Source organism: Trematomus bernacchii, unplaced genomic scaffold (assembly GCF_902827165.1).
Source record: "Trematomus bernacchii unplaced genomic scaffold, fTreBer1.1, whole genome shotgun sequence".
Classification (NCBI taxonomy): Eukaryota; Metazoa; Chordata; class Actinopteri; order Perciformes; family Nototheniidae; genus Trematomus; species Trematomus bernacchii.
The window spans coordinates 11,074-77,500 of NW_022987859.1; the positions used below are offsets into that span (position 1 = coordinate 11,074).

Here is a 66,427-nt window from a genome sequence, read left to right on the forward strand (position 1 = left end):
GTTCTGTGTTGTGGTTCTGGAGGTGTTTCCAAGTAGGACTCTGTGGTTCTGGAGGTGTTTCCCAGTAGGGCTCTGTGGTTCTGTGTTGTGGTTCTGGAGGTGTTTCCAAGTAGGACTCTGTGGTTCTGGAGGTGTTTCCCAGTAGGACTCTGTGGTTCTGTGTTGTGGTTCTGGAGGTGTTTCCAAGTAGGACTCTGTGGTTCTGTGTTTTGGTTCTGGAGGTGTTTCCCAGTAGGACTCTGTGGTTCTGGAGGTGTTTCCCAGTAGGACTCTGTGGTTCTGGAGGTGTTTCCCAGTAGGACTCTGTGGTTCTGTGTTTTGGTTCTGGAGGTGTTTCCCAGTAGGACTCTGTGGTTCTGGAGGTATTTCCCAGTAGGACTCTGTGGTTCTGTGGTTCTGCAGACTCAGCTCTGGTTCTGTGTCCTCTGAGTCTGGAACCAGGAACCTCTGTATGTTCTGCTCAGGGTTCTCTGGTGCTGTACAGTGGGTCATCAGCAGAACCACACACATACGGCCTCTTTAAAAACCCTGATTTAAAACCTGTGTGTTTCAGATCCAGGATGCGTTGGAGCGGCTGCCGGGCTTCAGGAGCGTCCGCGTGGTGGAGTTCAGGTGCGGCTGGTTTTATATATTTATCAATATGTAAGACACACAAGATGTTTGAATAGTCTTTATCTTATAAATGATTTGTGTCCGCAGGCCGCAGAAGGACCTGGAGCGGTGAGTCTGAATCTGTTCCCTCTCTAAGATCTAACATCACTTTTGGTTCTGACTTCCTGAAGAACCTGTGGTTTCCCCCTTCAGCTTCCTGTCAAATCCCCCCTGTAATCCCCTGTAACGCAGTTAGCGTCAGTTAGCGTTAGTTAGCGTTAGTTAGCGTCAGTTAGCGCGTGTGATAAACCTCTGCAGGATTACACCAGGCTTTACAACAGCCCCCCCCTCACTACTAAACGCTTTAAGAGTTACGACGGTCAAGCTGCCCCCCCCCCCTTTCCAGGAAAGTGCCCCCCCCTTATCTCACCTGACCCGGAGAGAAAGTCCAGAAACCTTCTCTCTGTCTGCAGGATTACAGGGGGGGGGGGGGGGGGAAGTACTATGGTGGTTTGTGAACTACCTTTCTGAAAGGTCCCAATGTGTTCACTTTGATGGGCTGTCTTCTGAGTGGTTGAACATTACTAATGGTGTTCCTCAAGGTTCTGTTTTAGGTCCACTTTTATTCTCCATCTACATCAATAGTTTAGGTGAAAATGTGGATGAAGCTACTTTACATTTCTATGCAGATGACACCGTGATGTACTGTGCAGGTCCCTCCATTAAGGAGGCTGGTGTTACATTACAGGCTGTTTTTAACATTATTCAGACTCAGCTCTCTGAACTAAAGCTTCTTTTAAATGTTGAGAAAACCAAGGTAATGCTCTTTTCTAAAGCTAAAAAGACTCCAGAGACTGCTTTGGATATTGTGACTATGCAAGGACAAGTACTCCAAGTGGTTAGCTGTTATAAATACCTTGGTATCTGGCTTGATGATTGTCTCTCTTTTAAACTTCATGTCAATAATCTGCTTAAAAAGCTGAGGGTTAGACTAGGTTTCTTTTTCAGAAACAAGTCCTGTTTCTCTTTTGAAGCCAGGAAAAGGCTCTGTGACCTTTTGACCTGTGCTAGACTATGGTGATTTGATCTACATGAATGCACCTGCCCATTGCCTGGAAAGGTTAGATGCCGCCTATCACAGTGCTCTGAGATGTGTTACTAACTGTAAAGCACTTACTCATCACTGTACCCTGTATGCCAAGGCAGGTCTGCCTTCACTTACTGTACGGAGGCTCAGTCATTGGTACATGTTCATCTACAAAGCCATGCTGGGTAAACTACCTTCTTATATCTGCTCTCTGATCTCACAGAGAGTGGCAAGTAGCTATTGCCTGAGATCCCAGGATGTGTTTTTATTACATGTGCCAAGTGCTAGGACTGTTCTAGGTGCTAAAGCTTTTATGTGCGCTGCTCCTCTGGCTTGGAACACCATGCAAAAAATATTGAAACTCAGCATTTTGATTCCCTTGCATCATTTTAAAGCACGGCTGGATGAAATGTTATTGGATACCTGTCACTGTGAATAGATGCTAATGTATACCCCTGTAATTATGTTGTGATGTCCTTTTGTTTTCTGTTTGTTTTTATATGTGTAACTCAATGTACCGCAGGTCTCCCTTGAAAAAGAGATCGTTGATCTCAATGGGATTTTTAACCTGGATAAATAAAGGCTACAAACAAACAAACAAACAAACTATATATTTAAGCAATAGCTCAGGCCGTGGTATATGCTCATTATATCACAGCTAAGGGGCGTGGTTCAACCCCCTAGCTGTGATATAATGAGCATATATCACGGCCTGAAGTGAGCTATTGCTTTTATAAAACGGTTACCAAGTGTGGCAATATGAAAGAAAAATACACACTCTAATTTAAATAGTTTTTATTATTAAATAATGATGTTCAAAATAAAATAGTCCCTCCGTTGCCTTCTGCACGAAACATAGTGCGAGGTGGTTGCTATGCAACAACACTAACAGCTAGCGAACATATTAGACCGAGAGCGTTGATCCATTATTTGGCTATTTATTTACATTCATGTGTATGTTGTTGTTTATTGTGCAGCCTCTGAAAACCTGTCCAGCATCAGCAGCATGGCTTACGTGGTTACTTGTATAGGCTGAGGTTGTTCTAGGCTGTTCTTTGGCGTGGAGAGAATATTGCTCCACTTTCTCCGGTCCCAGAGATTGGGCTTCCAGTAGCTCTGGAGAGAGCTTTCTCACCTGTGGCCACTAACGCTCATCATTTCTCTGCTTTGGTTCAAGACCCGCATCAGAAAGCTTTTGAATGGTGATACCTTTCCAGTTGGTCTACCTGCTCTTCACGTAGCTCTGCATGTCGTCCTTTAGGTGCTTTCTGGAGATAGGCACTGCTCAATCCACTCCTCCATAGTGAGACCCCCCCCCCCCCCGGAGGTCCAAGTTAATCTTAAATGTTTTTGAGGACCTTTTTGATTACAGATTTGAAAACATGGTTGCTTGCTTTAAAAGTAGCACACTTCATGATGTCAGACCTTGGGAAGTATCTAGATATCCCTGCCCAACTGTATACAGTTTTTCTCAGACGCAGAGGGATACTGACTTGTTGTGAAAAGTAACTACAATTCTACCCGTGGTATACGCTCAGTATACCACGGCTAAGAACCAATCAGATTGCTTGATTGGACTTGTCCGTTTTATAAATCTATATATATACTGTGTGTATATTTCTGACATTTATAAAGTATTTCTGGATTTCTTTTAAAATAAATTGAAGAACTTTTTTGAACATTTTTCACAAATATAAATTAAAACATTTTTTTCACATTTGATTTATATTTGTTATTTATTTCGGACACTTGGGTCTGGGGGTTCCGGTGTTAGTCTGGGGGTTCTGGTTTTAGTCTGGGGGTTCTGGTGTTAGTCTGGGGGTTCTGGTGTTAGTCTGGGGGTTCCGGTGTTAGTCTGGGGGTTCCGGTGTTAGTCTGGGGTTTCTGGTGTTAGTCTGGGGGTTCTGGTGTTAGTCTGGGGGTTCCGTTGTTAGTCTGGGGGTTCTGGTGTTAGTCTGGGGGTTCTGGTGTTAGTCTGGGGTTTCTGGTGTTAGTCTGGGGGTTCTGGTGTTAGTCTCGGGGTTCCGTTGTTAGTCCGGTGTTAGTCTGGGGGTTCCGTTGTTAGTCTGGGGGTTCCGTTGTTAGTCTGGTGTTAGTCTGGGGGTTCTGGTGTTGGTCTGGGGGTTCCGTTGTTAGACTGGTGTTAGTCTGGGGGTTCTGGTGTTAGTCTGGGGGTTCTGGTGTTAGTCTGGGGGTTCTGGTGTTAGTCTGGGGGTTCCGGTGTTAGTCTGGTGTTAGTCTGGGGGTTCTGGTGTTACATCTCTTTATCTCACAGGGGTCTGGTGGTCCTGGTCCTGTACTCCATCACCCTGGAGGTGGACGGCAGCAGTGGGGTGAACAACGAGACCCTGGACTTCATCTCTCTGCAGAACAACCTGGTGGAGAAGAACTACCCGGGGGCCGCTGAGCAACCCACCGTGGTCTACACCATCACCGACTTCAGGAACTACATCACCGAGGCGCTGCACAAAGACGGCTTCCTGGGCAACAGCAGCCTGGAGGCGTCCCAAACCGGTACGTAGTCCAGGTTTCCTGTAGTCCAGGTGTCCTGTAGTTCTGGTTTCCTGCGTCCCACACCAGTATATGGTTCAGGCTTCGACGTCCTCTGTCAGTCCATCAGTGTGGTCACAGGTCTTTTCTCTGTCTCCACAGCGGAGAACTCGTTACCGGCGGTGAAGACCACCAGCCGCCCGGAGGCCTTCCACAGCATGGTGGGTTTATAGAAATGTGAATATGTAATAAACATAGAGACGTGTAATATATATATATATATATATATATATATATATATATATATATATATATATAATAAATATATATATATAATATTATTCTATATCTTCCAGGATAGCGTCCTGGCTGCAGAGAAGCCTCCGGACGCTCCGCTGCACGAGGCCGACCTCAGCAAAGATGACTTCCTGTTCGACCCGTGGAAAGGCGCAGGGGGCGGGTCCAGTGAGAACGACGTCTTCCTATTGGACGAGAGGACGAAACCCGTCGGACTGCGCAAAGACGGTGAGAAACATCGGCACTTAAACTGATAATCAAAACATTTATACGTCTTTTATTTTGAAGGTGACCCCCTCACTGAGCACTTCCTGTTTACAGATCTTTATAAGTCTTTTATTTTGAAGGTGACCCCCTCACTGAGCACTTCCTGTTTACAGATCTTTATAAGTCTTTTATTTTGAAGGTGACCCCCTCACTGAGCACTTCCTGTTTACAGATCTTTATACGTCTTTTATTTTGAAGGGGACCCCCTCACTGAGCACTTCCTGTTTACAGATCTTTATACGTCTTTTATTTTGAAGGGGACCCCCTCACTGAGCACTTCCTGTTTACAGATGAAGGTTTAGAGGCGGAGGGTTTCCTCCTCAGTAACGCCTCGTCACCGACTCTGAAACCTCAGACTGATGAAGGATCAGGTTCTGGATCCTCTGGAGGCGGACCTGGGTCTGACCTCTGGTCCTGGCCCCCCCAGCCTGTCTCTGAGGGAGGGGGCAGCATGGAGGTCCTGCCGCCGCCGGACCTGGAGGACGAGGAAGACGAGGAGGAGGAAGAGAAACAGGAAGTTATCACAGAAGCTCCTCCTCTAAAGACGACCGCTGCTCCAGCTGTGGAAGGAAGCCTGGACCTGGACCTGGACCTGGACCTGGTGACGCCTCACATCAGCACCAACCCGCGGTTCTCCACCACCCCCGAGGCCCCGGTGTTCTGGCCTCAGGCGACGCTGACCGTAGAACTGAAAGAGGCGTCCGGCGTCTTCGATGAAATCGTCTTCGACGGGAACTCCGTCACCGGACCTCCGGACCTCCAGGACCATCAGGACCATCAGGACCATCAGGACCTTCAGGAGCATCAGGACCTCCAGGACCATCAGGACTGGACTCTGGAGGCTCCGGTCTTTGCAGGACCAACGGCGGTCTATCTCTCTGACACCACAGAAGAAGAAGCAGCTGTGGAGCCTACAGATGGGTCTACATCAGAAGAAGTAGTCTCTGAGAAACAGGAAGTCCCTGAAGAAGAAGAGTCCAGCACCGGATCAGAAGTGGAATTTGTCTCAGAACTGGACCCTCTGCTCTCAGATGCGGTGGAGGTTCTGGAGGAGCAGCACCTCGGCGCCGCTGACCCGGTAACTCCCGTTCTGCTGGTCTTCCTCCCGGATGAGGACCTGGTGGAGGACGAGGTGATGGTCGTCTCCTCGTCTCCAGCCTCGTCCTCCGTCAGCATCGCCCTCTCTCCGGAGAAAGACTCTCCGTTCACCCGGGTCTCGGACTCGGAGCCGGAGGACGAGGAGGCGCTGCACCGTCAGATCCAAACCCACGAAGAAGAAAGTCCAAGCAGCGCCCCGACGGCAGGTGGGTTTGTTTACGTTTTCCCGGGGTCTACTTCCTGTTTACATTCAGAATAAGGGTCTGGTTTCATAGTTTACTGCTGATGGTCTGAGCAGAGACTTTAGCTAACTTAGCATAGTGTGCTACCTGTGTGCTACAATGGAAGCTGAATGTAAACCAGTGTGGTCTGATGAACGAAAACAATCATTAGTTTCTATTCATTTCATCTTTCCCTAAAGTCCTGGCAACGCGTTAATAAAGGAGGGTCCAGGTGTCTCTCAGTTTGTAACATATGATGGTCCCTTTGAACCGTTGATCTGGTCCAGGTGTTCCTGGTCTGCTGCCGGCGCTCCTCCATGAATCAGAAGACGTAGAAACCCTCCGAACATCGCCCCCCTCTCCACAGGAGGTGCCCCCCCCCCTCGGAGCAGGTCTTCTCCGACTCCCAGAGCTTCGACGTCTTCCCGCTCAGTGTTATTGATCCTGAAGGAGATGGCAGTGGTTCTTCCAGTGGGGCAGAGATGGAGGTCCCCCCCCCCACGGCGCCCCCTGCTGGCCGGGCTCTCACGGTGTTCTTCAGCCTGAGGGTCACCAACATGGCCTTCTCCAGTGATCTGTTCAACAAGAGCTCCTCCGAGTACAGATCTCTGGAGCAGCGCTTCACCCAGCTGGTGAGGAACTCCTTTATTAACTATTAAACTGTATGAGGACATCACAACAAGACCCTGTCCCTCAGCTGGTTCCGGACTGATATGAGACTCATACAGACCCTGTCCCTCAGCTGGTTCTGGACTGATATGAGACTCATACAGACCCTGTCCCTCAGCTGGTTCTGGACTGATATGAGACTCATACAGACCCTGTCCCTCAGCTGGTTCTGGACTGATATGAGACTCATACAGACCCTGTCCCTCTGCTGGTTCTGGACTGATATGAGACTCATACAGACCCTGTCCCTCAGCTGGTTCTGGACTGATATGAGACTCATACAGACCCTGTCCCTCAGCTGGTTCTGAACTGATATGAGACTCATACAGACCTTGTCCCTCAGCTGGTTCTGGACTATTATGAGACTCATACAGACCCTGTCCCTCAGCTGGTTCTGGACTGATATGAGACTCATACAGACCCTGTCCCTCAGCTGGTTCTGGACTGATATGAGACTCATACAGACCCTGTCCCTCAGCTGGTTCTGGACTGATATGAGACTCATACAGACCCTGTCCCTCAGCTGGTTCTGGACTGATATGAGACTCATACAGACCCTGTCCCTCAGCTGGTTCTGGACTGATATGAGACTCATACAGACCCTGTCCCTCAGCTGGTTCTGGACTGATTGAGACTCATACAGACCCTGTCCCTCAGCTGGTTTCTGGACTGATATGAGACTCATACAGACCCTGTCCCTCAGCTGGTTCTGGACTGATATGAGACTCATACAGACCCTGTCCCTCAGCTGGTTCTGGACTGATATGAGACTCATACAGACCCTGTCCCTCAGCTGGTTCTGGACTGATATGAGACTCATACAGACCCTGTCCCTCAGCTGGTTCTGGACTGATATGAGACTCATACAGACCCTGTCCCTCAGCTGGTTCTGGACTGATATGAGACTCATACAGACCCTGTCCCTCAGCTGGTTCTGGACTGATATGAGACTCATACAGACCCTGTCCCTCAGCTGGTTCTGGACTGATATGAGACTCATACAGACCCTGTCCCTCAGCTGGTTCTGGACTGATATGAGACTCATACAGACCCTGTCCCTCTGCTGGTTCTGGACTGATATGAGACTCATACAGACCCTGTCCCTCTGCTGGTTCTGGACTGATATGAGACTCATACAGACCCTGTCCCTCAGCTGGTTCTGGACTGATATGAGACTCATACAGACCCTGTCCCTCTGCTGGTTCTGGACTGATATGAGACTCATACAGACCCTGTCCCTCAGCTGGTTCTGGACTGATATGAGACTCATACAGACCCTGTCCCTCAGCTGGTTCTGAACTGATATGAGACTCATACAGACCTTGTCCCTCAGCTGGTTCTGGACTATTATGAGACTCATACAGACCCTGTCCCTCAGCTGGTTCTGGACTGATATGAGACTCATACAGACCCTGTCCCTCAGCTGGTTCTGGACTGATATGAGACTCATACAGACCCTGTCCCTCAGCTGGTTCTGGACTGATATGAGACTCATACAGACCCTGTCCCTCAGCTGGTTCTGGACTATTATGAGACTCATACAGACCCTGTCCCTCAGCTGGTTCTGGACTGATATGAGACTCATACAGACCCTGTCCCTCAGCTGGTTCTGGACTGATATGAGACTCATACAGACCCTGTCCCTCAGCTGGTTCTGGACTGATATGAGACTCATACAGACCCTGTCCCTCAGCTGGTTCTGGACTGATATGAGACTCATACAGACCCTGTCCCTCAGCTGGTTCTGGACTGATATGAGACTCATACAGACCCTGTCCCTCAGCTGGTTCTGGACTGATATGAGACTCATACAGACCCTGTCCCTCAGCTGGTTCTGGACTGATATGAGACTCATACAGACCCTGTCCCTCAGCTGGTTCTGGACTGATATGAGACTCATACAGACCCTGTCCCTCAGCTGGTTCTGAACTGATATGAGACTCATACAGACCCTGTCCCTCAGCTGGTTCTGGACTGATGAGACTCATACAGACCCTGTCCCTCAGCTGGTTCTGAACTGATATGAGACTCATACAGACCCTGTCCCTCAGCTGGTTCTGTACTGATATGAGACTCATACAGACCCTGTCCCTCAGCTGGTTCTGAACTGATATGAGACTCATACAGACCCTGTCCCTCAGCTGGTTCTGGACTGATATGAGACTCATACAGACCCTGTCCCTCAGCTGGTTCTGGACTGATATGAGACTCATACAGACCCTGTCCCTCAGCTGGTTCTGGACTGATATGAGACTCATACAGACCCTGTCCCTCAGCTGGTTCTGAACTGATATGAGACTCATACAGACCCTGTCCCTCAGCTGGATCTGGACTGATATGAGACTCAAACAGACCCTGTCCTCCAGCTGGTTCTGAACTGATATGAGACTCATACAGACCCTGTCCCTCAGCTGGTTCTGGACTGATATGAGACTCATACAGACCCTGTCCCTCAGCTGGTTCTGGACTGATATGAGACTCATACAGACCCTGTCCCTCAGCTGGTTCTGGACTGATATGAGACTCATACAGACCCTGTCCCTCAGCTGGTTCTGGACTATTATGAGACTCATACAGACCCTGTCCCTCTGCTGGTTCTGGACTGATATGAGACTCATACAGACCCTGTCCCTCATCTGGTTCTGGACTGATATGAGACTCATACAGACCCTGTCCCTCTGCTGGTTCTGGACTGATATGAGACTCATACAGAACCTGTCCCTCAGCTGGTTCTGGACTGATATGAGACTCATACAGACACTGTCCCTCAGCTGGTTCTGGACTGATATGAGACTCATACAGACCCTGTCCCTCAGCTGGTTCTGGACTGATATGAGACTCATACAGACCCTGTCCCTCAGCTGGTTCTGAACTGATATGAGACTCATACAGACCCTGTCCCTCAGCTGGTTCTGGACTATTATGAGACTCATACAGACCCTGTCCCTCAGCTGGTTCTGGACTGATATGAGACTCATACAGACCCTGTCCCTCAGCTGGTTCTGGACTGATATGAGACTCATACAGACCCTGTCCCTCAGCTGGTTCTGGACTGATATGAGACTCATACAGACCCTGTCCCTCAGCTGGTTCTGGACTGATATGAGACTCATACAGACCCTGTCCCTCAGCTGGTTCTGAACTGATATGAGACTCATACAGACCCTGTCCCTCAGCTGGTTCTGGACTGATATGAGACTCATACAGTCCCTGTCCCTCAGCTGGTTCTGGACTGATATGAGACTCATACAGTCCCTGTCCCTCAGTTGGTTCTGGACTGATATGAGACTCATACAGACCCTGTCCTCCAGCTGGTTCTGGACTGATATGAGACTCATAAAGACCCTGTCCCTCAGCTGGTTCTGGACTGATATGAGACTCATAAAGACCCTGTCCCTCAGCTGGTTCTGTTATAAAGACCCTGTCCCTCAGCTGTTTCTGGACTGATATGAGACTCATAAAGACCCTGTCCTCCAGCTGGTTCTGTTCTAAAGACCCTGTCCTCCAGCTGGTTCTGTTCTAAAGACCCTGTCCTCCAGCTGGTTCTGTTCTAAAGACCCTGTCCCTGTCCCTCAGCTGGTCCCCTACCTGCAGACCAACCTGGACCACTTCAAGAACCTGCAGATCCTGAACTTCAGGAATGGCAGCGTGGTGGTGAACAGTCGGATGGTGTTCGGACGCCCGGTGTCTCCAGGCGTCTCCAGTGTCGTTCATCTGGTCCTCGAAGACTTCGCCAACGCTGCCTACCAGACCCTGAACCTGGACATCGACAAGTACTCTGTGGACGTGGAGGCCGGTGGGGACGGGCTATAGATATACACATATATATATATTTATACAAGATATACAAGATACATATATACAAGTACTCTGTGGACGTGGAGGCCGGTGGGGACGGGCTATAGATATACACATATATATATATACTTGTTTTATTCTGTTAATTTATCAGAGAGTATTTATAGTTAGTCTGCTGAGCGTAATCTGTCTGAGCCAATCACAGCAGCTCCTGGTAATCCTTCTTCTTCTCTGGTCTCTGATCTTCTTCTTCTCTGGTCTCTGATCTCTGGTCTCTGATCTTCTTCTTCTCTGGTCTCTGGCCGTTTCTTAATGTCGAGTAAAGCTGCTGCAGAGCCACTATTCCAGGTGTACTACGTCATGGAGCGGCCCCCTAACCCTAACCCTAACCCCCTAACCCTAACCCCCTAACCCTAACCCCGTAACCCTAACCCTAACCCCCTAACCCTAACCCTAACCCCCTAACCCTAACCCCGTAACCCTAACCCCCTAACCCCGTAACCCTAACCCCGTAACCCTAACCCCCTAACCCCGTAACCCTAACCCTAACCCCGTAACCCTAACCCCCTAACCCTAACCCCGTAACCCTAACCCTAACCCCCTAACCCTAACCCCCTAACCCTAACCCCCTAACCCTAACCCCGTAACCCTAACCCTAACCCCCTAACCCTAACCCCCTAACCCTAACCCCGAAGGACTGTTTAGATGCCCAGCATTCGGCGCCGCTCCATGACGTAGTACACCTGGAATAGTGGCTCTGCAGCAGCTTTACTCGACATTGAGAAACGGCCTCTGATCTTCTTCTTCTCTGGTCTCTGATCTTCTTCTTCTCTGGTTCCAGGTGAGCGTGCTGACCCGTGTAAGTTTCAGGCGTGTAATGAGTTTTCTCGCTGCGTGGTGAACCGCTGGTCTGGCGAGGCGGAGTGTGTGTGCGCCGCGGGCTACGTTAGCGTGGACGGGCTGCCGTGTCAGAGCGTCTGCGACGTAACGCACGACTTCTGCCTGAACGACGGGAAGTGTGACGTCCAGCCGGGGAAGGGCGCCATCTGCAGGTGGGAGGCGGCACTACACTATTTACATATCACTTTATTATTAAATACATTCACCTATAAGATCATTTTAAAACATTTTGAAAGACTTGTTTTCTACAAGATGACCTTTATATGTGTGTATTTAATGTGCTGCCCCCTGTGGTGCCAGGTGTCGTGTCGGGGAGAACTGGTGGTACCGCGGTCAGCACTGCGAGGAGTTCGTCTCCGAGCCGCTGGTCGTCGGCATCGCCATGGCGTCGGTGTCCGGCCTCCTATTGGTGGCTGGAGGCATCGTCTACTTCCTGTCCAGAACGCTGAGGGAGCGCTACGACGCAGAGGACAGCGAGGACCCAATCAGGTGAGACCTCTGACACCACTTCCTGTTTACAGTCTGAGGGCATCACTTCCTGTTGACAGTCTGAGGGCATCACTTCCTGTTGACAGTCTGCTGAGTAACGTTGTTTCCTGCAGGTTGGGCTTCCCGTCTCTGGAGGGTCGTGCTAAGCTAACCGCGGTGCCGGACAGCGGCCCGGTGACGGCTCAGTTCTACCGGCGCTACGATGACGAGGCGTCACTCAGAACCGGGTCCAGAGACCAGAACCAGGAGAACAGAGACCAGGAGAACAGCTCTCTGAGCAAAGAGGTACGACTCATAATGCTGAGTCCTGTCAGGGGTTCAGAGCTGAAAAAGTGGTTCCACATACATTAGTAAACTACAGGAAACTGCGGCCATGTTTGTAGTCCTAACCCTCCGACCTCTGTGTTGAGTCATTGGCTGAAGTCCAATAGTCCATTTAGCTCAGGAACCTTCCTAACGGAGTGAAATGACCCGGAGGTCCCTCAGTGGCAGCCATGATAAGAGCTGGTTCTCTAGATGAAAGGAAAGGAGGTTTCAAACTTCCTTTATAACCTCCTTTAGCTTAGGAACCACTGGACCTCCCTCACCTAAAGGAGAGGAGAACATGCTGACCCACAATGCCTTGCGGCCGCAGCATTTGCCGTCACACAACAGTCGGCCGTTCACAGAAACAACCGATTATGACGGAGAAATGATATCATGAAAGTTACGGTGCTTATTAAGCATTTTAAAACGTATGTGGTAAGTTGCCAAAGTGCTTTGTTTTGAACGTTCATCAGTATTATAATCAAAAAGAGAAATATGAACGTTAGTTTTTACTGAAATGATCAAATAAAGTCAACATTTCACAGTCTTTACTGAGCTGTGTGGGGTTTGTTCAACTTTTAAAAGATGTTTGAATGGTGATATACACAGTGATAGATGTTAAGGACTAACGTTTATAATAAATACATTTGTATTGATTTTAAGATCTTTTCATACAATCATACGTATTGGGATCATTTGTATTAATGTGGACCGGAGGGAGAGGGTGACGAGCATAAGTTTCACTTTCCTTTTTTATTTCAATTCCAACTTTGGTCATGAAGAATATGTTTCTCTGTTGTCCCCGTTCATAAAGCATAACAGCATCAGAGCACGGTGCAGAGTCTCTAGATGAGTTTACAGTAGTCCCTCGTTCTTATTAAACATCCATGTTGTAGTCCGCTGGATAGAAAACTGTAGTTTCCATAGTTTCCCCACAGCAGCAGACGCACATTCATGACGTCCGCTGGCGCATCATAAACACGTCGGATAGTGAAAGTGCAGTCGATTCTCTAAAGCACCGCAGTCTCTTCTCCTAAGTCCTTTTGAATTATCCTATCCACTATCCCTTCACCCCGTGACCTTTCACTCAGAGGTCAAGGGATAGACGATAGGGTTAGAATTTAGGAGCTGATTTTTGGAGTATTCGACTGCAGCCATTGTTAATAGACTACAGGACACTGCAGCCATGTTTGTAGTCCTAACCTCTGACCTCTGTGCTGAGTCATTGTTAATAGACTACAGGACGCTGCAGCCATGTTTGTAGTCCTAACCTCTGACCTGTGACCCTGCAGGAGATCCAGGAGCGTCTGAGGATCGTCGAACTCTGCTCCAGAGATCAGCACTTTGCCGACTTCATGAGACAAACTCAAGTGTGAGTGTTTTCTATTTAAAAAGAGATCTTTTAAAATACATTTATAAAGATTTAATAACTCTGTCTTTAGATATATTTTATAAAAACGATTTATATTCATTCAGTTTTTCATCAGAAACTGACCTCAGGATTTACACAGAATCACCTCCTCTCTTAACATGTACAAGTACACACACACACACACACACACACACACACACACACACACACACACACACACACACACACACACACACACACACACACACACACACACACACACACAAACAGCTGCTTCCAGTGTGTGTGTTTGTAGTGTTATTTGTGCGGTCGCTGTGCTTTCTGTCAGAAACTGAGTCTGTGTTTTGTGGTCAAACAGATTCCTGGAGAAGAGAGGAAGCTCCTCCACATAGACCTCCAGGTACACGCTCTTATTCTGAAAGGACATATCTACATGCTCTTATTCTGAAAGGACATATCTACACGCTCTTATTCTGAAAGGACATATCTACACGCTCTTACTTTGAAAGGACATATCTACATGCTCTTACTTTGAAAGGACATATCTACATGCTCTTATTCTGAAAGGACATATCTACATGCTCTTATTCTGAAAGGACATATCTCCATGCTCTTACTTTGAAAGGACATATCTACACGCTCTTACTTTGAAAGGGACACATATGTAATTACAAACGCTCTTACTTCGAAAGTTACTGGAATTTTTTCATAAATGACCTGTATATATTTCCCATGATGCTTTGCATCCCCCCTTCATTAACCCCGTGTTGTTTTTCCGCAGAAAGCTGCCTTCGTTCTGATTGGAGGATCTCGCTGCTCCCCTGGAGGTGACACTGAAACACTTTGGGATTTTATTTTGAAAGGACTCTTTGTGGACCTGAATTCTGACCTCTGATTGGTCGCCTGTCACTTGCTGTTCACTCTGTGTTTATAACCTTCAGTCACTGCTGCTCTTACTCTTATTTACAAACTGCTTTCTGTACTTTTCCTAAAGACTTTATTCTGAAACTTCACTGTTGTTTCTACTTCCTGTTTTCATGTCGCTGATCATCGGAGAAACACGTTAGCATCTCGTTAGCTTCACGTTAGCTTGTTTTGCTCGGCGTGGCTCCCGTCAGTGCCTTCATGCTCCGTTAGCGTCCGTTAGTGTTAGCATCCGTTAGCGTTAGCTCGGGCTCTCGGAGTTGTGATGTTGGTTTGTCTCATTAAAACTCATCCCAGCCAATCAGCTGCTTCACATGTTTACATTCATCTGTGTACTGTTAGCATGTAGCTACGCCTAGCCTGTGTACGAATCCAAAGAAACCAAAACTTTTTCAAAAGTAATTTTTTTATTTCTGACAACTTTATTTTAGTGCAAAATATGAAGTTACGAAGTATTTTGCTAAGCTTTTTATTTTTTACTACCAATATTATTTGGTTGTTATCTTGTTTAAAAAAGTGATATCAAAATGCAGATCGTTTAACAGAATAAAGTAAATATTGGAGTCTTTAAATCACGGCCAATAAAAACCCTTCTTACTGTTTATTAGTTTGTATTACTTGAACTTTTCTTGGTTGGTTGTTTGTTTAGTTTTTCTGTTTTTAACATTTAGATTTCCTGTTTTTTTAGATCTAAAATATGTTTGTGAAGTTTTGTGTTTTATATTCTGTTAGAATAAATAAATATAATGTGAATTTTATAAATAAAAATAAATATTTTTTACAGCAACACCACGCTTCGTTTATTACTAGTATTAGTAATACAATTATAGTATATTAAAAGTAGTAGTTAGTACTTAGTAGTGACATCATTACAGAACCCCAGTGGCCCCAGTACTGATCCCTGTGGGACACCATGTCTCACTTTAGAGGGCCAGAGCCCTTCTTGTTCTTCTTCTTCTCTGGTAAAACTTTTTATATTTCCTCAGTGAGTGGAACCAGGTCCTATAGGAGGGGAGGAGCCCCCCACCCCCCAGGGTCTATATAAGGTCCTGCCCCCCCCCCTCTCATAGAGTCTTCTTCTGCTCCTGTAATGATGGCGGTGCTCGCTGCTCTGCTGCTGAGAGAGAGCAGCAGGTCTGAGGTGTCTTCATGTTCTCAGCCCCCCCCCCAACACATCAGCCCACCCCAACACATCAGCCCCCCCCCCACACATCAGGGTCATTCTCCGGTTCGATGTTCCTCCACCTGGGGAACTGTGTGACGACCTCCAGTTAATCTACAGCTGATATTAAACGTTATTAAATATAAACTGAGCAGCTTTCAGACGTCCTGATTCTGTCTCAGGACCTCTGAGGACATTTCTTTAAAATAAATATATTATATATTTTAAGTTATAATTAGACGAGTGTGTGTAAAGTCTTCAAGTGTCTTTGAGGTCTTCAGGTGTGTGTGAGGTCTCCAGGTGTGTGTGAGGTCTTCAGGTGTGTGTGAGGTCTCCAGGTGTGTGTAAAGTCTTCAGGTGTGTGTGAGGTCTTCAGGTGTGTGTCTTCAGGTGTGTGTGAGGTCTCCAGGTGTGTGTGAGGTCTTCAGGTGTGTGTCTTCAGGTGTGTGTGAGGTCTCCAGGTGTGTGTGAGGTCTTCAGGTGTGTGTCTTCAGGTGTGTGTGAGGTCTCCAGGTGTGTGTGAGGTCTTCAGGTGTGTGTCTTCAGGTGTGTGTGAGGTCTCCAGGTGTGTGTGGTAGTGTCTCTGCTGTGTTAGGGAGCCCTCTGGTGGCCAACGCTCTCCACTGTTAGACCATCAACATGGGTTTAAGACTGATTATTAAAAAGATCAAATAACACCTTTAATGAACATACAAAGAACAGTTTTTACCGCAAATCACCAGAATGAATAATCCATATTTTAAATCTATATTTTTGAAACCATTAGATGGCCATTTGATACAGCCCAAAACCACTGTTGACGATTCATTTAAAATACCATTACAATTCAAACCTTTATTTATTGTTTTTGTTATTTAAAGTTTATTTTATTATACTTTTGATTTTCACCTCATTTCTAATTAAATGTTCTGTTTTCCTAAAGGGCTCAATGCATTCTGGGAAATGTGGTTCCTCCGGTGGCAACATCAAAAGGTAAATCCATATTACTTTAAATTCACTCTTTGTTTAAATTAAAAAGTAGAAATATCTCCAGAAAAACATCAAACATTTTTAAAACTCACAATAAAATAAAAACGAAATATTTTGAGAAATATGTTTTTATTTTATGGGGAATATTATGTTTTTATATACATTTCAGACACAGAGATAAAAGAGCCATAAAACACTTAAAATCCAATTTAAATTGTTCTTATAATTTAAGTAAAGACACTTCATAAAATATACAAGCATTTTAAATAACTACAGAACAATAAAAACAGAAATCACTGTGAGTTTATATATATAAATATCATCAGAAGTTATCCGTACACTGAAGAGAAAACAGGAGTTTATATTTGTTTTGTTCGTCAGGGTTATACTCCGTCCTCACGTCGGGTCTCATCAGCCTTTGTGTTTCAGGTCACAGGCTGACGTCCCGGTAGGACTCCATGTTGGACGTCCCCCAGGTCCTCTGCAGCCGGTACTTGGTCTCTTTGAGCTGGATGTTGACGGACGAGACGAACTGAAGAGAGCGAGACACGACGGCTCTGAAGGACGGCGTCCGGGCGGTGAAGAGGACGAAGATCTGAAACCCCTGAAACACAACAAGAAGAAGACGCAGGTAACGCCGAGGAATACTGTTCGGAGAGACACAAACTAGCCTGAGGAAATGTCCCATTGCTGTCACAAAGAAGGGTGGGAACTGTCCGAGGAAAGTCTGAAAAGAGTCCGAAAACACAACAGAAAATACTTGGGCTGCAATACATTTGGTAAAATCTGTACCAAATGTTATTTGTGGGAACTGTCCACAAATCTGTCTGAAAACAGCCCTTAAAACGTTTAGACTTTTTCTCAACATGCTACGTTTACATCTGTATCACTGTGGTCACTTGGAGTACATGTACTGACAGCGCCTCAGTACCTGTGTGGTGGTGCAGACGCAGAACAGCACGCTGAACACCAGGTTAGTGTTTCCTGAGGTGACCAGCACCAAATACCCCAGAAACCAGGAGACCCCGAGCAGCACCGCCAGGGAGAAACTGATCAGGAACTTCTTCCACAGAGTCCGAGGTCTCGAGCTGAAACATATTTAATGTCAATGATTATCATCAGGTAGTTTCTAGTAATTGAAAAGGTTCCTGTCTTCGGACCTTTTGAGCGCGGCGTCGGTCCGGCAGATGGTAAGAGAGGCCAGCACCAGCAGAGCCACGTTGTAGATTAAAATCAGAGCCACAGGAAGCAGGAAGGCCCAGAACATGGGCTTCCTGAAGTCAAACTGCTTCTTCTTATCCACAGCCGCCAGCCAGCAGCTACAGGACGAACTGCAGTTAGTTATATAATCAGAATATATCAGTAAATTATAATTATTAGTGATGGACTCACAATTCCTCCTGTCTGTATCCCAGAGGGTTATCTGGCCTGTAGGTGGCGCCCAAAGTGACCGCCATGATGACGGCCGGGACTCCTGGAGGGAGAAAATATATAAATATGTTATCATTCAGCGGGTTTCTGTGGCATTTGTTCAGCAAACAGACCCTGAAGTCGTACCCTGGGTATGACTTGTGCCCCTGGGTAAGACTCGTAACCCTGGGTATGACTCGTACCCCTGGGTATGACTCGTACCCCTGGGTAAGACTCGTACCCCTGGGTATGACTCGTACCCCTGGGTATGACTCGTGCCCCTGGGTATGACTCGTACCCCTGGGTAAGACTCGTAACCCAGGGTATGACTCGTACCCCTGGGTATGACTCGTACCCCTGGGTATGACTCGTACCCCTGGGTATGACTCGTACCCCTGGGTATGACTCGTACCCCTGGGTATGACTCGTACCCCTGGGTAAGACTCGTGCCCCTGGGTATGACTCGTGCCCCTGGGTATGACTCGTGCCCCTGGGTATGACTCGTACCCCTGGGTATGACTCGTGCCCCTGGGTATGACTCGTAACCCTGGGTATGACTCGTGCCCCTGGGTATGACTCGTGCCCCTGGGTAAGACTCGTAACCCTGGGTATGACTCGTACCCCTGGGTATGACTCGTGCCCCTGGGTAAGACTCGTACCCCTGGGTATGACTCGTACCCCTGGGTATGACTCGTACCCCTGGGTAAGACTCGTACCCCTGGGTATGACTCGTACCCCTGGGTATGACTCGTACCCCTGGGTATGACTCGTACCCCTGGGTAAGACTCGTACCCTGGGTAAGACTCGTAACCCTGGGTATGACTCGTACCCCTGGGTATGACTCGTACCCCTGGGTAAGACTCGTACCCCTGGGTATGACTCGTACCCCTGGGTATGACTCGTACCCCTGGGTATGACTCGTGCCCCTGGGTATGACTCGTGCCCCTGGGTATGACTCGTGCCCCTGGGTATGACTCGTACCCCTGGGTATGACTCGTACCCCTGGGTATGACTCGTAACCCTGGGTATGACTCGTGCCCCTGGGTATGACTCGTGCCCCTGGGTAAGACTCGTAACCCTGGGTATGACTCGTACCCCTGGGTATGACTCGTGCCCCTGGGTAAGACTCGTACCCCTGGGTATGACTCGTACCCCTGGGTAAGACTCGTACCCCTGGGTATGACTCGTACCCCTGGGTATGACTCGTACCCCTGGGTATGACTCGTACCCCTGGGTAAGACTCGTAACCCTGGGTATGACTCGTACCCCTGGGTAAGACTCGTACCCCTGGGTATGACTCGTACCCCTGGGTAAGACTCGTACCCCTGGGTATGACTCGTACCCCTGGGTAAGACTCGTACCCCTGGGTAAGACTCGTAACCCTGGGTATGACTCGTACCCCTGGGTATGACTCGTGCCCCTGGGTATGACTCGTGCCCCTGGGTATGACTCGTACCCCTGGGTATGACTCGTACCCCTGGGTAAGACTCGTACCCCTGGGTATGACTCGTACCCCTGGGTATGACTCGTGCCCCTGGGTATGACTCGTACCCCTGGGTATGACTCGTACCCCTGGGTATGACTCGTACCCCTGGGTAAGACTCGTACCCCTGGGTATGACTCGTACCCCTGGGTATGACTCGTACCCCTGGGTATGACTCGTGCCCCTGGGTATGACTCGTGCCCCTGGGTATGACTCGTGCCCCTGGGTAAGACTCGTAACCCAGGGTATGACTCGTAGGAGCCCCTTACCCCAGCCCAGGGCCACGCTGAGCGAGGTCCAGTGAGGAGGCAGGTCTTGGCGCAGCCTCCGGACCAGAAGCACCAGCTGGGTTCCGTACAGGCTGTTCCACATGAAGGTGGCCAGCAGGAAGAAGTGAAGCAGAGCCGCCACCGCAGAACACCACCCTGAGTCCGGATCCACGTGTTCGTCAGAGTTCGGCACGACGTTCTTCTCCGCCTCGACCTCAGGAGCACCTGGGCGGCGGTTCCCCACGCCGGAGAGGAAGGTAAGGATGAAGGCCAGCAGACTGAAGCAGGTGCTCAGCAGAGCCAGCTGGGAGTTCCTGCGACTCGCACTCATCCCAGAGGTCCTCTGAAAACTACTCAACAATCAGGCTTAGTGTATAATATCTACAGAATAAAGTCCTGACGTCTAATATCTACAGAATAAAGTCCTGACGTCTAATATCTACAGAATAAAGTCCTGACGTCTAATATCTACGGAATAAAGTCCTGACGTCTAATATCTACGGAATAAAGTCCTGACGTCTAATATCTACAGAATAAAGTCCTAACGTCTAATATCTACGGAATAAAGTCCTAACGTCTAATATCTACAGAATAAAGTCCTGACGTCTAATATCTACGGAATAAAGTCCTAACGTCTAATATCTACAGAATAAAGTCCTAACGTCTAATATCTACGGAATAAAGTCCTAACGTCTAATATCTACAGAATAAAGTCCTAACGTCTAATATCTACAGAATAAAGTCCTAACGTCTAATATCTACAGAATAAAGTCCTAACGTCTAATATCTACAGAATAAAGTCCTAACGTCTAATATCTACGGAATAAAGTCCTAACGTCTAATATCTACAGAATAAAGTCCTAACGTCTAATATCTACAGAATAAAGTCCTGACGTCTAATATCTACGGAATAAAGTCCTAACGTCTAATATCTACAGAATAAAGTCCTAACGTCTAATATCTACAGAATAAAGTCCTAACGTCTAATATCTACAGAATAAAGTCCTAACGTCTAATATCTACGGAATAAAGTCCTGACGTCTAATATCTACGGAATAAAGTCCTGACGTCTGATATCTACAGAATAAAGTCCTGACGTCTAATATCTACAGAATAAAGTCCTAACGTCTAATATCTACGGAATAAAGTCCTGACGTCTAATATCTACGGAATAAAGTCCTGACGTCTGATATCTACAGAATAAAGTCCTAACGTCTGATATCTACAGAATAAAGTCCTGACGTCTAATATCTACAGAATAAAGTCCTAACGTCTAATATCTACGGAATAAAGTCCTGACGTCTAATATCTACGGAATAAAGTCCTGACGTCTGATATCTACAGAATAAAGTCCTAACGTCTGATATCTACAGAATAAAGTCCTAACGTCTAATATCTACAGAATAAAGTCCTAACGTCTAATATCTACGGAATAAAGTCCTAACGTCTAATATCTACGGAATAAAGTCCTAACGTCTAATATCTACGGAATAAAGTCCTAACGTCTAATATCTACGGAATAAAGTCCTAAAGTATAATATCTACGGAATAAAGTCCTAACGTCTAATATCTACAGAATAAAGTCCTAACGTCTAATATCTACAGAATAAAGTCCTAACGTCTAATATCTACAGAATAAAGTCCTGACGTCTAATATCTACAGAATAAAGTCCTGACGTCTAATATCTACGGAATAAAGTCCTAAAGTATAATATCTACGGAATAAAGTCCTAAAGTATAATATCTACAGAATAAAGTCCTAACGTCTAATATCTACAGAATAAAGTCCTGACGTCTAATATCTACAGAATAAAGTCCTAACGTCTAATATCTACAGAATAAAGTCCTAACGTCTAATATCTACGGAATAAAGTCCTAACGTCTAATATCTACGGAATAAAGTCCTGACGTCTAATATCTACAGAATAAAGTCCTAACGTCTAATATCTACGGAATAAAGTCCTGACGTCTAATATCTACAGAATAAAGTCCTAACGTCTAATATCTACGGAATAAAGTCCTGACGTCTAATATCTACAGAATAAAGTCCTAACGTCTAATATCTACAGAATAAAGTCCTGACGTCTAATATCTACAGAATAAAGTCCTAACGTCTGATATCTACAGAATAAAGTCCTAACGTCTAATATCTACAGAATAAAGTCCTGACGTCTAATATCTACAGAATAAAGTCCTAACGTCTAATATCTACGGAATAAAGTCCTAACGTCTAATATCTACGGAATAAAGTCCTAAAGTATAATATCTACGGAATAAAGTCCTAAAGTATAATATCTACGGAATAAAGTCCTGACGTCTAATATCTACGGAATAAAGTCCTAACGTCTAATATCTACGGAATAAAGTCCTGACGTCTAATATCTACAGAATAAAGTCCTGACGTCTAATATCTACAGAATAAAGTCCTAACGTCTAATATCTACGGAATAAAGTCCTGACGTCTAATATCTACAGAATAAAGTCCTAACGTCTAATATCTACGGAATAAAGTCCTAAAGTATAATATCTACGGAATAAAGTCCTAAAGTATAATATCTACGGAATAAAGTCCTGACGTCTAATATCTACAGAATAAAGTCCTAACGTCTAATATCTACGGAATAAAGTCCTAAAGTATAATATCTACGGAATAAAGTCCTAAAGTATAATATCTACGGAATAAAGTCCTGACGTCTAATATCTACAGAATAAAGTCCTAACGTCTAATATCTACGGAATAAAGTCCTGACGTCTAATATCTACAGAATAAAGTCCTAACGTCTAATATCTACGGAATAAAGTCCTAAAGTATAATATCTACGGAATAAAGTCCTAAAGTATAATATCTACGGAATAAAGTCCTGACGTCTAATATCTACAGAATAAAGTCCTAACGTCTAATATCTACAGAATAAAGTCCTGACGTCTAATATCTACAGAATAAAGTCCTGACGTCTAATATCTACGGAATAAAGTCCTAACGTCTAATATCTACGGAATAAAGTCCTAAAGTATAATATCTACGGAATAAAGTCCTAAAGTATAATATCTACGGAATAAAGTCCTAAAGTATAATATCTACGGAATAAAGTCCTAAAGTATAATATCTACGGAATAAAGTCCTAACGTCTAATATCTACAGAATAAAGTCCTAACGTCTAATATCTACGGAATAAAGTCCTGACGTATAATATCTACAGAATAAAGTCCTGACGTCTAATATTTACAGAATAAAGTCCTAACGTCTAATATCTACGGAATAAAGTCCTAAAGTATAATATCTACGGAATAAAGTCCTAAAGTATAATATCTACGGAATAAAGTCCTAAAGTATAATATCTACGGAATAAAGTCCTAAAGTATAATATCTACGGAATAAAGTCCTAACGTCTAATATCTACAGAATAAAGTCCTAACGTCTAATATCTACAGAATAAAGTCCTAACGTCTAATATCTACAGAATAAAGTCCTAACGTCTAATATCTACGGAATAAAGTCCTAAAGTATAATATCTACGGAATAAAGTCCTAAAGTATAATATCTACGGAATAAAGTCCTGACGTCTAATATCTACGGAATAAAGTCCTAAAGTATAATATCTACAGAATAAAGTCCTGACGTCTAATATCTACGGAATAAAGTCCTAACGTCTGATATCTACAGAATAAAGTCCTAACGTCTAATATCTACAGAATAAAGTCCTAACGTCTAATATCTACAGAATAAAGTCCTAACGTCTAATATCTACAGAATAAAGTCCTGACGTCTAATATCTACAGAATAAAGTCCTGACGTCTAATATCTACAGAATAAAGTCCTGACGTCTAATATCTACAGAATAAAGTCCTGACGTCTAATATCTACAGAATAAAGTCCTGACGTCTAATATCTACAGAATAAAGTCCTGACGTCTAATATCTACAGAATAAAGTCCTGACGTCTAATATCTACAGAATAAAGTCCTAACGTCTAATATCTACGGAATAAAGTCCTAACGTCTAATATCTACGGAATAAAGTCCTAACGTCTAATATCTACAGAATAAAGTCCTGACGTCTAATATCTACAGAATAAAGTCCTGACGTCTAATATCTACGGAATAAAGTCCTAACTCTAATTCTACAGAATAAAGTCCTGACGTCCTAATATCTACAGAATAAAGTCCTGACGTCTAATATCTACAGAATAAAGTCCTGACGTCTAATATCTACAGAATAAAGTCCTAACGTCTAATATCTACAGAATAAAGTCCTGACGTCTAATATCTACAGAATAAAGTCCTAACGTCTAATATCTACGGAATAAAGTCCTGACGTCTAATATCTACGGAATAAAGTCCTGACGTCTAATATCTACAGAATAAAGTCCTAACGTCTAATATCTACGGAATAAAGTCCTAACGTCTAATATCTACGGAATAAAGTCCTGACGTCTAATATCTACAGAATAAAGTCCTAACGTCTAATATCTACAGAATAAAGTCCTAACGTCTAATATCTACAGAATAAAGTCCTAACGTCTAATATCTACAGAATAAAGTCCTGACGTCTAATATCTACGGAATAAAGTCCTAACGTCTAATATCTACGGAATAAAGTCCTGACGTCTAATATCTACAGAATAAAGTCCTAACGTCTAATATCTACAGAATAAAGTCCTGACGTCTAATATCTACAGAATAAAGTCCTAACGTCTAATATCTACAGAATAAAGTCCTAAAGTATAATATCTACAGAATAAAGTCCTAACGTCTAATATCTACAGAATAAAGTCCTAAAGTATAATATCTACAGAATAAAGTCCTAACGTCTAATATCTACAGAATAAAGTCCTAAAGTATAATATCTACAGAATAAAGTCCTAACGTCTAATATCTACAGAATAAAGTCCTAAAGTATAATATCTACAGAATAAAGTCCTAACGTCTAATATCTACAGAATAAAGTCCTAAAGTATAATATCTACAGAATAAAGTCCTAACGTCTAATATCTACAGAATAAAGTCCTAACGTCTAATATCTACAGAATAAAGTCCTAACGTCTGATATCTACAGAATAAAGTCCTAACGTCTAATATCTACAGAATAAAGTCCTGACATACGATATCTACAGAATAAAGACACACCAATCAGTCCTGTCTCTACGCAGCATTACGCTGAAACGCTGAAACACTGAAACGCTGAAACGCTGAAACACTGAAACACTGATATGAGGAATGATGGAGTCTTACTTGTCTTTAATGTGGTGAATTATGGTAATGACCAAACCCAGAATAGAGAAGGAGAGTCCGACAGTAGAAACCACCCCGAGGGCTTCTGCGTATTCGTACTCCTCCCTGAAAGACTGAACCAACATCCTCCTTTAGACTCACTCTGTAGTATCTAATAATCTGCTTGATGTTATTGTAGAAACTGCTGTTCACCCAGAGAGCAGCGAAGTTGGTGGTGTGGTTACAGAAACATCTCAGCAGTCCGTCCGAGGCGTTTCCCTTCCAGCAGCCGTCCGTGCTCCAGTCCTGGAGGTCGTATTTCCAGAAAACACAGGCGAAGTCGTGCAGAGACGTGCCCTCCATCACCTGCAGCAGGTAAGAACGGATCTCACATGGATCTCACGTGTACATGTATCTCACATGTATCTCACGTGTACATGTATCTCACGTGGATCTCACGTGTATCTCACGTGTACATGTATCTCACATGTATCTCACATGTATCTCACGTGTACATGTATCTCACGTGGATCTCACGTGTATCTCACGTGTACATGTATCTCACATGTATCTCACATGTATCTCACGTGTACATGTATCTCACATGTATCTCACATGTATCTCACATGTATCACACATGTATCTCACGTGTACATGTATCTCACATGTATCTCACATGTATCTCACGTGTACATGTATCTCACATGTATCTCACGTGTATCTCACGTGTATCTCACGTGAGATACACGTGAGATACACGTGAGATACACGTGAGATACACGTGAGATCCACGTGAGATACACGTGAGATACACGTGAGATACACGTGAGATCCACGTGAGATACACGTGAGATACACGTGAGATCCACGTGAGATACATGTGAGATACACGTGAGATACATGTGAGATCCACGTGAGATACACGTGAGATACACGTGAGATACACGTGAGATCCACGTGAGATACACGTGTATCTCACGTGAGATACACGTGTATCTCACATGTATCTCACGTGTATCTCACATGTATCTCACGTGTATCTCACATGTATCTCACGTGTACATGTATCTCACATGTATCTCACGTGTATCTCACGTGTATCTCACATGTATCTCACGTGTACATGTATCTCACGTGGATCTCACATGTATCTCACGTGGATCTCACATGTATCTCACGTGTATCTCACATGTATCTCACGTGTATCTCACATGTATCTCACGTGTATCTCACGTGTATCTCACGTGTATCTCACGTGTATCTCACATGTATCTCACGTGTACATGTATCTCACATATATCTCACATGTATCTCACATGTATCTCACGTGTACATGTATCTCACGTGTATCTCACATGTATCTCACATGTATCTCACGTGTATCTCACGTGTACATTTATCTCACATGTATCTCACATGTATCTCACATGTATCTCACGTGTACATGTATCTCACGTGTATCTCACGTGTATCTCACGTGTCTCTAACGTGTATCTCACGTGTATCTCACGTGTACATGTATCTCACGTGTATCTCACGTGTATCTCACGTGTACATGTATCTCACATGTATCTCACATGTATCACACATGTATCTCACGTGTACATGTATCTCACGTGTATCTCACGTGTATCTCACGTGTACATGTATCTCACATGTATCTCACGTGTATCTCACGTGTATCTCACGTGTATCTCACGTGTATCTCACGTGTCTCTAACGTGTATCTCACGTGTATCTCACGTGTATCTCACGTGTATCTCACGTGTACATGTATCTCACGTGTATCTCACGTGTATCTCACGTGTATCTCACGTGTATCTCACGTGTCTCTAACGTGTATCTCACGTGTCTCTAACGTGTATCTCACGTGTATCTCACGTGTACATGTATCTCACATGTATCTCACGTGTATCTCACGTGTATCTCACGTGTATCTCACGTGTATCTCACATGTACATGTATCTCACGTGTATCTCACGTGTATCTCACGTGTACATGTATCTCACGTGTATCTCGCGTGTATCTCACGTGTATCTCGCGTGTATCTCGCGTGTATCTCGCGTGTATCTCGCGTGTATCTCACGTGTATCTCACGTGTACATGTATCTCACGTGTATCTCACGTGTACATGTATCTCACGTGTATCTCGCGTGTAGCGTGTATCTCGCGTGTATCTCGCGTGTATCTCGCGTGTATCTCGCGTGTATCTCGCGTGTATCTCACGTATATCTCACGTGTATCTCACGTGTACATGTATTTCACGTGTATCTCACGTGTACATGTATCTTACGTGTATCTCGCGTGTAGCGTGTATCTCGCGTGTATCTCACGTGTATCTCGCGTGTATCTCGCGTGTATCTCACGTGTATCTCACGTGTATCTCACGTGGATCTCACATGTATCTCACATGTATCTCACATGTCTTTGATACTGGGCAAGGACTACACAGAACGGTCAAATGTCTTCAGTGTGTTAACATTTTTCAATTACTACAGATAAAAAGTAACGAGTATTTTCTGACATTCTAATGAAAAAAGTTTTAAACATTAAAAATGAAGTCGTTACATTTCAAAATAAAAGCCTCTCTCCATAGGGAACACTGATAAAGTATCCGTTGGTTTCTCACGTCACCGGGTTTCTTCACAACAACAGAACATATTCCCACAGCTGATCGTCATCCGACCTAAAAAACAAACCATAAACTAAATGTTTATGATATCAGTTTATAGACAGAAATCAAAGTGAATCATTAAATAAAGGAAGCAACAAGCTGGAGTCATATTTCATAAACCTCTCCGACCTTCTCTTCTCCATGTCTCAGTTAACAGTTTACTCTTTTAACTCAAAGTATTCCCACATGAAAGTGTTTATTTTCCTCACTGCAGGTCTGAAGAGCATCTCCACGTGTTGGGCCCCCCCCCTCCGGCCCCCCGGACCCCCGATGCTGGCCGAGAGGACCCTGATGGGGGCCCTGCGCCTCGTGTAGAGCCTCGACTGGAAGAAGCGGTCGTTCTGGTAAAGCACGAAGCCGAGCGACACGTTGGAGTCCGGGGGGGCGGCGGCCGGGGGGTCGGCGGTGGCCGGGGCTGAAACCACAAGAAAGAAATTCTATATTTTTTTTCCACTAAATTGTTTAGCTATTATTTTTTACTTTTTTTTCTGAACAAGGCATTAATAGAAAGTAAATAATAAAAAATATAATAATAAATTAAATAAATGTGGAAATATAATATGAAATGATATTATTAATGTTAAAATGTTCATAACCTTTAATTGCTTTGATAAACTGAAACATTTCAATATGATTTATTTATTTTGATAAAGAGAAATACCCTGAGAACCAGGCGAGGCTAACCTGCTGCGAGGCGCACGAAGATCACGGCGTCGGCTACAAACCCGTCTTCAACCACGATGTCCGACGTGTTGTCGTTCAGCTTAATCCGGTCCGGGACGAAACTCCCCGATGTCCCTGAATGCACCGGGAAAACAGGGTTATTATTTATCAAATGTATCTTCTTTTGGATCACTAGCAGTAACAGGTTCTGGTTCTGACTGATTAGCAGTACCAGGTTCTGACCTGACAGCGCGGTGAACTGGACCCCCTTGGTGCTGGCAGCAGGGATCTGCGCTGCCTGAAGAACCAAGTTGGGTTGGACCAGACTGAGGTTCTGCGAGAGCTCGTCCAACGTCACCGTGAGCCTGAAGGCACCACGGAAAGAGTGAATGAGGACTGAAGGCCTGGTTTAAACTGTATATAATATATAAGCTGTATATAATATATAAACTGTATATAATATATAAACTGTATATATATTATATATAAACTGTATATAATATATAAACTGTATATAATGTATAAACTGTATATATATTATATATAAACTGTATATAATATATAAACTGTATATATATTATATATAACCTGTATATAATATATAAACTGTATATATATTATATATAAACTGTATATAATATATAAACTGTATATATATTATATATAAACTGTATATAATATATAAACTGTATATATATTATATATAAACTGTATATAATATATAAACTGTATATATATTATATATAAACTGTATATAATGTATAAGTCTCACCCCAGGTTGGCCTCGCTCCCCTCGCTCTGGGAGCCGGCGTTCAGCAGCTGGCTGACGGTTGCCACCGCTGACACCTTGACGCTCTGCAGACAAACATCACCGTGAGAACCGAGAACTCAACATACTCTTCAGGAGGGAATGAGTCCTCGAGGGTCCTAATGTCACTGGGTTCTAGAGGGTCCTAATGTCATTGGGTTCTAGAGGGTCCTAATGTCACTGGTTCTAGAGGGTCCTAATGTCATTGGGTTCTAGAGGGTCCTAATGTCACTGGTTCTAGAGGGTCCTAATGTCATTGGGTTCTAGAGGGTCCTAATGTCACTGGTTCTAGAGTGTCCTAATGTCACTGGTTCTAGAGGGTCCTAATGTCTCTGGTTCTAGAGTGTCCTAATGTCACTGGTTCTAGAGTGTCCTAATGTCACTGGTTCTAGAGTGTCCTAATGTCACTGGTTCTAGAGGGTCCTAATGTCACTGGTTCTAGAGTGTCCTAATGTCACTGGTTCTAGAGTGTCCTAATGTCACTGGTTCTAGAGTGTCCTAATGTCTCTGGTTCTAGAGTGTCCTAATGTCACTGGTTCTAGAGTGTCCTAATGTCACTGGTTCTAGAGTGTCCCTGGTTCTAGAGTGTCCTAATGTCACTGGTTCTAGAGTGTCCTAATGTCACTGGTTCTAGAGGGTCCTAATGTCACTGGTTCTAGAGTGTCCTAATGTCACTGGTTCTAGAGTGTCCTAATGTCACTGGTTCTAGAGTGTCCCTGGTTCTAGAGTGTCCTAATGTCACTGGTTCTAGAGTGTCCTAATGTCACTGGTTCTAGAGTGTCCCTGGTTCTAGAGTGTCCTAATGTCACTGGTTCTAGAGTGTCCTAATGTCACTGGTTCTAGAGTGTCCCTGGTTCTAGAGTGTCCTAATGTTACTGGTTCTAGAGTGTCCTAATGTCACTGGTTCTAGAGGGTCCTAATGTCACTGGTTCTAGAGGGTCCTAATGTCACTGGTTCTAGAGGATCCTAATGTCACTGGTTCTAGAGTGTCCTAATGTCACTGGTTCTAGAGTGTCCCTGGTTCTAGAGTGTCCTAATGTCACTGGTTCTAGAGTGTCCTAATGTCACTGGTTCCAGAGTGTCCTAATGTCACTGGTTCTAGAGTGTCCCTGGTTCTAGAGTGTCCTAATGTCACTGGTTCTAGAGTGTCCTAATGTCACTGGTTCTAGAGGGTCCTAATGTCACTGGTTCTAGAGGGTCCTAATGTCACTGGTTCTAGAGGATCCTAATGTCACTGGTTCTAGAGTGTCCTAATGTCACTGGTTCTAGAGTGTCCTAATGTCACTGGTTCTAGAGTGTCCTAATGTCACTGGTTCTAGAGTGTCCTAATGTCACTGGTTCTAGAGTGTCCTAATGTCACTGGTTCTAGAGTGTCCTAATGTCACTGGTTCTAGAGTGTCCCTGGTTCTAGAGTGTCCTAATGTCACTGGTTCTAGAGTGTCCTAATGTCACTGGTTCTAGAGGGTCCTAATGTCACTGGTTCTAGAGGGTCCTAATGTCACTGGTTCTAGAGTGTCCTAATGTCACTGGTTCTAGAGTGTCCTAATGTCACTGGTTCTAGAGTGTCCTAATGTCACTGGTTCTAGAGTGTCCCTGGTTCTAGAGTGTCCTAATGTCACTGGTTCTAGAGTGTCCTAATGTCACTGGTTCTAGAGTGTCCCTGGTTCTAGAGTGTCCTAATGTCACTGGTTCTAGAGTGTCCTAATGTCACTGGTTCTAGAGGGTCCTAATGTCACTGGTTCTAGAGGGTCCTAATGTCACTGGTTCTAGAGGGTCCTAATGTCACTGGTTCTAGAGTGTCCTAATGTCACTGGTTCTAGAGTGTCCTAATGTCACTGGTTCTAGAGTGTCCTAATGTCACTGGTTCTAGAGTGTCCCTGGTTCTAGAGTGTCCTAATGTCACTGGTTCTAGAGTGTCCCTGGTTCTAGAGTGTCCTAATGTCACTGGTTCTAGAGTGTCTACAGCTGGAGTTTCTCTCCAGTGTATTTGTGCTGCCTGTAATGAATACAGGAAGTAGACTGAATACAGGAAGTGGCTGATGTCCTGATTGGAGGTGTTGGCCTTTGCCATCTTACTGTTGTTTACAGGGGAAAGTATCGTGGGCTTCTTTGTTTCTGTTTCTACCTCCTGGGCGTACGGGGACCTCAGCAGAGTGTTTCTACCTCCTGGGCATACGGGGACCTCAGCAGAGTGTTTCTACCTCCTGGGCGTACGGGGACCTCAGCAGAGTGTTTCTACCTCCTGGGCATACGGGGACCTCAGCAGAGTGTTTCTACCTCCTGGGCGTACGGGGGCCTCAGCAGAGTGTTTCTACCTCCTGGGCGTACGGGGACCTCAGCAGAGTGTTTCTACCTCCTGGGCATACGGGGACCTCAGCAGAGTGTTTCTACCTCCTGGGCGTACGGGGACCTCAGCAGAGTGTTTCTACCTCCTGGGCGTACGGGGGCCTCAGCAGAGTGTTTCTACCTCCTGGGCATACGGGGACCTCAGCAGAGTGTTTCTACCTCCTGGGCGTACGGGGACCTCAGCAGAGTGTTTTTACCTCCTGGGCGTACGGGGGCCTCAGCAGAGTGTTTCTACCTCCTGGGCATACGGGGGCCTCAGCAGAGTGTTTATACCTCCTGGGCATACGGGGACCTCAGCAGAGTGTTTCTACCTCCTGGGCATACGGGGGCCTCAGCAGAGTGTTTATACCTCCTGGGCATACGGGGACCTCAGCAGAGTGTTTATACCTCCTGGGCATACGGGGACCTCAGCAGAGTGTTTTACCTCCTGGGCGTACGGGGGCCTCAGCAGAGTGTTTCTACCTCCTGGGCATACGGGGGCCTCAGCAGAGTGTTTCTACCCTCCTGGGCGTACGGGGACCTCAGCAGAGTGTTTTTACCTCCTGGGCGTACGGGGCCTCAGCAGAGTGTTTCTACCTCCTGGGCGTACGGGGGCCTCAGCAGAGTGTTTCTACCTCCTGGGCATACGGGGACCTCAGCAGAGTGTTTCTACCTCCTGAGCGTACGGGGACCTCAGCAGAGTGTTTCTACCTCCTGGGCATACGGGGGCCTCAGCAGAGTGTTTCTACCTCCTGGGCATACGGGACCTCAGCAGAGTGTTTCTACCTCCTGAGCGTACGGGACCTCAGCAGAGTGTTTCTACCTCCTGGGCATACGGGGGGCCTCAGCAGAGTGTTTCTACCTCCTGGGCATACGGGGACCTCAGCAGAGTGTTTTCTACCTCCTGAGCGTACGGGGACCTCAGCAGATGTGTTTCTACCTCCTGGGCATACGGGGGCCTCAGCAGAGTGTTTCTACCTCCTGGGCGTACGGGGACCTCAGCAGAGTGTTTCTACCTCCTGGGCATACGGGGGCCTCAGCAGAGTGTTTCTACCTCCTGGGCGTACGGGGACCTCAGCAGAGTGTTTCTACCTCCTGGGCATACGGGGGCCTCAGCAGAGTGTTTCTACCTCCTGGGCATACAGGGACCTCAGCAGAGTGTTTCTACCTCCTGGGCGTACGGGGGCCTCAGCAGAGTGTTTCTACCTCCTGGGCGTACGGGGACCTCAGCAGAGTGTTTCTACCTCCTGGGCATACAGGGACCTCAGCAGAGTGTTTCTACCTCCTGGGCGTACGGGGACCTCAGCAGAGTGTTTCTACCTCCTGGGCGTACGGGGACCTCAGCAGAGTGTTTCTACCTCCTTGGCGTACGGGGACCTCAGCAGAGTGTTTCTACCTCCTGGGCGTACGGGGACCTCAGCAGAGTGTTTCTACCTCCTTGGCGTACGGGGACCTCAGCAAGGTGTTGGCGATCTCAGTGGCGGTCTTCACGTCGGCAGCCGTCAGCTCCTCAGGGTTGGAGGTGAGGATCTGAGTGCTGGATGCCAAGGCCTCTAAATCTGCTGAGCTGGTGATCTGAGAGGAGAGACGGTAGATACAAACTAAAAAGTGTTAGAGCTGGCAGAGTGGAGTTACATTCCAGAGAAATCGGGACTCACGTTCTTTTGGATGTCGCTGAGCGTCTGGTCGCAGAGGAAGATCTGCGGAGGATTCTGGAAACCCGGGGCTCCGGTCCTGTTGGAGCATTGTGTCGAGGCCTGCGGTTTCCCGGCTGGACGGAAACATATTGAAGTGTTGGACTCACACACTGTGGAATATTTTGGAATTTACGTAAATTCGGTAGGAACTCACCACCGCTGGATCCGGTTGCACAGATCTCCTTGGAATACGCAAACCAGCCAATGGGTGTTTGTGGGAAATTATACTCGCCCAACTTCTGAGCCCGGCAGGAGTTTGCTGAGGACGAGATGAGTAAAGATGGCAGAGATTCAGAGGGACAGTGTTCAACATCTACCTGGGTAAAAAGCTGTATATTCTGAGAGATTGAAGTATTTTTATGTCGATAACATCATCTTTAAACTGCAAAAACAGAGGATAATCAGCTTTAATTTCTTTTGAAAACATATCTCTTAACGAGTAGAAAGTGAGTGATTGAAATGATTCTGATGTTATGGTAAAGAGTAGTGAATAGTACTGCTGGTTCTAAAGCGACTCACCAACAGAACAGTTCTTTCCGGTCCACTCGTCAGGACAGACGCAGACTCCGGACAGAGGGAACCCGCCATTAGCACAAACCAGTGGGGGGGGAGTAGTAGGACGAGAAGTAGTGGTAGTACGAGGAGGAGAAGAAGTAGTAGTAGTAGTAGTAGTACGAGTAGTAGTAGTAGTAGTAGGAGTAGTAGTAGTAGTAGTAGGAACAGCAGTAGTAGTAGTAGTAGTAGGAACAGCAGTAGTAGGAAGAGGAGTAGTATCTGTCCAGTCGCTGGTGAAATTATCAGTATAATTGTCATAAAAGACAGTGGTCAGGTTAGGGTTAGTAGTCTCTCCTGTATGTAGAGTTGTCTCTTCTGGATTTGGAGTTGTACCTCCTGTAGGTAGAGTTGTCTCTTCTGGATTTGGACTTGTCTCTTCTGGATTTGGAGTTGGAGTTGTCTCTTCTGGAGTTGGAGTTGGAGTTGTCTCTTCTGGAGTTGGAGTTGTCTCTTCTGGATTTGGGGTTGTACCTCCTGTAGGTAGAGTTGTCTCTTCTGGATTTGGAGTTGGAGTTGTCTCTTCTGGATTTGGACTTGTCTCTTCTGGATTTGGAGTTGGAGTTGTCTCTTCTGGAGTTGGAGTTGGAGTTGTCTCTTCTGGAGTTGGAGTTGTCTCTTCTGGATTTGGGGTTGTACCTCCTGTAGGTAGAGTTGTCTCTTCTGGATTTGGAGTTGTACCTCCTGTAGGTAGAGTTGTCTCTTCTGGATTTGGAGTTGGAGTTGTCTCTTCTGGATTTGGACTTGTCTCTTCTGGATTTGGACTTGTCTCTTCTGGATTTGGAGTTGTCTCTTCTGGATTTGGGGTTGTACCTCCTGTAGGTAGAGTTGTCTCTTCTGGATTTGGAGTTGTCTCTTCTGGATTTGGACTTGTCTCTTCTGGATTTGGAGTTGTACCTCCTGTAGGTAGAGTTGTCTCTTCTGGATTTGGACTTGTCTCTTCTGGATTTGGAGTTGTACCTCCTGTAGGTAGAGTTGTCTCTTCTGGATTTGGAGTTGTCTCTTCTAGATTTAGAGTTGTCTCTTCTAGATTTGGTTCAGTAATATTTTCCGGCAGTACAGTAGTTTTTCCCGGTGATTCGGTATTGGCAGTATCTGGGATCATAGTATTGGCTGTATCTGGGATCATAGTATTGGCAGTATCTGGGATCATAGTATTGGCTGTATCTGGGATCATAGTATTGGCTGTATCTGGGATCATAGTATTGGCAGTATCTGGGATCATAGTATTGGCAGTATCTGGGATCATAGTATTCGCTGTATCTGGGATCATAGTATTCGCAGTATCTGGGATCATAGTATTCGCAGTATCTGGGATCATAGTATTGGCAGTATCTGGGATCATAGTATTCGCAGTATCTGGGATCATAGTATTGGCAGTATCTGGGATCATAGTATTGGCAGTATCTGGGATCATAGTATTGGCAGTATCTGGGATCATAGTATTCGCAGTATCTGGGATCATAGTATTGGCAGTATCTGGGATCATAGTATTGGCAGTATCTGGGATCATAGTATTGGCAGTATCTGGGATCATAGTATTGGCAGTATCTGGGATCATAGTATTGGCAGTATCTGGGATCATAGTATTGGCAGTATCTGGGATCATAGTATTGGCAGTATCTGGGATCATAGTATTGGCTGTATCTGGGATCATAGTATTGGCAGTATCTGGGATCATAGTATTGGCAGTATCTGGGATCATAGTATTGGCAGTAGCTGGGAACACAGAGGGGGGGTCGTTTGTTGTCGACTGAGCTCCAGCTCTAGAGGCCAGGTAAACAGCTGTTAGGAGATAAAGATCATTTTATTAGCATGTTAATAATTAGTCTTTGTGATATCAGTCCGGCTGACGCTGAGAAAGTGTTCTGCTGTGAAGGTCATTAACAAATGTATTGGTCATAAACCAGAACTATCAAGGCAAGGCAAGGCAAGTTTATTTATATAGCACCTTTCAACACAAGGCAATTCAAAGTGCTTTACAAAAATGGAAGACATTATGAAAATGGCATTTAAAATCAGTCATTAAAAAGAAAAGATAATAAAATAAACATTAAAAGAAAAAATACATGGATAAAAGTTAAAAGTTACAGTGCAGTTTAAGATGTGAATAGTTCAATTAAAAGCAGCGGCAAAAAGAAAAGTCTTCAGCCTGGATTTAAAAGTAGTAAGAGTTGCAGCGGACCTGCAGGTTTCTGGGAGTTTGTTCCAGATATTTGGAGCATAATAACTGAACTTCTCCATGTTTAGTTCTGACTCTGGGGACAGAAAGCTGACCAGTCCCTGAAGACCTGAGAGATCTGGATGGTTCATCATTTAGCAGTAGGTCAGACATGTATTTTGGGCCTAAACCATTCAAAGCTTTATAAACCAGCAACAATATTTTGAAATCTATTCTTTGACACACAGGAAACCAGTGTAAGGACTTCAGCACAGGAGTGATGTGATCCACTCTCTTAGTGTTAGTGAGGACTCGAGCAGCGGCGTTCTGAATTAGCTGCAGCTTTCTAATAGATGTGTTAGTGAGACCTGTAAAGACACCATTGCAGTAGTCGAGTCTACTGAAGATAAAAGCATGGACAAGTTTTTCCAAATCCTGCTGTGACATTAGTCTTTTAATCCTAGATATGTTCTTTAGGTGATAGTAGGCTGATTTAGTAACTGTTTTAATGTGACTGTTGAAACTCAGGTCAGAGTCCATGACTACACCTAGATTTCTGGCTCTATCTGTTGTTTTGAACATTGCAGACTGAAGCTCAGCGCTAACTTTTATACGTTCTGCCTTGGCTCCAAAAACCATTACCTCAGTTTTATCTTTGTTTAATTGGAGAAAGTTCTGACACATCCAGTCATTGATTTGTTCAATGCACTTACTCAGTGTTTGAATTGGAGCATAATCTCCTGGTGAAATTGTTACGTACATTTGTGTGTCATCCGCATAGCTATGGTAACTTATTTTGTTGTTTTTCATTATCTGAGCCAGTGGTAGCATGTAGATGTTAAAGAGAAGAGGCCCCAAGATGGAGCCTTGAGGTACCCCACATGTCATATTTGTCAACTCAGATGTGTATTTACCTATAGAAACAAAGTTTTTTCTGTCCTTTAAGTAGAACTCAAACCAATTTAGAACTGTTGCCGAAAGTCCCACCCAGTTTTCTAGTCGGTCTAGTAATATGTTGTGGTCAACAGTGTCAAACGCAGCACTGAGATCTAATAATACTAACACTGAAGTTCTGCCACTGTCTGTGTTTAAGTGGATGTCATTGAAGACCTTTACAAGAGCAGTCTCAGTGCTGTGGTTTGGACGAAAGCCTGACTGGAACACATCCAAACAGTTATTTAAATGCAAGAAGTTACTCAACTGTTGAAAAACAACTTTTTCAATGATTTTACCTAGAAATGGCAGGTTTGATATGGGCCTGTAATTGTTCATTACTGAGGCATCTAGATTATTCTTTTTTAAGAGCGGTTTAATGACTGCAGTTTTCAGGGCCTCTGGAAAAACACCTGAGTGAAGAGATGTGTTTACTATATGAAGTAGATCTGAGGCCATGCAATGAAAAACATCTTTGAAAAATCCTGTTGGAATAATATCAAGGCAGCAGGAGGAGGATTTCAGAAGTTGAATAATGTCCTGTAGGTTTTTACCATTAATCTGATGGAATTGTGTCATGGTGTTTGAATTGATATTAGGTGGACATAGGGACAACACATTTTCTGTACCTGATGCAGAGGCACTGACTGCTTGTCTGATGTTCTGAATGTTGTCAGTGAAGAAGGCAAAATCATTGCACGCCCTGGTGGATAGAAATTCAGAGGCTACTGACACTGGGGGGTTAGTTAGTCTGTCGACGGTAGCAAACAAGGCACGTGCGTTGTTTTTGATTTTGGTAATGATGTCAGAGAAGAAAGACTGTCGTGCGTTTTTCAATTCCAAATTATAAAGGCCAAGTCTCTCTTTATGGATTTCAAAGTGAACCTGGAGATTTGTTTTTCTCCACCTACGTTCAGCTTTTCGACACTCTCTTTTTTCTGTTCTCACGGTCATGGCCTTTCTCCATGGAGATATTTTCTTGCCAGACACTTCCTTTACCTTCGTTGGAGCAATGGTATCTATAACATTTTTAATTTTTGAATTAAAATGATCTACTAGCTCATTCACTGAGATGTTAGCAGGGGCAAGTGTGGATGAAAAATTATGAGTAAACATTTCCCTAGTATTTTCAGTTAAATATCGCTTTGTGGTTACCTCTTTCTGAACATTTGTGTGAACAGAAATAGAGCTCTCAAAGAAAACACAGGAATGATCAGAGAGTGCAACATCAGTCACCACAACCTTTGAGATATTCAGACCCTTTGAGATAATTAAGTCCAGAGTGTGCCCCTTATTGTGTGTGGGCTCCGCCACATGCTGAGTCAGTCCATAGTTATCAAGAACACAAAACAGTTCTTTAGCCCCTCTGTCCTGGGGGTTGTCAACATGGATGTTAAAATCACCAACAATGACTAGACGGTCAAAGTCAATACACACTATAGACAGCAGTTCAGTAAAATCATCAAAAAAGCTTGCACAGTATTTGGGTGGTCTATAGATATTTAGGAACAGAGCTCGAGAGGAGCATTTCAGCTGAAGGGCCACATATTCAAAAGAAGCAAAGTCCCCATAAGATGTCTTCCTGCATTGAATGGAATCATTGAACAGAATAGCAACTCCACCCCCTTTCTTATGCTTTCTTTCCTGACTCATAAAACTGAAGTTGGGAGGGGTTGATTCGATAAGAACAGCTGCACTGTTATTTTGTTCAATCCAAGTTTCCGTTAAAAACATAAAATCCAGATTGTGCTCAGTGATAAAATCATTGATTAAAAATGTTTTTCCTGCCAAAGACCTGACATTTAATAAAGCTAGTTTAAGTTTGTTAAATACACTATCAGTAAAAACATTTGTGACAAGCTGTGGCTGACATGGAATCACTGCTAAATTTGATAACCTCACTCATCAACCATGTACTACACACTCTCCTTTAGCACCGTTAGCATGTACTACACACTCTCCTTTAGCACCGTTAGCATGTACTACACACTCTCCTTTAGCACCGTTAGCATGTACTACACACTCTCCTTTAGCACCGTTAGCATGTACTACACACTCTCCTTTAGCACCGTTAGCATGTACTACACACTCTCCTTTAGCACCGTTAGCATGTACTACACACTCTCCTTTAGCACCGTTAGCATGTACTACACACTCTCCTTTAGCACCGTTAGCATGTACTACACACTCTCCTTTAGCAACGTTAGCATGTACTACACACTCTCCTTTAGCACCGTTAGCATGTACTACACACTCTCCTTTAGCACCGTTAGCATGTACTACACACTCTCCTTTAGCACCGTTAGCATGTACTACACACTCTCCTTTAGCACCGTTAGCATGTCCCTAGCCTCCAGAATAAGAGCACACAGATAAACCTTCAGAATAAGAGCTCTGATAAACCTCCAGAATAAAAGCACTTAGATGACCCTTCAGAATAAGAGCACACAGATAACCCTTCAGAATAAGAGCAGACAGATAAGCCTTCACAATAAGAGCTCTGATAAACCTCCATAATAAGAGCACACAGATAATCCTTCAGAATAAGAGCACACAGATAACCCTTCAGAATAAGAGCTCTGATAAACCTCCAGAATAAAAGCACGTAGCTAAACCTTCAGAATAAGAGCATGTAGATAACCCTTCAGAATAAGAGCTCTGATAAACCTCCAGAATAAAAGCACATAGATAACCCTTCAGAATAAGAGCTCTGATAAACCTCCAGAATAAAAGCACGTAGATAAACCTTCAGAATAAGAGCATGTAGATAAACCTTCAGAATAAGAGCTCTGATAAACCTCCAGAATAAAAGCACGTAGCTAAACCTTCAGAATAAAAGCATGTAGATAACCCTTCAGAATAAGAGCTCTGATAAACCTCCAGAATAAAAGCACGTAGATAAACCTTCAGAATAAGAGCATGTAGATAACCCTTCAGAATAAGAGCTCTGATAAACCTCCAGAATAAAAGCACGTAGCTAAACCTTCAGAATAAGAGCATGTAGATAAACCTTCAGAATAAGAGCACGTAGATAAATCTTCAGAATAAGAGCATGTAGATAAACCTTCAGAATAAGAGCTCTGATAAACCTCCAGAATAAAAGCACATAGATAAACCTTCAGAATAAGAACATGTAGATAACCCTTCAGAATAAGAGCTCTGATAAACCTCCAGAATAAAAGCACGTAGATAAACCTTCAGAATAAGAGCATGTAGATAAACCTTCAGAATAAGAGCTCTGATAAACCTCCAGAATAAAAGCACGTAGCTAAACCTTCAGAATAAGAGCATGTAGATAACCCTTCAGAATAAGAGCTCTGATAAACCTCCAGAATAAAAGCACGTAGATAAACCTTCAGAATAAGAGCATGTAGATAAACCTTCAGAATAAGAGCTCTGATAAACCTCCAGAATAAAAGCACGTAGCTAAACCTTCAGAATAAGAGCATGTAGATAAACCTTCAGAATAAGAGCACGTAGATAAATCTTCAGAATATGAGCATGTAGATAAACCTTCAGAATAAGAGCATGTAGATAAACCTTCAGAATAAGAGCACGTAGATAAACCTTCAGAATAAGAGCATGTAGATAAACCTTCAGAATAAGAGCATGTAGATAAACCTTCAGAATAAGAGCACTTAGATAACCCTTCAGAATAAGAGCATGTAGATAAACCTTCAGAATAAGAGCATGTAGATACACCTCCAGAATAAGAGCACGTAGATACCCCTTCCCAATAAGAGCGTCTCACCCGCAGCGAGCAGCAGCCAGGCGTCCATGGCGCAGAATAACTTTAATAAAGTCTTCATGAAGTATTTATACGAGGACTCTGAGCCATAAAGCGTCTCAAAGGTCGGAATCAACACCTCGCACTTTATTCTGAAATCATAAATCAATAAAGTTTATAAAGTCTCTCAGTTTATGTCTTTATCACCTTTATTGTTTTATTTTGAAATCCTCTGAAAGGGGGCCTCTGTAGGGTCAGGGGTTATTACTAAATATCACTATTAGTACATTTAGTACAAAGTATTTCTGATGAGTCACCGTGTCTCCATGTGAGGGAACTCTCTATATATTTAACCAGAACACACACACTGGTTACTTTGAGCAACACACACACACACACACACACACACACACACACACACACACACACACACACACACACACACACACACACACACACACACACACACACACACACACACACACACATACACACATATACACACACACACACACACACACACAACAGTACATGTCTGTACTGCTGCCTCTGAGATGTCGCAATGGACCAATCAGAATCCAGTATTCCACTCAGCCAGGTGATACCGTCTGATAAACACCCGAGGAGAGGGAGCCTTTAAAACTAACTGAGAGGGGTGACTGACCTGAGAGACCCTGACCTCTGACCCCTGACCCCACAGAGCTGAGGATCAATAATGTGGGGGGGTAATACATAATACGTTTTATATATTTAATAAATTACTGTATTTATTATCCAGCTGTGATTAACTCCCTGCTTCACAATGCTGCTGTGTGTGTGTGTGTGTGTGTGTGTGTGTGTGTGTGTGTGTGGATCATTAACTGTGTGTGTGTGTGTGTGTGTGTGTGTGTGTGTGTGTGTGTGTGTGTGTGTGTGTGTGTGTGTGTGTGTGTGTGTGTGTGTGTGTGTGTGTGTGTGTGTGTGTGTGTGTGTGTGTGTGTGTGTGTGTGTGTGTGTGTGTGTGTGTGTGTGTGTGTGTGTATCATTAACTGTGTGTGTATCATTAACTGTGTGTGTGTGTGTGTGTGTGTGTGTGTGTGTGTGTGTGTGTGTGTGTGTGTGTGTGTGTGTGTGTGTGTGTGTGTGTGTGTGTGTGTGTGTGTGTGTGTGTGTGTGTGTGTGTGTGTGTGTGTGTGTGTGTGTGTGTGTGTGTGTGTGTGTGTGTGTGTGTGTGTTCAGTAACAGAGGGATGAAAGGCTGTGTGTTTTTAGGCTGTTAATCAGTCTGCAGAGTAATCATTGTCAGCTGACCACACACACACACACACACACACACACACACACACACAGTTAATGATCCACACACACACACACACACACACACACACAGTTAATGATCCACACACACCGTAGGGTCTCAGAGTGTGTGTGTCTCTCTCAGACAGGATCATGGCTCAGCTGGTGGAGTGTGTCCCCAACTTCTCTGAGGGCAGAAACAAAGAGGTACTTTCACTTATATTCATTATATATAAATACTGTGTATATATATATATACACAAATACTGTGTATATATATATTTCATCTTATTATTGCATGATGTTGTTCTCTGCTGTTTCATGCAACATCATGCAGAGAGGTGCAGTACTTTACATCATATTATATATATAAATACTGTGTGTGTATATATATATATATATATATATATATATATATATATATATATATATTATTATGTTATGTATTATTATACATGCATGATGCTGCTCTCTGGTGTTTCATCAGAGACAGACCTCAGCTGCAGGACGTCCTGCTCCTCTCTGTCTGTCCCCAGGTGATTGATCTCTATCTGTCCCCAGGTGATTGATCTCTGTCTGTCCCCAGGTGATTGATCACTCTGTCTGTCTTCAGGTGATTGATCTCTCAGTTTGTCCCCAGGTGATTGATCTCTATCTGTCCTCAGGTGATTGATCACTCTGTCTGTCCTCAGGTGATTGATCTCTATCTGTCCCCAGGTGATTGATCTCACAGTTTGTCCCCAGGTGATTGATCTCTCAGTTTGTCCCCAGGTGATTGATCTCTATCTGTCCCCAGGTGATTGATCTCACAGTTTGTCCCCAGGTGATTGATCTCACAGTTTGTCCCAGGTGATTGATCTCTATCTGTCCCCAGGTGATTGATCTCACTGTCTGTCCCCAGGTGATTGATCTCACAGTTTGTCCCCAGGTGATTGATCTCACAGTTTGTCCCAGGTGATTGATCTCTATCTGTCCCCAGGTGATTGATCTCACTGTCTGTCCCCAGGTGATTGATCTCTATCTGTCCCCAGGTGATTGATCTCACAGTTTGTCCCCAGGTGATTGATCTCTATCTGTCCCCAGGTGATTGATCTCACAGTTTGTCCCCATGTGATTGATGCCATCTCTCTGTCTGTCCCCAGGTGATTGATCTCTATCTGTCCCCAGGTGATTGATCACTCTGTCTGTCCTCAGGTGATTGATCACTATCTGTCTTCAGGTGATTGATCTATATCTGTCCCCAGGTGATTGATCTCTATCTGTCCTCAGGTGATTTATCACTCTGTCTGTCCTCAGGTGATTGATCTCTATCTGTCTTCAGGTGATTGATCTCTATCTGTCCCCAGGTGATTGATCTCTCAGTTTGTCCCCAGGTGATTGATCTCTATCTGTCCCCAGGTGATTGATCTCACAGTTTGTCCCCAGGTGATTGATCTCACAGTTTGTCCCAGGTGATTGATCTCTATCTGTCCCCAGGTAATTGATCTCACAGTTTGTCCCCAGGTGATTGATGCCATCTCTCTGTCTGTCCTCAGGTGATTGATGCCATCTCTCTGTCCATCTCGTCCTCTCCTGGCTGCAGTCTATTGGACGTTGACTCCGGAGCCTCGACTCATCGGAGCGTGTTCACCTTCGTGGGCTCACCTGAGTCCGTGGTGCAGGGCGCGCTGAACGCTGCCAGCACCGCCTTCAAGCTGATTGACATGACCCGACACTCAGGTGAGCAGGAAGTACTGCAGACAGGAAGTACTGCAGACAGGAAGTACTACAGACAGGAAGTACTGCAGACAGGAAGTAGCTCAGGTGTGTTTCTGTACAGGTGAGCACCCCCGCTCCGGAGCTCTGGACGTCTGTCCCTTCGTTCCGGTTCAAAATGTCTCGATGGACGACTGCGTCCGCTGCGCAGAGGCCTTCGGAAAGAAGCTAGCCGAGATGCTACATGTGCCTGGTGAGATGCTAATATTCATAATGCTACGTTAGCATGTGGCTAACAATAATATCCATGAAGCTACGTTAGCATTTGGCTAACAATAATATCCATGAAGCTACGTTAGCATGTGGCTAACAATAATATCCATTAAGCTACGTTAGCATGTGGCTAACAATAATACCCATGAAGCTACGTTAGCATTTGGCTAACAATAATATCCATGAAGCTACGTTAGCATGTGGCTAACAATAATATCCATTAAGCTACGTTAGCATGGGCTAACAATAATATCCATGTAGCTACGTTAGCATGTGGCTAACCCTCTCTGTCTTCAGTGTATTTGTACGGAGAGGCAGCGAGGAAAGAGTCGAGGAGGAATCTTCCGTCGGTCCGAGCAGGAGAATACGAAGCTTTACCTGAGAAGGTGAGACCACTTCCTGTTTGCTCTACTATTACTTATCTAACACAAGGCATTGTGGGAAATGTAGGAGACAAGGAGGGTTGGGGTTTCAAAATAACGTCAATTAAGTGTGCTAACTTTAGGATAGCTCGTTAAAGTTTGTTCAAGATCCATAAAGCTCGTTTAAGCGTGTTAAAGATTAAAGGTTATAATAAGTATTTGTTTCTGTCCTGCAGTTGAAGAGTCCTGATTGGTCGCCTGACTTTGGCCCCGCCCTCTTCGTGCCGTCGTGGGGCGCCACGGTAACCGGCGCTCGGAAGTTCCTGATTGCGTTCAACGTGAATCTGATCGCAACCAAAGAGCAGACGCACCGCATCGCGCTGGACCTCCGAGAGCAGGGCCGCGGCAAGGACCAGGTGCATGCTGGGAGTCTGAGTCCTCTTTAGTAACTGTGATGGTCTCTTAAAGTGGACCTATCATGCTATATTTGAAAAATATATTGTAGGGCCATACCTATACATGCGTTTTAGCCTCATTTCGCTCTATTTGCTGTTTTCCTGCCCTGTTTTCACACGGGCTGATTCTGTGGCCAATGAGCTGCAGCTGACCACGAGGCACGAGCGTCATGTTACCATGCTGTTACCATGCTGTTACCATGCTGTTACCATGCTGTTACCATGCCACGGCAAACCTCTCATTCCCCTGATAGGTGGAGAGTTGCCCATATAGTCGGAGCTCCTCCGTCCTGACGTCAGAACAATTTCAAATCTGTATCAGATCCTTTTTTAGAGATTTGGGTATGGAGGAAAATAGAGAGGTGTTTTCTGACACACCGGGGACACACATTCATGTATAACAGACGTACACAAGTGCATTTTGCATGATAGGTCCCCTTTAAGTTAACGCCCCCATCCCCGAGGACCAGGTGCATGCTGGGAATCTGAGTCCTCTTTAGTAACTGTGATGGTCTCTTAAGTTAACGCCCCCCTCCCAAAGGGCCAGGTGCATGCTGGGAGTCTGAGTCCTCTTTAGTAACTGTGATGGTCTCTTAAGTTAACGCCCCCATCCCCGAGGACCAGGTGCATGCTGGGAATCTGAGTCCTCTTTAGTAACTGTGATGGTCTCTTAAGTTAACGCCCCTCTCCCCAAGGACCAGGTGCATGCTGGGAGTCTGAGTCCTCTTTAGTAACTGTGATGGTCTCTTAAGTTAACGCCCCCTTCCCCAAGGACCAGGTGCATGTGTGACCCACACAAAGTGTAATCACAATTGTATGTGTATAATTAATATGATTTAATATGACCTGTTTAACAATGGACAGCAGGGGGCAGTAGATGGCAGGGTATCACTGCCGCAAAGGGGTTGGTTATTATTTACGCGTCTGCCGTAAAATGTCTGACGCGATGACGGAGCTGTCGTTAGCTTGTCATTCTGGCAAGACCCGCCAAACGAGCAGTAAAAGGCATTCTCTGCTCATCATTTCTCCTGTTCTACAGGTCAGTAATGTGTACAGATTGTCACAAATGTTATAAATCGCAATGTCTTAAGTTTGAAGTGATGTTTAGATGTTGTTTATTATGTTTCATGCCGCGTAGAAGACCACCTCGTGGTGTCTGTGTGTGTATGTGTAATGGCGGTCGCTATTTAGATGTAAGACCACCTCGTGGTGGCTGTGTGTATGTATAATGGCGGTTGCTATTTAGATGTAGTAGACTCACGCTCCCTGATGAAAGTGAATGCAAGTTAATTGTTTATAGCTCCTGTGCACTTTATTAGCTACCTATTTTCAGTGTTTATATTCCAAATGACAAGGTGTGTTCTGTATTATCGATAGCCTATGTGCAGTCGTTCTTTAATTATTGTAAATGCTTGTTAGATGCTAATGCTAGCACATTTTAGACTAATGCTAATAGTTATCCTGAAAAGGTACTTAACAGTACATTCTTATTTTTAGTCATGAAGTTAATGACATTTGGTTATAGACAAATGTGTTTATTTTGAATACTTCAAGCATGTTAAAAGTATATTTTGAAGACATGAACATATAAACATGTGTTTATATTGAGAGTAGGAAAAGGGCAAGAACAATTGTGTTTTGTTTTGTGCCAATTGTGAATAAATTCTGGCAAGACCCGCCAAACGAGCAGCAAAAGGCATTCTCTGCTCATAATTTCTCCTGTTCTACAGGAATATAATCTGTCATCGCGCCCTGCATAGCGGGGCCTGCTACAGATTATTGGGGGCTCGATCAGCATCGTTTGAGACGACCATATGCTGATCCAGAGATATTGGACCTAAGGACCGGACTGACGACGTGTTGCCGGAGTGAAGGTGCTTCCAGTTAGCGACTCAAGAGGTAGAGAGACCAGGTTAAAGGGGATCTACGCCTAGGAGTGCAGAACTGTTTGCCACAGTTGCCCACAACACACAGGATGGCTGACAACGAGAGGAAGAGACTAAGCTGGTCCATCAAGAAAAGACTTCAACAGTTAACAGCAGATGAAGCGTATGAAGTTGCCACACACCTCGATCCAGTGGAAGGACTTGACTCATCAGAGCTAAACAGGGACGACGAGGAGGGCTGTGTTAAGTATATTGCTGCGAATATGAACAGTGTGACTCTACTAAACCTAGAAGATGAGGGAATGTCAATGTTGTTGTGTCTACAAGATACTGTTGATTTGATTATTGCAAACCGTAGCAGGGGTACAGTGTGTTCCAAAGAGGGTGAAATTGATACTTCTGTTAAGTCACCTCTGATGTTATCTGCTGCTGTTAACGCTAACCAACCACTTGAGCCATTAGACAATCCAACTGAGACTGGCATTCATGACACGGACATACAGAAACTGTTAAGGGGCTTAAAGGAGGTGCAAAACAAACTTCAACACGGTGTCACCACACCTAGTTCAGATACACCGCAACCTCACTCTAGCCAACCCAGTGAGCAGCATACACCTAACTCACCACATACATCTACAGAAGGACTCTCTAATACCACCCGAGAGAGCATGATTTCCCTTAAAGATCTTTCACTTCTGCATAGGAGGGAGTTTAAGATTCATGGAGGGCAGATAACTGACACTTCATCAGACATTAGCTTTAACAGCTTATGTAAACAGATTGAGGAAGGCTGCAGAGAGCAACACACTGACGACGAGATCATTAGAGGGGTGTTACGCATAATAAAGGGTGGAAACTTTAAAGACATGCTGACAAACAAGGAAGATCTTACAGTCACGGAGCTGAAGAGTTTCCTGCAGTCCCACCTTGGCGAGAAGAGCAGCATAGAGCTCTTCCAGGAATTGATGTGTGCTAGACAGCATGAAAATGAAGCTCCACAGCAATTCCTATACCGCATGATAGGACTGAAACAAAAAATAATGTTCACCTCCAGGCAGGCAAATGCACTTATTAAGTATGATGCGTCTACACTGCAGGGTGTGTTTTTGAATGCAGTCTATCAAGGCATGGGAGAGAGACATGAGGATGTCAGACGGGAGCTGAAACCACTGCCTCTGTTAAGGCAGGTTATCAAGACTACAATGGAAGAAAGTGAAAGAAAGCGCAGACTGGGACGCAGTTCCAACCGCAAGTTGACTCAAGCACACAGCATACTCGCTGAACCTGAAGAAATACTCAGCAGTGTGGGAGAGACTCAAATCAAAAGTAAGGATAATGTCATCCAGAGATTGAGTGCTCAGGTTGAGGCTTTAACACAGGCAATGGAAACACTGAAACAGCTATCAACAACGACCCAGGTGCCTGAGGGGCTACATCAAACCACTCACCAGTGTTGCTCTGACAAAACCAGACCAGAGAAGAAGACCAGGAGACCGTATGGGTGCCCACAATGCCTAGCTCAGGCTCAACCAAACTGTAGCCACTGCTTTTTCTGTGGGGAGGAGGGTCATCGTGCTATAGGCTGCTTGAAAAGACAGAAGCAGGCGGGAAACGGGCGCCGGTCAGGGCAACGGGACGACCACTGACCGACCCAAAGGACAAGTCTCACCCCCAGGAGGTTACAGCAGCAAGACAAAGCACTGGTCGTACACCTATCAACACGCAGAAAAATAACGAACAACACCCAATCAAAAAGATAGCTCCGCTAATTGGCCGAAAGTCGCTATTGAGCGGTAGCATGAACGGTTACCCCATAACCGCTCTTTTAGACTCTGGGGCCAATGTGAGCATAATAGACAGTGCTTGGAAAGACAGATACTTACCTGGACAAGATATTAGACCCCTCAGTGAACTCATGGAGGATGATCTCTACGTGACGGCTGTCACAGGAGATGCAGTACCTTATGAAGGATGGATTGAAGTGGTAGTAAACCTGCAGGGAAACGATGATCCAGACTTATCTATTCGAGTGCCTTTCCTAGTGAGTCGAATAAAAATAGACAGACCAATAGTTGGTTTTAATGTCATCCAGGAACTCTTTAGGAGTCATGAAAGTAGACCCAAAGTGATATCTATCCTTGTCAACTTGCTTACTGGTGCTTTGGAGACTGACAGTGCTATGGCAGAAGCTATGGTGAGTTTCATAAAGACTGAGCAAAAACAGGAACAACAGAGTGCTGCAGTAAAGATAGGCAGGAAAGAAGTCACTATTTATCCTGGCCAGGTAGCTTATATTAAGTGCAGGGTACCAGTAGATATTAGTGAATCCGACTCACTTGTGCTTTTCGAACCCAATCTAGAAGCTACACCACTGGCACAGCTGAGTGTTGGAGAAGGACTAATGGCGATCCAACAGACAGAGAGACCTTTCGTAAAGGTGCCTGTGTCAAACCATTCCAGAAGTGCTGTGACTCTGCCCAGCTGTACTGTTCTAGGCAACATCGAAACCATTGATAGAGTGATAGAGACAGACAACCCAAGCAGCAAGGACAATCAAGCCCAGGCAAATATAGCCAGTTCTTCCACATCACCACACTCTAACAGTGACAAACCCACTTCTGCACTGTGGCACCCACCTGTGGATGTCAGCCACCTGAGTGATGAGCAACAGATGAAGGTGGAACAGATGTTACACGAGGAATCGGCAGCCTTTGCTAAAGATGATGGGGACATAAGTTGCATTCCCAGCCTGCAAATGTCCATCAACTTAAAGGACAACATCCCAGTTCAGCGCACATACAGTGCAGTGCCCAAGCCCCTTTATAAAGAGGTTAAAGAGTACATCCAAGACCTGCTTGTAAAAGGGTGGATAGTTAAGTCCAAATCTCCGTACTCAGCTCCTGTAGTCTGCGTCAGGAAAAAGGATGGGTCCCTAAGATTATGCATCGATTATAGAATGTTAAACCAGAAAACAGTACCAGACCGTCACCCATTGCCTCGTATCCAGGAACTAATCGACACCCTAAAAGGCCAAAGCTGGTTCAGCATTTTAGACCAAGGCAAGGCCTACCACCAGGGCTACATTGCTGAAGGATCCAGACACATGACGGCGTTCATCACCCCTTGGGGGCTGTATGAGTGGGTGAGGATACCTTTTGGACTCTCCAACGCCCCTGCTGCTTTTCAGCGCAGCATGGAGGAAATGTTGGACTCTCTGCGTGACAACTGCTGTATCCCTTACCTCGATGACATCCTCTGCTACTCCGACTCCTTCACTAGCCATGTTGAGGGAGTACGTCAAGTCCTGAGAGCCTTGCAGTCCCATGGTGTCAAGCTTAGACCAACAAAGTGTGAGCTGTTTCAGAAAGAGGTCAGGTATGTTGGGAGGCTGGTCTCTGCAGACGGTGTCAGGATTGACCCAAAAGACATTGATGCCATCATGTCCCTGAAAGAGAAGAGGCCAAGCACAGTTGGAGAAGTGCGGAAGTTACTGGGTTTCTTAAGCTACTATAGAGCCTATATTCAAAACTTCTCAAGCATTGCCAAACCAGTTTATGATCTGTTAAAAATTAAAGGAAGCTCTACCGTGACCCAGGGGAAACATAAGGTTGGAAAAGGAGCTCAGCTGCCCTCAAGGACACTTGTCCTGTGGACTGATGATCACCAAAGGATCCTTGAACAGCTGATTGACACACTTTCACACCCACCTGTGTTGGCCTATCCGGATTTCGAACTGCCATTTGTGCTTCACACTGACGCCTCTCAGCAGGGACTCGGCGCTGTGTTGTATCAACGACAGGATGGACAATTGAGAGTCAATGGCCTATGGTTCAAGAACTCTGTCTCCCGCTGAGAAGAATTACAACATGCACTCAGGGAAACTCGAGTTTCTTGCTCTTAAGTGGGACGATATGTGTGAAATTTAGGGATTACCTGTTCTATGCACCCCATTTCACAGTATACACAGACAATAATCCCCTCACATACATGATGAGTACTGCCAAGCTGAATGCTGTGGGCCACCGATGGGTAGGTGAGCTAGCAGACTTTAGGTTTGATGTCAAATACAGGCCAGGAAGAGTGAACATAGACGCAGACACGCTCTCTCGTCTCCCTCTTGACATTGACACCTACGTCAGAGAGTGTACTGAAGAACTCACAAGAGAAACCATCCAAACCACATGGGATGGCTGTGAGTCTGCAAAGAGGCAGGATGTTGCTTATGTTGCTGCATTGGACCTAGCTTCATGCTCAGAGTCACCTGTGAATGTGTCACCCCTTACCATTGACCACAGTGAGCTAGTCAATGCCCAAAGGGAGGACCATGCAATCGGTGAGCTTATCAAACTTAAAGAGGCAAAGGCAGTATTGACCAATGAGGACAGGAAGAGAGCCAGTGGTACGCTCAGAAAGCTCATGCACAAGTGGGGAAAACTGCACATGGAAAATCAACTGTTGTACCGGACAGCCAGTCAGCGGCAGCAGCTCGTCTTACCATCACGATACCACCCCCTGGTACTAAAGCATCTCCATGACGACATGGGACATGTTGGGGCTGAGAGGGTCATCCACCTGGCTCGAGACCGTTTCTACTGGCCTTTCATGAAAAAGGACATTGAAACCTATGTAACCAGAAAGTGCCCCTGTATCAAACAAAAGAAACCTGTGACACACGTCAGAGCACCAATGGGCAGCATCACTTCATCTGCACCACTTGAGCTTGTGTCTATAGACTATATGTACCTGGAAACTAGCAAAGGGGGCTACGAGTACATTTTAGTAGTTATTGACCATTTTACCAGATTTGCTCAAGTCTACGCAACAAAAAATAAATCTGGCAGAACAGCTGCTGAAAAAATCTATAATGACTTCATTCCAAGATTCGGCTACCCGGCCAGGTTGCACCACGACCAAGGCAGAGAGTTCGAAAATGACCTGTTCAAGACCCTGAGGCATCTGGCTGGAGTTGCTCATTCGAGGACAACCCCATACCACCCCCAAGGAAACCCAGCTGAGAGGTTCAATAGAACACTGCTCCAAATGTTGAGGACCCTGGGAGAAACAGAAAAGAGCAACTGGAAAGACCACTTACCCCTGGTTGTGCATGCATACAACTGCACCAGGCATGAGGCAACAGGCTTCTCACCCCACTACCTCATGTTTGGACGGCACCCGTGTCTCCCAGTAGATTTAATGTTTGGTCTGTCAGCCAAAGGTCAGACTGAAACAACACAGGGCTATGCTAAGAAATGAGCTCTGAGAATGAAAGAGGCTTACCGGATTGCATCTGAAAACAGTCAACACTCCAGTGCAAGAAACAAGAAGTACTACGACTGTCACATCAAGGGAGTTGTGCTCCAACCGGGTGATAGAGTCCTAGTCCGCAACATGAGTGAGAGAGGTGGACCTGGAAAATTGAGGTCCTACTGGGAACAAACTGTGTATGTCGTCAACGAACAAGTTGGTGACATTCCTGTGTACAAAGTGTGCTCTGAGACAGGTGGTCATAAGATCCGTACCCTCCATCGAAATCTCCTACACGTTGTCAATGACCTACCTGTAAACTTGCCTGAACCAACAGGAAATCTGCTACCACCTAGAGGGAAGAGCAAGAGTCATCATGTTGAGAAACAACGACAGAGAGAGACATCACAAAGCAGTGACTCAGAAAACTCTGACCTAGAGTACGATACTGGCTAAGAGTACCCCCACAAGCTGGACTTCACTCACAGAATGTTGAACCTAGCTCTGGATCTCAGCAAAACACAGACGGTCTGAAAAGGGTACCTGAACCACATAGATATAGAGTGCCATTGAGATATCATACACCAGAACAACATCGAGTTGTTACACCTGAGAGAGAAACCAGACAAGAACCACCAGAAGAACGGACTGATGAGGAAGACCTGCCTGTGGATTCTGAAGCACCGGAAGAGCATGAGGATGTACAAGTACCCTATGGCTATGACCGACCTGTGACACCTCAGGATGAGCCAGTGAGGAAATCCACACGGGACAGGAGACCTCCTCAAACGCTGACATATGACTCCCTTGGTCAGCCATCCTCCAGATCATGTGGGCCTACAGACCCAGTGGGACTATATACTGTACAAGCCCTGCCATTCTGGGGAATGCAGCCCCTTCCTATGCCACATTACACTACACACCAGACACTGCCTTACACTACACACCAGACACTGCCTTACACTGTAATGCTGCCATACATACATGCATATTGAGAAGGAAAGATTGTTACACCCACTCTCATACATATTTTATTCACCTGTACATTTAAAGAAGTGCCCTTGTGAGAGTGTGTATAAGTGTTTTAAGTTCAAAGAGAAGGGGCACAAGTTAAGAGGTTGATGGTTAATGTCGGGAGCCATTTTTCTTTGTCGGGGAGTGTGTGACCCACACAAAGTGTAATCACAATTGTATGTTTATATTTAATATGATTTTATATGACCTGTTTAACAATGGACAACAGGGGGCAGTAGATGGCAGGGTATCACTGCCGCAAAGGGGTTGGTTATTATTTACGCGTCTGCCGTAAAATGTCTGTGTGTTCTGTATTATCGATAGCCTATGTGCAGTCGTTCTTTAATTATTGTAAATGCTTGTTAGATGCTAATGCTAGCACATTTTAGACTAATGCTAATAGTTATCCTGAAAAGGTACTTAACAGTACATTCTTATTTTTAGTCATGAAGTTAATGACATTTGGTTATAGACAAATGTGTTTATTTTGAATACTTCAAGCATGTTAAAAGTATATTTTGAAGACATGAACATATAAACATGTGTTTATATTGAGAGTAGGAAAAGGGCAAGAACAATTGTGTTTTGTTTTGTGCCAATTGTGAATAAATTCTGGCAAGACCCGCCAAACGAGCAGCAAAAGGCATTCTCTGCTCATAATTTCTCCTGTTCTACAGGAACATAATCTGTCATCGCGCCCTGCATAGTGGGGCCTGCTACACATGCTGGGAGTCTGAGTCCTCTTTAGTAACTGTGATGGTCTCTTAAGTTAACGCCCCCCTCCCCAAGGACCAGGTGCATGCTGGGAGTCTGAGTCCTCTTTAGTAACTGTGATGGTCTCTTAAGTTAACGCCCCCCTCCCCAAGGACCAGGTGCATGCTGGGAGTCTGAGTCCTCTTTAGTAACTGTGATGGTCTCTTAAGTTAACGCCCCCCTCCCCAAGGACCAGGTGCATGCTGGGAGTCTGAGTCCTCTTTAGTAACTGTGATGGTCTCTTAAGTTAACGCCCCCCTCCCCAAGGACCAGGTGCATGCTGGGAGTCTGAGTCCTCTTTAGTAACTGTGATGGTCTCTTAAGTTAACGCCCCCCTCCCCAAGGACCAGGTGCATGCTGGGAGTCTGAGTTCTCTTTAGTAGTTTTATCTCCTACTCTGATGGTCTCTTAAATTAACACTGTTATATAATATATAACCTGTTATCTATAATCTATAATCTATAATCTATAATCTATAATCTCCAGCCGGGTCTCCTGCAGCACCTCCAGGCTCTCGGATGGTTCCTGGAGGAGCAGAATCTGGCTCAGGTGAGCACCAACCTGCTGGACTTTGAGAGGACGGCGCTGCACACGGTCTACCTGGAGGTCTGCAGGGAGGCCCAGGTGAGTCACTGTGTGTACACATATATACATATATACATATATATCTACCTGGAGGTCTGCAGGGAGGCCCAGGTGAGTCACTGTGTATACACATATATACATATATACATATATATCTACCTGGAGGTCTGCAGGGAGGCCCAGGTGAGTCACTGTGTGTACACATATATACATATATATCTACCTGGAGGTCTGCAGGGAGGCCCAGGTGAGTCACTGTGTATACACATATATACATATACACATATACATCTACCTGGAGGTCTGCAGGGAGGCCCAGGTGAGTCACTGTGTGTACACATATATACATATATACATATACATCTACCTGGAGGTCTGCAGGGAGGCCCAGGTGAGTCACTGTGTGTACACATATATACATATATATCTACCTGGAGGTCTGCAGGGAGGCCCAGGTGAGTCACTGTGTATACACATATATACATATACACATATACATCTACCTGGAGGTCTGCAGGGAGGCCCAGGTGAGTCACTGTGTATACACATATATACATATATACATATACATCTACCTGGAGGTCTGCAGGGGAGGCCCAGGTGAGTCACTGTGTGTACACATATATACATATACATCTACCTGGAGGTCTGCAGGGAGGCCCAGGTGAGTCATGTGTATACACATATATACATATAACATATACATCTACCTGGAGGTCTGCAGGGAGGCCCAGGTGAGTCACTGTGGTACACATCTATACATATATATCTACCTGGAGGTCTGCAGGGAGGCCCAGGTGAGTCACTGTGTATACACATATATACATATACACATATACATCTACCTGGAGGTCTGCAGGGAGGCCCAGGTGAGTCACGGTGTGTACACATATATACATATATACATATATATCTACCTGGAGGTCTGCACGGAGGCCCAGGTGAGTCACTGTGTATACACATATATACATATACACATATACATCTACCTGGAGGTCTGCAGGGAGGCCCAGGTGAGTCACTGTGTATACACATATATACATATATACATATACATCTACCTGGAGGTCTGCAGGGAGGCCCAGGTGAGTCACTGTGTGTACACATATATACATATATACATATACATCTACCTGGAGGTCTGCAGGGAGGCCCAGGTGAGTCACTGTGTGTACACATATATACATATATATCTACCTGGAGGTCTGCAGGGAGGCCCAGGTGAGTCACTGTGTATACACATATATACATATATACATATACATCTACCTGGAGGTCTGCAGGGAGGCCCAGGTGAGTCACTGTGTATACACATATATACATATATACATATATATCTACCTGGAGGTCTGCAGGGAGGCCCAGGTGAGTCACTGTGTGTACACATATATACATATATACATATATATCTACCTGGAGGTCTGCAGGGAGGCCCAGGTGAGTCACTGTGTGTACACATATATACATATATACATATATATCTACCTGGAGGTCTGCAGGGAGGCCCAGGTGAGTCACTGTGTGTACACATATATATCTACCTGGAGGTCTGCAGGGAGGCCCAGGTGAGTCACTGTGTGTATACATATATACATATATACATATACATCTACCTGGAGGTCTGCAGGGAGGCCCAGGTGAGTCACTGTGTATACACATATATACATATACACATATACATCTACCTGGAGGTCTGCAGGGAGGCCCAGGTGAGTCACTGTGTGTACACATATATACATATATACATATATATCTACCTGGAGGTCTGCAGGGAGGCCCAGGTGAGTCACTGTGTATACACATATATACATATATACATATATATCTACCTGGAGGTCTGCAGGGAGGCCCAGGTGAGTCACTGTGTATACACATATATACATATATACATATATATCTACCTGGAGGTCTGCAGGGAGGCCCAGGTGAGTCACTGTGTGTACACATATATACATATATACATATATATCTACCTGGAGGTCTGCAGGGAGGCCCAGGTGAGTCACTGTGTATACACATATATACATATACACATATACATCTACCTGGAGGTCTGCAGGGAGGCCCAGGTGAGTCACTGTGTATACACATATATACATATATACATATATATCTACCTGGAGGTCTGCAGGGAGGCCCAGGTGAGTCACTGTGTATACACATATATACATATACACATATACATCTACCTGGAGGTCTGCAGGGAGGCCCAGGTGAGTCACTGTGTGTACACATATATACATATATACATATACATCTACCTGGAGGTCTGCAGGGAGGCCCAGGTGAGAGGGGCTCTGTCACTGTATATATATATATATATATATATTAGGGCTGTCAGTCGATTAAAATAGTTAATCGCGATTAATCGCAAATTAATCGCACATTTTTTATCTGTTCTAAATGTACCTTAGAGGGGATATTTTTCAAGTTTTTAATAATCTTATCAACATATGAGTGGACAACTATGCTTTATTATGTTGTTTATTATCATTTGAACAATGACAAATATTCTCATGAATATTAAACACAAACAACCTGAACATTACAAATATTCGCCTCAATTCAACCTGGAACCTCTCTCATACTGTGTGTGTGTGTGGTGTGTGTGTGTCTGTGTGTGTGTGTGTGTGTGTGTGTGTGTGTGTGTGTGTGTGTGTGTGTGTGTGTGTGTGTGTGTGTGTGTGTGTGTGTGTGTGTGTGTGTGTGTGTGTGTGTGTGTGTGTGTGTGTGTGTGTGTGTGTGTGTGTGTGAATGTGAATGTGGAGGATCGTTGGAGCTATGTGCAGCTCAAGGCATATATGCCTGTGTGTATGAGCTGTGCTGCGGCACTATCCGTGCTGAGTGTGCTGTCTGGCTACCTGCATCAAGTCAAGTGCTCGGCGCAGTTGTCGGCGAAATGTCGCTCCTCTGTTTTCATTGAAACAGCTCCTTATATCCGTTAGCTCAGCTAGCTAGCACCAGATGCTAACAACAACACGTAAGGTGTGCTTCGCTCGCGCCACACATACACACACCCTCCCGGTCCTCCCGATGGCCAGTCCGGGCCTGCCGGTGAGCGTGGAAGTGTGGTCTGCCACAAGCGGGCGGCAGGAGCGGGGCTGTCAGCATCAGCTTGTAGATGGTGTTTTAAACTCGATGCGCTCTGAAACTACGGGGCGGCCGAGGACAAAAAATACAGATGCGTTAATCGCGTTAAAATAATTAGTGGCGTTAATTTTTTTTTGCGTTAACGCGTTATTAACGAGTTAACTTGACAGCCCTAATATATATATATATTTATATAAAGATATGAATGTGGGTCTGCAGGAGCTGAAGCTGCCGGTGGTGGGCTCCCAGCTGGTGGGGCTGGTCCCCCTCAGAGCCATAATGGCCGCCGCTGACTTCTTCATCAACAGAGACGGACTCTTCATCGTGGAGGAGGAGCACAAAGTCCGCCTGGTCAGTCGTTATCACTATATTACTTTATATTACTTTATATTATTTTATTCATATTAATCGTATTTATTTATTTATTAATATTTATGTTATATTATATTTGTGTGTCAGGTGATCAGTAAACTCGGCCTGGACTCTCTCGCTCCTTTCAACCCCAAGGAGAGAATCATAGAGTGAGTATTTGTACACAGTACAGTATATTATACGTATATTATACAGTATACAGAGTGGACCTGATGTGTTTACCTGTGCAGGTACATGGTGGGGGGGGGGGACAGCCCTCTGGTCTCTCTCTCTCTGAGGAACTTCGTTCAGAGCGTCGCCTCCAGAACTCCGGCTCCTGGGGGGGGGTCAGTATCCGCTGCCATCGCTGCCATGGTAACTTATACATACATATATATATATATAAATAAATACATGAATGCTCAGAGTGTAGTATATAAATACATGAATGCTCAGAGTGTAGTATATAAATACATGAATGCTCAGAGTGTAGTATATAAATACATGAATGCTCAGAGTGTAGTATATAAATACATGAATGCTCAGAGTGTAGTATATAAATACATGAATGCTCAGAGTGTAGTATATAAGTACTCAGAGTGTGGTTCCCCCCCCGGCCTCAGGGGGCGGCGCTGGCCTGCATGATGGGTCAGATGTCGTACGGGAAGCGTCAGTTCGAGAGTCTGGACGGCGTCATGCGGCAACTCATTCCCCCATTTCATAGCGCCGCCGCCGAGCTGCTAACGATGGTCGACCGTGACGCCTCGGCCTTCAGCAGCTACATGGTGAGAAACATCGTAACTCTACGATGTTTTTATTATACTAATAACATGCCTTCAGCAGCTACATGGTGAGAAACATGGCAACCCTACGATGTTTTTATTATACTAATAACACGCCTTCAGCAGCTACATGGTGAGAAACATCGTAACTCTACGATGTTTTTATTATACTAATAACATGCCTTCAGCAGCTACATGGTGAGAAACATCGCAACTCTACGATATTATTGTATTAAATATTACAATATTATTTGTACGACTTAACTGTTAACTGTACGACTTCCTGTATATTCTGTGTCCACCAGGCGGCGCTGAAGATGCCGAAGAACTCCGAAGAGGAAAAACAAAAGTGACGTTTTTTATATTTACAGCTTTTAACATCAATAGACAGTTTAGAAAAACCCTGTTATATTATATATAATCTATACTCTGTACTTTATAACCTGTTATATATATTATATATAATCTATACTCTGTACTTTATAACCTGTTATATATATTATATATAATCTATACTCTGTACTTTATAACCTGTTATATATATTATATATATCTATACTCTGTACTTTATAACCTGTTATATATATTATATATAATCTATACTCTGTACTTTATAACCTGTTATATATATTATATATAATCTATGTTATATATAATGTTATATATAACCTGTAGGAGGCAGGCGCTCAGCGTGCCCTTAGCGCTGGCTGACAGGATCAAGCTGTTATATATGATGATATATGTTATATATAATGTTATATATGTTATATATAGGAGGGACGCCTCTCTTCAGGACGGCCTGCGGCAGGCGCTCAGCGTGCCCTTAGCGCTGGCTGACAGGATCAACTTGCTCTGGGCTCCTCTGAAGGAAATGGTCGTCCACGGAAACATCGCCTGCAAGTCCGACGCTCAGGTGAGAAAACATCGATGATGACCCAACTCTCCACAGGAAACTATAGCTATCAGATAATGAGTGTTTTCAAGGCCAGCAGATTCCAAAGGAATACTTTATTTCAAAGTAAAACATTTCATCTGAAGTTGATATAAATTAATTAAAGCTTTATTGTGAAATGTGCAGGTGGCAGCGAAGGCCTTAGAGACGGCGGTGTTTGGAGCGTATTACAACGTGATGATCAACCTGCGAGACGTCAGCGACCCGGACTTCAAGAGCGCCGTGAGTGCCCCCCCACTCTTTAAATACAGGTCATTCAATAGACCTGTTTAAATACGGGTCATTAAAATGATCTGTTTAAATAAAGTTGATTGAAACTCTCTCCAGACGGAGAGGCGCGCCGCGGCGATGCTAACGGAAGCTACAGAAAGCGCCGCCGCCGTGCTGCTCGTTGCCGAGGACAGGAAGTGATGTCACTTCACTCTTCCTCCTCACCTGAGAGCGAGGGGCCGTCACTCTTTTATCTAAATAATGAAATGAATCAGAGAACGTTTCATAATAATAAAAAGTTATAAATCATTATATTTTGTGTCTAAATATTTTGCTCCTGAGCCTCAAATAAAACTTTATTGTGAAAGGGTTTCAAACACAGCAGGAAGTCCAGCTGCTCCATTTCCTGTCCGAGTGAGACTCCATCTTTGTAGTTTGTTGTTATATTTTATTTATGGTTATTATAATTCGTGTTGTTTTCAAAACTCAAACAGAAAAAATGTGTATATTATTATTTAGTTTCAACAGCTATAGAAGAGCTAATTAAGATGAAATACTTTATTCTAATGAACAAACTAATGATTTAAGAACTGCTTCTTTACGATTACAGCTATTGTTTTAAACAGCTGAGAAATCAAATAAATCCGTTATTGAATTCATGTGTGCTTTTATTTGGAAAGTTCTTTAGCCAGGTTCCAGTATAGAGAGGCGAGGTCCCTCCCTTTCCGGGGGTCCTCCATGGGACCTTATTTTGGAAAAGTATGCATTGAAGTCAATGGAGAGAGAAAGATTATCTTTGGATCCCGTTTGAATTGAGTCATGAATTACACATATGATGTTTGACAATTTAAAAGATTATTTTGCAAGTCAAAAAAATGTAAATGTGAAGTAACACTTTTTTTTGTGTGAAACCGCTCAATGACCTCCATCTCCCGTCTCGCACCACACACCAAGACGGCCGTCACGTTGGAACATCTCACCTCTTTCTTTCAGAATGAGGCGGAAAGTATTCAAAGAGGTGAAAATCACTCCAAGTCTGGGCATGTTGAGAGCTGTACATACACACAAGAGGAGTTAGTCTGTTCCTAATGTTGAGAGCTGTGCATACACACAAGAGGAGTTAGTCTGTTCCTAATGAGAGCTGTACATACACACAAGGGGAGTTAGTCTGTTCCTAATGAGAGCTGTACATACACACAAGAGGACTTAGTCTGTTCCTAATGAGAGCTGTACATACACACAAGAGGACTTAGTCTGTTCCTAATGTTGAGAGCTGTACATACACACAAGAGGAGTTAGTCTGTTCCTAATGAGAGCTGTACATACACACAAGAGGAGTTAGTCTGTTCCTAATGTTGAGAGCTGTACATACACAAGAGGAGTTAGTCTGTTCCTAATGAGAGCTGTACATACACACAAGAGGAGTTAGTCTGTTCCTAATGAGAGCTGTGCATACACACAAGAGGAGTTAGTCTGTTCCTAATGAGAGCTGTACATACACACAAGGGGAGTTAGTCTGTTCCTAATGAGAGCTGTGCATACACACAAGGGGAGTTAGTCTGTTCCTAATGAGAGCTGTACATACACACAAGAGGAGTTAGTCTGTTCCTAATGTTGAGAGCTGTACATACACACAAGAGGAGTTAGTCTGTTCCTAATGAGAGCCGTGTACATACACACAAGAGGAGTTAGTCTGTTCCTAATGTTGAGAGCTTGTACATACACACAAGAGGCGTTAGTCTGTTCCTAATGAGAGCTGTACATACACACAAGAGGGTTAGTCTGTTCCTAATGAGAGCTGTGCATACACACAAGAGGAGTTAGTCTGTTCCTAATGAGAGCTGTACATACAACAAGGGAGTTAGTCTTGTTCCTAATGAGAGCTGTGCATACACACAAGGGGAGTTAGTCTGTTTCCTAATGCGATGTACATATAACACAAGAGGAGTTAGTCTGTTCCTAATGTTGAGAGCTGTGCATACACACAAGAGGAGTTAGTCTTCCTAATGAGAGCTGTACATACACACAAGGGAGTTAGTCTGTTCCTAATGAGAGCTGCATACACACAAGGGGAGTTAGTCTGTTCCTAATGAGAGCTGGTACATACACACAAGGGGAGTTAGTCTGTTCCTAATGAGAGCTGTGCATACACACAAGGGGAGTTAGTCTGTTCCTAATGAGAGCTGCACAACAACAAGAGGAGTTAGTCTGTTCCTAATGTTGAGAGCTGTGCATACACACAAGAGGAGTTAGTCTGTTCCTAATGAGAGCTGTACATACCACAAGAGGAGTTAGTCTGTTCCTAATGAGAGCTGTACATACCACAAGAGGAGTTAGTCTGTTCCTAATGTGAGAGGGCAGTACACACAAGAGGAGTAGTCTGTTCCTAATGAGAGCTGTACATACACACAAGAGGAGTTAGTCTGTTCCTAATGAGAGCTGTACATACACACAAGGGGAGTTAGTCTGTTCCTAATGTTGAGAGGCTGTGCATACACACAAGAGGAGTTAGTCTGTTCCTATGTTGAGAGCTGTGCATACACACAAGAGGAGTTAGTCTGTTCCTAATGTTGAGAGCGTGCATCACACAAGAGGAGTTAGTCTGTTCCTAATGTTGAGAGCGTGCATACAACAAGGGGAGTTAGTCCTGTTCCTAATGAGAGCTTGTACATACACAAGAGGAGTTAGTCTGTTCCTAATGAGAGCTGTACATACACACAAGAGGAGTTAGTATTGTTCCTAATGAGAGCTGTACACACACAAGAGAGTTAGTCTGTTCCTAATGAGAGCTGTAATACACACAAGAGGAGTTAGTCTGTTCCTATGAGAGCTGTACATACACAAGAGGAGTTAGTCTGTTCCTAATGAGAGCTGTGCATACACACAAGAGGAGTTAGTCTGTTCCTAATGAGAGCTGTACATACACACAAGAGGAGTTAGTCTGTTCCTAATGAGAGCTGTACTACACACAAGAGGAGTTAGTCTGTTCCTAATGTTGAGAGCTGTACTACACACAAGGGGAGTTAGTCTGTTCCTAATGAGAGCTGTACATACACACAGAGGAGTTAGTCTGTTCCTAATGAGAGCTGTGCATACACACAAGAGGAGTTAGTCTTTCCTAATGAGAGCTGTGCATACACACAAGAGAGTTTAGTCTGTTCCTAATGGAGAGCTGGCATAACACAAGAGGAGTTAGTCTGTTCCTAATGTGAGAGCTGTACATACACACAAGAGGAGTTAGTCTGTTCCTAATGAGAGCTGGCATACACACAAGAGGAGTTAGTCTGTTCCTAATGAGAGTGTACATACACACAGAGGAGTTAGTCTGTTCCTAATGAGAGCTGTGCATACACACAAGAGGAGTTTCTGTTCCTAATGTTGAGAGCTGTTCATACACACAAGAGGAGTTAGTCTTCTGTTCCTAATGAGAGCTGTACATACACACAAGAGGAGTTAGTCTGTTCCTAATGAGAGCTTGACATCACACACAAGAGGAGTAGTCTGTTCCTAATGAGAGCTGTGCATACACACAAGAGGAGTTAGTCTGTTCCTAATGAGAGCTGCAACAACACAAGAGGAGTTAGTTGTTCCTAATGAGAGCTGGTACATACACACAGAGGAGAGTTATGTTCCTAATGAGAGCTGTACAGACACACAAGGGGAGTTAGTCTGTTCCTAATGTTGAGAGCTGTACATACACACAAAGGAGGAGTTTCTGCCTAATGTGAGAGCTTGTACATACACACAAGGGGAGTTAGTCTGTTCCTAATGAGAGCTGTGCATACAGAACAAGAGGAGTTAGTCTGTTCCTAATGAGAGCTGTACACACAAGAGGAGTTAGTCTGTTCCTAATGAGAGCTGTACATACACACAAGAGGAGTTAGTTGTTCCTAATGAGGAAGCTGAATACACACAAGAGGAGTTAGTCTGTCCTCCAATAAGAGAGCTGTACATACACACAAGAGGAGTTAGTCTGTTCCTAATGAGAGCTGTACATCACACAAGAGGAGTTAGTTGTTCCTAATGAGAGCTGTACATACACACAGAGGAGTTAGTCTGTTCCTAATGTTGAGAGCTGTACATACAACAGAGAGTTAGTCTTTCCTAATGTTGAGAGCTGTACATACACAAGAGGAGTTAGTCTGTTCCTAATGAGAGCTGTACACTGTACATACACAAGAGGAGTTAGTCTGTTCCTAATGTTGAGAGCTGTACATACACACAAGAGGAGTTAGTCTGTTCCTAATGAGAGCTGTACATACACACAAGAGGAGTTAGTCTGTTCCTAATGAGAGCTGTACATACACACAGGAGAGGATTAGTCTGTTCCTAATGAGAGCTGTACATACACACAAGAGGAGTTAGTCTGTTCCTAATGAGAGCTGTACATACACAAGAGGAGTTAGTCTGTTCCTAATGAGAGCTGTACATACACACAAGGGAGTTAGTCTGTTCCTAATGAGAGCTGTACATACACACAAGGGAGTTAGTCTGTTCCTAATGAGAGCTGTACATACACACAAGGGAGTTAGTCTGTTCCTAATGAGAGCTGTACATACACACAAGAGGAGTTAGTCTGTTCCTAATGAGAGCTGTACATACACACAAGGGAGTTAGTCTGTTCCTAATGAGAGCTGTACATACACACAAGAGGAGTTAGTCTGTTCCTAATGTTGAGAGCTGTGCACATACACACAAGAGGAGTTAGTCTGTTCCTAATGGAGAGCTGTGTACATACACACAAGAGGAGTTAGTCTGTTCCTAATGAGAGCTGTACATACACACAAGAGGAGTTAGTCTGTTCCTAATGAGAGCTGTACATACACACAAGGGAGTTAGTCTGTTCCTAATGTTGAGAGCTGTACATACACACAAGGGAGTTAGTCTGTTCCTAATGTTGAGAGCTGTACATACACACAAGAGGAGTTAGTCTGTTCCTAATGAGAGCTGTATACACACACAGAGGAGTTAGTCTGTTCCTAATGAGAGCTGTACATACACACAAGAGGAGTTAGTCTGTTCCTAATGAGAGCTGTACATACACACAAGAGGAGTTAGTCGTTCCTAATGAGAGCTGTACATACACACAAGAGGAGTTAGTCTGTTCCTAATGAGAGCTGTGCATACACACAAGAGGAGTTAGTCTGTTCCTAATGAGAGCTGTGCATACACACAAGAGGAGTTAGTCTGTTCCTAATGAGAGCTGTACATACACACAAGAGGAGTTAGTCTGTTCCTAATGAGAGCTGTGCATACACACAAGAGGAGTTAGTCTGTTCCTAATGAGAGCTGTACATACACACAAGAGGAGTTAGTCTGTTCCTAATGAGAGCTGTGCATACACACAAGAGGAGTTAGTCTGTTCCTAATGTTGAGAGCTGTACATACACACAAGAGGAGTTAGTCTGTTCCTAATGAGAGCTGTATACACACAAGAGGAGTTAGTCTGTTCCTAATGAGAGCTGTGCATACACACAAGAGGAGTTAGTCTGTTCCTAATGTTGAGAGCTGTACATACACACAAGAGGAGTTAGTCTGTTCCTAATGAGAGCTGTGCATACACACAAGAGGAGTTAGTCTGTTCCTAATGAGAGCTGTACATACACACAAGAGGAGTTAGTCTGTTCCTAATGAGAGCTGTACACACAAGAGGAGTTAGTCTGTTCCTAATGAGAGCTGTACATACACACAAGAGAGTTAGTCTGTTCCTAATGAGAGCTGTACATACACACAAGAGGAGTTAGTCTGTTCCTAATGAGAAGCTGTGCATACACACAAGAGGAGTTAGTCTGTTCCTAATGTTGAGAGCTGTGCATACACACAAGAGGAGTTAGTCTGTTCCTAATGAGAGCTGTACATACACACAAGAGGAGTTAGTCTGTTCCTAATGAGAGCTGTGCATACACACAAGGAGTTTCTGTTCCTAATGAGAGCTGTACATACACACAAGAGGAGTTAGTCTGTTCCTAATGAGAGCTGTACATACACACAAGAGGAGTTAGTCTGTTCCTAATGAGAGCTGTGCATACACACAAGAGGAGTTAGTCTGTTCCTAAGAGCCAGCATGCGGGACCGGGACTCTGGGATTTGTAGTCTTTCTAGTTGCGTATTTTTCATAGTCTTATATTTCAACAGTTTTACGACAAACTGACCTTTTTGACCTGGAAATGATTGACAAACATCATATGTGTAATTCGTGGCACAATTCAAACGGCATCGAAAGATAATCTTTCTCTCCCCATTGACTTCAATACATCATCTTTCCTAAATAAGGTCCCATGGGTCGGAAGTAGATGGGCGGGACTTCGCCTCTCTATTTTCACGGTCAAATTTACAGAGAGAGTGACGTCACACATTCGGGACAGCTGAGTGGTTCCTGTTACACCAAGTAAACACACTACACTGTAAAAAATTAATTATAACTAATACTGTACAGTACACTGTAAAAAATAAATACCACACTACACTGTAAAATAAGTACTACGCTGTAAAAAATTATAATACTCCAGTGTAAAAACAAATACTCTACACTGTAAAAATGAATAATAAATAAGACTCTACACTGTAAAAAATAAATAAAACACTACGCTGTAAAAAATAAATAATACTCTACACAGTAAAAAATTAATAATAAAGACAATTCTACACTGTAAAAAATAGAAATAAAACCTCAGACATTTCCATCAGTTGAATTTCCGGTTTAAATGATTAACCATTATTTATTTTATTTGAATCTTTTAATAACCGGCTCTCTACCTGCAGGCTCACCTGTCTGCTGCTGCCTTCAGGGACATCAGAGGCCTGTACTACGAAGCCGGATGTTCTCTTAGCTAACTTCAGGGAAAACTCTGGGTTTCCGGTCCTACGACGCTGGGTCTCTTTTTAGCGGGCTAGATAACTTATGCTGAGCGGCTAGACTGCTCCGGAGCAGGATAGGTTCCAGGATAAG

The 66,427-nt window shown here is 44.4% G+C and overlaps 3 protein-coding genes across 3 annotated transcripts; 1 reads left to right on the top strand and 2 right to left on the bottom strand.

The window, feature by feature from the left end:
* Window positions 1-16,917: 16,917 nt before the first annotated feature.
* On the bottom strand, window positions 16,918-33,992 carry adgrg7.1 (adhesion G protein-coupled receptor G7, tandem duplicate 1). The gene is made up of 16 exons (XM_034113505.1): window positions 33,920-33,992; window positions 33,699-33,872; window positions 33,334-33,438; window positions 33,141-33,253; window positions 32,917-33,057; window positions 29,122-29,204; window positions 28,593-28,714; window positions 28,371-28,484; window positions 27,896-28,101; window positions 25,226-25,378; window positions 25,034-25,146; window positions 19,803-20,152; window positions 18,033-18,114; window positions 17,801-17,959; window positions 17,572-17,728; window positions 16,918-17,244 (listed from the first exon to the last, which is right to left on the bottom strand). The coding sequence occupies exons 1-16, from the start codon at window positions 33,990-33,992 to the stop codon at window positions 17,071-17,073; spliced, it is 2,319 nt and encodes a 772-aa protein (XP_033969396.1). The 3' UTR covers window positions 16,918-17,070.
* On the bottom strand, window positions 33,929-40,604 carry LOC117469128. The gene is made up of 3 exons (XM_034113506.1): window positions 40,577-40,604; window positions 34,792-35,516; window positions 33,929-34,736 (listed from the first exon to the last, which is right to left on the bottom strand). The coding sequence occupies exons 1-3, from the start codon at window positions 40,602-40,604 to the stop codon at window positions 34,005-34,007; spliced, it is 1,485 nt and encodes a 494-aa protein (XP_033969397.1). The 3' UTR covers window positions 33,929-34,004.
* Window positions 40,605-41,964: 1,360 nt separating this feature from the next.
* On the top strand, window positions 41,965-59,790 carry ftcd (formimidoyltransferase cyclodeaminase). The gene is made up of 14 exons (XM_034113511.1): window positions 41,965-42,033; window positions 43,362-43,545; window positions 43,646-43,774; window positions 44,092-44,180; window positions 44,393-44,572; window positions 53,995-54,132; window positions 57,403-57,534; window positions 57,643-57,704; window positions 57,786-57,909; window positions 58,158-58,319; window positions 58,622-58,665; window positions 59,091-59,229; window positions 59,395-59,490; window positions 59,596-59,790. Exons 1-14 carry the CDS (start codon window positions 41,980-41,982, stop codon window positions 59,677-59,679), a joined length of 1,617 nt encoding a protein of 538 aa, XP_033969402.1. The 5' UTR covers window positions 41,965-41,979; the 3' UTR covers window positions 59,680-59,790.
* Window positions 59,791-66,427: the final 6,637 nt, after the last annotated feature.

Excerpts from the sequence above, each read along its gene's own strand:
- adgrg7.1 (XM_034113505.1), bottom strand. The coding sequence starts at position 33,992 with ATGACAATTATACTGATAATTTCACCAGCGACTGGACAGATACTACTC. Across the intron at positions 33,873-33,919 it reads CCTACTACTGCTGTTCCTAC|CTACTACTACTACTACTCGT; the intron begins TACTACTACTAC and ends CTACTACTCCTA. Across the intron at positions 25,379-27,895 it reads AGATGCTCTTCAGACCTGCA|GTGATGGAGGGCACGTCTCT; the intron begins GTGAGGAAAATA and ends TACCTGCTGCAG.
- LOC117469128 (XM_034113506.1), bottom strand. The coding sequence starts at position 40,604 with ATGGACGCCTGGCTGCTGCTCGCTGCGG. Across the intron at positions 35,517-40,576 it reads CTGGCTGCTGCTCGCTGCGG|CTGTTTACCTGGCCTCTAGA; the intron begins GTGAGACGCTCT and ends ATCTCCTAACAG. Across the intron at positions 34,737-34,791 it reads AATCACCGGGAAAAACTACT|AAGAGACAACTCCAAATCCA; the intron begins GTACTGCCGGAA and ends CTCTAAATCTAG.
- ftcd (XM_034113511.1), top strand. The coding sequence starts at position 41,980 with ATGGCTCAGCTGGTGGAGTGTGTCCCCAACTTCTCTGAGGGCAGAAAC. Across the intron at positions 44,573-53,994 it reads AGGGCCGCGGCAAGGACCAG|CCGGGTCTCCTGCAGCACCT; the intron begins GTGCATGCTGGG and ends TATAATCTCCAG. Across the intron at positions 58,320-58,621 it reads CGGCCTTCAGCAGCTACATG|GCGGCGCTGAAGATGCCGAA; the intron begins GTGAGAAACATC and ends TGTGTCCACCAG.